Source organism: Oreochromis niloticus, linkage group LG23 (assembly GCF_001858045.2).
Source record: "Oreochromis niloticus isolate F11D_XX linkage group LG23, O_niloticus_UMD_NMBU, whole genome shotgun sequence".
NCBI classification, from domain to species: Eukaryota; Metazoa; Chordata; class Actinopteri; order Cichliformes; family Cichlidae; genus Oreochromis; species Oreochromis niloticus.
The window spans coordinates 18,616,598-18,688,686 of record NC_031986.2 but is presented as its reverse complement, the minus strand read 5'-3'; the positions used below and the strand labels follow the sequence as shown (position 1 = coordinate 18,688,686).

At 40.3% G+C, this 72,089-nt stretch overlaps 1 long non-coding RNA gene across 1 annotated transcript; it reads left to right on the top strand.

The window, feature by feature from the left end:
* The first annotated feature begins 42,559 nt into the window (after positions 1-42,559).
* LOC112843951 (uncharacterized) lies at positions 42,560-55,776 on the top strand. Its single transcript, XR_003216511.1, has 3 exons — positions 42,560-42,613; positions 45,881-45,996; positions 54,802-55,776. It is a non-coding gene; the product is annotated as an uncharacterized LOC112843951 (long non-coding RNA).
* Positions 55,777-72,089: the final 16,313 nt, after the last annotated feature.

Sequence of the window (72,089 nt, the reverse complement as noted above, 5' to 3'; positions counted from 1 at the left end):
TGAGTGTTGTTATCCAACAACCTTAAAGCATTTGGTAAGTCTATGCACGCAGTCTCTTTTGGAAAACTTCGTGTTCCAGGTTACTGTCGTTCTATCATAATTTACTGCCCGCTTCAAACCCCTGCACTTAAGGAAAACAGCATTCTTCAGAAAGTTCATTCCCCCGCGATAACTCGGCCCATAAACTTTCACTGGAAGCCGCAGTTTGTGGATTACTGGACGACCACATCATCCTTTCTTTTTGAAGTGGATTTAAGCATTTTTGGCCAGAGAGGAATTCGTGTTTAGAAAATTACAAACGTGTGGTTCAAGATAAAGTGATGGCAGGAACTAAATGACAGAATTATCTCACCCATCTATTTAGAGGAAATTAAGAAATGAGAATAAATCTTGAATACTTGAGGCAGGTGGTTTAATCCTCGCTGGACTCGAAAAACCACATTTATGGCTTTAATTTGAAAAAAAATGTGCACCTTCAGCTAAACACAGAAGCCTTCTTGGAGTTGTTTGTCATGATTTAAACTCACTTAAAGGAGCATATCTGAACATAACAAGCAGATTTCCAAACTCCGCTGCATTTCCTGCGCAGCACCTGTGCCGAGCGCGTGGCAGATGACACCATATTGGATTGATGCACATGACTTGCTCCGATGCGGCGAAAGGTACTGCGAGGACAAACAGTTAAACACACTGATTCATCTCCAGCCGAGCGCGCTGGCACACAGCTGTGCCGACCGACGAGCTTATGGCATCGTCATCATACTTCAATTATGAAAGGAAACATATTAGAAAACGTAGATTGTGTTAAATTGGAACGTCTCTTTTCTTTTCATAGGTCTGCAGTCAATCTGTTCAGACTTTTACCTGGTAAATTTCGTCGTAACATCTACTTTACAGCTGTTTAACCAGAATTTGTGTTATTACTGTTTCATGTTCATATCAGGGCATCGGCAGCACCGTTTGTTTTTACTGAAGATAGTTAAAATTCCACAGATGTACACAGCTGTAATCAACCCTTACTCAGGTTGATGGTATTTGTTGGTTGTTGAATTGAGATATTTAAAGGACAATAACCATTATCTACCATGCACACCGGACACTTTATTAGGGACACCTTGCTAATACCAGGTGGAACCCCTTTTTCTTTCAGAGCATCCTTAATTCCTTGTGGTATGAGATCAACAAGGCTATTTGAGTACAGTGAACTCATCAAACCAGTTTGTGAAATGGTGTGTTATCCTACTGGAAGCAGCCATCAGAAGATGGTAATGCAGGGACGGAAATGGTCAGTAACAATAATTGGTACTAAGGGGCCCCAAGTGTGCAAAGAGACTATCCCCAACACAGTTACACCACTCACTGCTAGAACCGCTCATACAAGGATCCATGCTTTAATGTTGTTTACACCAAATTCTGACCCTACCATCTGAATGTTGCAGCAGAAATCGAGACTGATCAAACAACGCAACATTTTTCTTCTAATGTCCTGTGTTCATGACCTATTGTGAGTTGTAGCTTCAGTTTCCTGTACCAGTGGTCTGTTTCAAGTACAATGACGCTCTTCTGAATATCTCGGTTGTAATGAATGGTTATTTGAGTTACTGTTAATGGCCAATCTGGTCATTCTCCTCTGGCCTCTGACATCAACAGGACATTTTCATCCAGAGAACTGCTACTGACTGGATATTTTCTCTCTTTCAGGCTGTTCTCTGTAAACTCTAGAAATGCTTGTGTGGGAAAATCCCACAAATCAGTTTTTGAACTACTCAGAACAACAACCATGCCACGTTCAAAGTCACTTAAACCACAAGTACGTCATCATTAAATCATCTTGAGCATGTCTATTTAGTTGCTCCAGTTGGATCGCATGATTAGAGATTTGTGTTACAAGCAGTTGAAAAGGTATACCTAATAAAGTGGCCGGTGAGTGTATATTATTTGTATTATGTAGTGTAGAGCCTATCTGTGTCCTTAGCCCTATTCATATCTGCCAAGTAAAAATCCCACTTCACTTTATTTATTATATTTAACTAAGCCAGAGGTCAGCATGAAGTATTCAGTCCTATGTGAATTGGCATCTATGAAATTTGGAGTCATTTATTTTTAGGAGAAATTTGTTCATTTTCTGCATTTTTCAATGTCTTTAAGGTCAAAATTCATTGCTATATTGGGCACATATTCAGGACAGGAAGGCCAGACTGTCCTCCCAGTCTGGCTCACTCCGATGCTCGATTCTGGGCACCCAGCATCACCCTCCACCACCATGTTGGGACATCACACACCCCAGAGGTAAGGTGAACAGGAAGATTTGGACTCCCCGCACACAGCGCAGCAGGGCTTCATAAATCAAGCGCTTCTGTAGATTCTCATCCGCTTATCGCTCCGTCTGGCTGCTCACTGCAAGCTGTAATTACACACCGGCTAGCTGTTGTATAAGGAGCTGAGGAATGAGCTACAACATAATGCACAATAAAGCCTGTCGTATAAAAAACGGTGTAAAATAACTGGATCAACACTGCGTTTTATGATCTCTCAGTAAAATGACACTCAAATGTGCAAAGAGGAGGAGTAAAAACAGTGCTGTAAATGAATGCATGGGTTTTCCCCAAATCCTTGTTTTATACGTGTTCACTAAGAACGTGTGCTGTGCTGTTTTCACACTACTGACCCGTCATTAAACAACTCAAAATTAATCACAGCATGCAAACAGGAAGGGACAATAGGTGAATACTGTACTAGAGGTCAGAGCAACTAACCATTGCTCTGACCTCACAGCAATCATGAGCCAAAGACTCGGGCTTCAGACTGCTCTAAATACTCAGTTTCAGAAAGTTTTGAAAGAATTTTTGGAGCACCAAGGCCCAGTATATGATAAATAAGGATTATTCTGAACTGTGAATCACGCAAAGCTACTCTAGTAGGGCACAAGAACAAAAATATTGGACTGGAAATAAGTCAAACAGGTCCAACTTGAGGACATGTTTCAGGCATCTCACACTTCCCCTTTAAGAAATCACTGAGTAATGAAGTTTGCACTTTTTCCACTAAAGACACAGTCTAATTATCTTGTTATCTTGTAGCATCAAAACTTCAAAGGTTTTTGTTCTCCACCAAGTTTCTTTAAATTTAGTTGAAGACAGTTTTGTTCAGGTTTAGTTTAGTTTAGGTTTAAGAGACCTTCATCTTCATCTTTTAAGCAGCCTGCATGCATTTTAAGCTCAACTTATGGTTCAGCAGTGGTAGCACGCTGGCTGTCTATGACAGCTCGTCTCTTGCAGGACGTGTATCTGGTACAACTGGTCTTTGGGCAACTCTTGCTTGTGCTGTTGTTGGTCTATCAGCCAGCTGCAGAAACGAGCAAAGTTCTAACTAACAAAGAGCTGAAGTAAAAGTGTTAAAAACAATGAACAGTATGCTGCCTGTGCTTTCATTTTTTGAGCTCTTCTTCTGTTCCTGGTGAAATCCACTGTCATTCCCTTGTCTGTTCCAGCCCACTTCTCAACCACTGTCATCCATGTCCAGCGCATGCATTTGGAATTTTGAAGTTCTGCATGGAAGCATGTTCACAGTGGGTAAAAATCCCTTTCTGTATCCAAACGGACACAATTGCTGTAGCTTAAATTATGCATTAGATGCATGATCGTATATCCTAAAGACACATTGTTTCAAATGATCCTGTAGGTAAGTATTAACCCCTTAACACAGAGTGTATAATATTTGATACATACAGTTTTTTTTTAGTTTTTGAGATTTCTACATCTTCAGTGTGATTTTTTTTTTTTTTTTTTACCCATGAAAAAGCAAAATATATATTTTTTTTAAATGCCAAATGTAGAAAATATCTGTTAAAAGTCACACACGGAAATTAAAATTCAATAAAATGTTTCTTCTGTTACTTTATCATGAAAGGTTAAAAATGGTTAAAAAAAATACCACCCATGATGTGCAGGGACTTGTTGACTTCAACTCTTTACTCCGTAAAGATGACCTTTAACGACCTCCTCTGCATCCTTAATGACAAGTTTTGACACCTCAGCATGTATCAATAAAGACATCGTGTTTTTCCAAGGGTAGATGCATAGACAGAGACCACTCTCACTATCTTCTGATGCATGCCTGGTCATTTTGTTCTATAAGGAGGCCTGAAATATGACAGAAACTGCTCAGTTAAAGAGCGTTAAGGGTTACTAGTAGGCATTCAAAGGGTAAAGGGTTGAACGAAAACAAATCTCTGAGCTCTAAAGCTTTAAATATTAAGTTTAACAGTTTTACACGTCCCCCAAAATCAAGTCTAACTTTTTAAAGCTATGTATTGCCAAAAACAACAACTTGCACTACAAAGTTAATAAATGCTGAAAAGAGCAGAGGAGTCTGGAAGCTGAGAGGCTGCAGAAGCGAGCTGCTCAGCCTACAAGCTGCAAGCGGCAGGAAGCGGGGTTAAAGTCAGATCTCAACAGGGGCTCGTGGGGAAGCAGCACACTTAAACCTGACTGGGCACTTCCTGCTTTAGAAACAACAGAGGCCACACATGGTAATGCTAAACTCCTCTGGTGACACAGCTCTTAATGGACCAGGGGAAAGCCTGAAGAGAGCCGGGTCAGAGGGATCAATCAGTATCGTGGGAAGCTTTTAGAGACTAAAACTCTTACTTGAGATTTAAAAATAGAGGCGGCCTTGCTTCTCACATAGCAGGGAGCGCTCCGTAGGATGCATCTGGACTGATGCAATGAGCAAGCAGCACAGTCCCATAGCTCAAAAAAATAAAAAAATAAAAATTCCATTCACTGATGTTCTTGCACCATTACATATAATCAAACTGTGGCGTTCGATGCACTCCTGGTGGGATTTCGTAAAAGCTCTGTAATTTACTTTTTGTAATTAACTTTAGTGGTGGATCCACTTTACTTCAACCTGCCTCATCTGCTTCTACTTCACCATAATTTTTGAGGCATGCAAACTTTTTTTCTCTCAGCAGTGGGTTTTTTTTTTTTTTATGATGTTTTGTAGGTTTAGAGAAAGCAAAGCGGATTATCCAGTAGCTTTTTCTGCAGGCTCTGTTGCATATTTCTTCCTGGAAGTCATTCAGAAAAAAACGAGATCACAACATCTACACCTGAGGAGGCTGATGACGGGGTCGATGGAGTAAGTTCCTCTCTATAAATAAAAGCTTCAGTGACAGTCTGACTAATTGCACATGTCAAGTTTGTTGAGGATATTTTCCAACAAGATTCTCTCTAAGAGAAAGAAAAAGAAAAGGAGAAGCACTTAAATTAGAGGCATTTTGCTTCCCCTTCTACGGTCGGTCGACTCAGTTTGAAAGATCTTTTGACAAGGAGAAGAAAGTCTGTTGTCAGACTGAACGGGCCCTTCCAGGAGCCCCTCCTTCCCCTCTAAATACACAATGGGAATGTCAGAGTCTATGAAGCAGCGAGCCGGTACCTGAATAAATCACAGAGCGCATGTGGAATTCGTTCTCCTTACCCAAGTGTGAACACAGGCTGGTATAATAAGGGGCGGGGAAGCAAAAAAGTTGGACTGGCCTAAATTATGTCGTCTTGATTCGAAATGTTCAGCTGCTAAATATGAAAACCTTTCCTAAAGGTTTGGACGACCTGCCACATGACCACCACCCCACAGACAACTGTTTGCTAATTGCAGTAATACAGCAAACAAAGAAGAAGAAAAAAAGCATATAACACAATATAAATTTGCTTGATTGCCAGTCTGAATGAAAGCATTGTCTCCTTCTTGCACCTTACATGTATAACACCATATACTTGAATAAATATTGGACGACATTCCCACATGAGCCCTTTTACCCTTTGCCAGAGTTTATTTTTCCTCTTTTTTTCTGCATCCACTTAGGCGTGATTGTGATTGTCAAGAGTGTTTTGCTACCAGTCGCTATGAGATTCATTGTGGCTCTTTCTCTGTCAGACAAAGGTACGCTTGTTCAGCTGCCTGCTCCAGCACACCGCCCTCCTCTTGTTCCGGGCTTGGCCTATTATGTCTCAGAGCTTGGAAACGTGCTCCCTCGACAAAACGGGAGCAAATGAAGATATTTGTTTCCACTCAGGTAGCGCTGGCACGTGCCCACCGCTGCCTCGGCTCTCGGAGACAATTAGCCGACACCTGCTCGCAGCAGATTGCTCTGGCAGATTTCTGCTGCTCCTGTCGCCTTCGACACCGCCATCTGGCCTGGGGAAGGTGTTGCACAGGTCGCCGTGCTGTGCGGCGAACCTGCCAACCAGGAGCAGCTCGGGAAAGGGAGAAAATAGACACGGGGAGGAAACAGACGCTAAGGAGTACAGAGTGAATGTTGGGGTTTTTTTCTTAAAGCTTGATTCTTTATTTTAGTCTGAACATCTGATCTTTGTTCTGAGGTGAGAATCAGTGTGCAGGCAATAATGGTGGTTTTAATAAGAACGAACCTCTAGCCACCTGCTACATGACTGAGGCCCCTCTTTATCCTTTCAAATCAGGTATTCTGTTTTCATTATGAAATCTGTGCCAAATGCTAAATGAAGAAAATCCCTCTGAAGATCTGTCGGCATATTTTAAAGCAACGGTTCCCAGCCGTTTTTTCATCTGATGTACCCCAAAGGCCGTCATCATGAGATGTGTTCATTTGAACTCGCTAATCTCAGTTTACCATTTAATCATAGTGATTTCATTAAAGTGCCTGTGAATCAGATGTAGGTAGAAAACTCTGAGCCACATATGCTACAGTCACAGCAGGGAAAGCAGTGGCTGGAGATGGCAGCATGACCAACATTTTTGCCACCGTGTGCCATGAACTTGTGACATCGTTGCCTTTTAAGTTGTTGCTTTGAAGACAGCAACCCGGTCTGCGATCACTCGCAGTCAGTTGCTTTCTAAAAGCTACTTTGGTACAACGATAAAACAGCAACAAGACTGAGTCTGCTATCAGTCTGCAACTGAAGGGGCTCAAGCTGGCAATGTAATAAAGCGATGGACTGAGATCAAAATCACAAATCTGTTTGTGTCTGCATACAGACGAATTTAAATTAACTACCTACATTCATAACTACTTACTATAACTAGTGACGTAGTTTCTGCCTGACGGTGACTTAACTGCAAGATAACATGAAACAAGTGGCAAAGGTGGCAGTGGTGAAAAGCCGTGTTGCATAAGTGATGTGCTCATCACTGCAGACAGACTCAGATTGACTGCAAAGTGCTGGAAATCTGCCTGTGTTTATAAATTACACTAAAAAAAAACAACAAAAAAGAATATTCTTTGCCATAATAAGCAAGAAGCTGTGAATCTGAATTCAATTTAACTGGAACACATCAAATCAAAAGTTAATTTATTCAAATTACTAATCATTAAAGAAAATAGATTCTTTATTGTCATTGCAACAAAATGCTGATGGCAGTTTTCTTCACAGCAACATGTAAAAAAATAAAGACTAAAAAATACTGAATAAAAATAAAGAAAAGAAAGAATAAAAAGGACATAGGGATTACAACATTGGTTGTTGACTTTAAAGTTGTTTAAGCCTGGTTGGGCCTGGTTTTGCTGGTGGTTTCCTCCTGTTAAAAGGGACTTTTTCCTTCCTACTTTCACCAAAGCTTGCTCATGGTGGGGTCATATGATAGTTCGGGTTTTTCTCTGTTTTCTTTGTATTAATTTAGGGTCTTTATCTTACACTGAAAAGCACCTTGAGGCAACTGTTGTTGTGATTATGTGCTGTATAAATAAAACTGAATCGAACTGAATTGAGTAACTAGCTAACTAAGTTAAAGAGAGAGAGTGATATTAAGGACAAAACCCCAAAATCTGAACAAAATATACTCCTTTCATATTTTTTTAATTTTAGCTTTTTGCTGTACAGTTGAATGTACAGTTGAAGCTATGAATGACTCATTTAATCAGCTGTAGTTTCTTAGATCATTCTTCTGTTCCCCCGCCCAAAAAAACCAACCTTCAGGTATGCGTGCATTTATCAGTCTCAGGATCCATGTCGGCTGTCCTTCCTGTGGTACCCTGGACACTTTGCCTGTTTCGCCATGGCAGCCAAGGAAAATACCTTAGAAAAATCAAAAGTCAAAAATTTGAATGAGACATCGGCATCACAGAGGACAGAGATGTCACCTTGTCTCCTCTCCTCAAGGTTATGTACAGTGACCAATCAGGGTTGGAAATGGGTACCAGATCCAATGAAGGGAGTTGGCACAAAGCTATCTATTTCACTTATATAAAATAGTTATAGCCAGCTATTTACACATTTTTCTCACTTTTTGACCATAACGTATCCATCTACACTTGGAAAAATAACTGTAGGCTTTAAATATAAGCTTTAAATAAATATAGCACATGACGAAGAAACAAACCAATGCATATCACTAAAAACATGCTGTTAATTTAATTCTCTTTCTGCTTCCTTGTTCTCAGTTTTCTCACTGTTACTTTCCGGGAGAGACAAGTGACTGGGAGCAGTTGGAGACAGGAGGGAAACGTGGATACTCATGCTAATGAGTGCTGCACGCCAACATGCTCGCTGTCCTTCTTGGCCTCACTTTTCTCCTCTCCCTGTCTCTTCACTTCACACCTACAACACTGACCCATCTGTGTGGTTGCAACTCACGTGTACGCAAAGACAGAAAGTAGAGAAAACGCTCGATTCATGGCTGTCATCTTGAAAAAACAAAAAAAACAAAAACAAAGGGTTTAACGGAGCATTTTCGTGTCTTTCATTCATGCATTTATTCATCCCCCTGACAAATTTAAACATTCATTAGTTTTATTTTCAATACTTTTGATTTGATTTCCATGAAAAGGACAGATTCTGGCTTGTTCATAATAACATTATTTGTCACTGGGGATCACTACAATTACACCTTAGGACAGACTGACATATTTGTTGCTGATTGGCCCAGAGGGAGACTGCATCACTGGCCAGAAGATGCGTGGGGGGGGTGGAGCACTGTTGCCTCTTTTTACTGTTACAATCACTGAGTCACTCTGGATGGAGAGCGTCACCTAAACGCCTCACACGTTCGAGTAAATATTCCTCGTCTCTCCGCAAAACACAAACCCGAACTGACCGGCAGATCACTGGGGATTACCGGCGTGACATATTTACCTCTTCACATGATCCTAATGTGCTTAATATTCATGTTTCAGACAGAGGAGACAAATCCAGCTGATTTATTTGATCATTTCACTTGTATACACTCCGTTTCCCTTTCCAAAGGGATTCAGGTTGCATGGAAGGAGGGAGTAGCTCCAGGCATAGCACGCCAACACCCTGCTCATACTATAGAGAAGCATATTTTCATAAGGAAATGCAGGGATTGAGAGAAGAAGACATGGAACAAGGAAAGAAACAGCACCGATGCAAGCGTTTCACTGAAATATGCACATAGAAACAGAGAGGATTCTCAGAAATATGAATATGTTAAAAGAAAGAAATGCATCTTTGAAGACCTACTCATCTTTTTACTGAAGTTAGAGTTAAATGTGAAAAAAGCAGAATTCAAATGAAGTAAAAATACTCAAATACAGACAGAAAAGATGTAGATATACTCGTCATGGGGTAGGTTTTGTCAGCAAAGTCACGAGTACAGTAATAGTGGCTGTACTATCATCTATTCTTAACAGGTTGCACATGTCAGGTGTACAAACAGCTGAGAAATGTTATTATGAAATCATTAAAAAGCATGTCCGTCGTCAAGATGTACAACAAGATGTATTTGTGGACCAGTGACTAGAACCTATCAAACATCCACATCTGCACAGCATACAACATAGTCAAGTACCCTTTTTTAGCATAATGATAATGTTAAACTGCTCGGTGGCAGCTCATAATAGAGTGCTATCTTCATCTTGATGTGCGGATATAATACTCCAAATGTGACTTTGTGCTCAGCGGTTTAGACGATAAATTTCCTGATGAGGGGCGCTGAAGAAATTGTTCAAAGTGTTTGAAATGTCTGTGAGGCCATTCACCTGGGAAAGGTGCATCAATGTCTCCTGTGTCATGGTAGACCGAACCGCGAGTTTTCAGGGGCGATAAAGTTCCCTAATCTGCCGGTCCTCTGTTGTGCTCTTTTTATAAGCTGGTAGTAATGTTTTGGTACTAAATGTGATGAGTGTTAGCTGAAAAATGTGCAATTTTTAACTACTGTGTAACATCATTTAAATATGAAGCTTGGTATTATGTATTCCAACTTCCTAAATTGTGCATTTCTTAGATAAATGACAACAGGAGTAGTGTATAAAGAGTTTTAATACCTTACCTCTATTTTTTTGCCTCTGAAAGGCGTGCCTCTTGAGATAGCACTACAGCACTCCCAGCACCCCTACTTCCCTTAAGCAACATGCAGATATTACCTAAATGGGTAAAATGGTATTACATCATAAAATGTGCTTTGTTCCTTTCTTTTATGGTTCGTTGCAGTTTTCAAAGCCTTTTGAGTTGCTTTTATATGTTACTACTTTATATTTGACAGAACTCTTGACACGAGGAGGAAGATCAATGTGAAGCTGTGGTGAAACTGACTATGAGGTTAATTTGGGTCCAAAAGCTCCTATTTAGGGGTTTATTTGGCTGTTTCAGACCAAAAGTCACCATATTTGTATCACAGGGTGGAGCAAATTGTATAATTTGCTAGATAATTACATTAAAATTCTCCAAAAGGCCACAACACCACAAAGTGGAGGTGAGGCCTAGCAGACAGGTATGTTGGCTTACCTGTCAGTTACAGTGGCCTTTAATATGATCTAAAACAATGAATTATTAACAGATTCTTCTATCGTACAGTTGTTAAAAAGGGAGAATTTATCTATCTATGGTCATGGTAAATGGACTGGTACGTATGTAACACTTTTCTACTTGCTGAAGCACTCTAAAGCGCTTTTTGCTACATGCTTGACTCTGTCTCGCACACACATTCATACAAGCGTTTTTTGTTATACCGAAGTGCCTTGTCTAAAATTTGTTCACACACTCACACTCCAAGGGATGCATCTGGGTTCAGTTGATCGAGAACGCTTCAACATCTAGAGCGCAGTAGCCAGGGATCGACCACCGACCTTTCAATTGGTAGATGAGCCACTCTGCCTCCTGTGACACAGCTCCCAAAACATCTGTGGGTATTCATTCAGTTTTGGAGAATGACTCATGTAGCCAACAGAGGAACAGAGATTTTTGACAAGCCCTCTCCACATACTTGAATATCATTGTTTCATAGTCTTTGGCATTAAAGGTTCAGATGGGCCACATAACCCTCAAATGTATGAACATGGCCAGTATATGTCAGTCAGCGGTATACTTCACTGTCACTGGAAGCTGCTTAAGTCACTTGAGAACAGTTCAACTTGGGCCTCATCCACTTCATCTTCAGTACAGGAAACTGATTTTTGTTTTTACTACATTGCTGCCAGTTGTTCCCTGTTTGGACACCTGTGTAAATGACCTACTACATAGTAGCATTTCAAAACAAACTAGATAAACATGCTACTAAGTTCTACAATTGTCAATAAATAAATATCCATCAATGCTCTGTACAGAGATTTTTTATACACTCAAATCCAGTCTATAAAGATGCTATATTAGAAAATGCTCCTCTTTTCAGTCTTCTATTAGGCCTCACCCCCAACTGGTCAAAACAGTTGGCTGTCCTCTCTGAGCTTGGCTCTGCTCGAGGTTTCTTGATGCTAAGCCATAGTCACACATGCTTAGAGAGGTCACAAGGGGAAAATGTGTATTCCTTGAGGGTTAGTATGTGTTTACTTGAGATTGCCGGCAGAAATTAGTTGCAGAAAGGTATACAGTGCAAAAAGGTGGACTGTAAACCTACTTGGGATTGCTTTGGTTGCTAGACAGTTGTACTGGTTGCCAGTAGTTTACTTGGAAGTAAACCATTTGTGTGAAAACTCTTATGAACTACTACCAAGCAGCCGAAGAATACATAGTTTTGGTCACCAAGGATCAAAGACCAGTACCTACACATGTATGTTCCTCCCTACCATCACCAGCTGCCTGGTAGATAAAAGTTTGTCTGACACTTGGTTTGGGTTTTGATGCACAGTGCCCTGTGGTCACTGTTGCAAACTGAACACTACATATACTGTGATTTATAGCTGATTGTGGTACAAGTACATACTACTACTGATTTGCAGTTCAGTCATCTGCTTTCATATCCCCTTCATATTGAAGAACTGCTGGTGGTGCAGAACTTGAGTCAAGTTTTTGTTCTGTCACTACTGGAAGACTCATAGATGTAAAAACAACACACAATCGCTCCCCACATGCATGCACTATCACTAAGACAACTACATGAAGCTGCAAATCCGCACGCAAATAGATCTTCTCTGCTCGAGCCTCTGTGAAAGACTCTAACTCACAGAGATTGGCTTTAAACACACAAAGATGCTGCTCTCACAAATTCAAAAACACACAGAGGCGCACAGTGCAGGCCTCCTGATGCTCCTCTTTCATCCACAGCACTGCACAGCTGCTCACCTTATTGCCAGCAGTGCTCACTTCAACCCCCAACCTTGCCTCCAAGGTACACAGAGGATGTGTGTGGGCTTTGTTTGCCTTTGTGTGCTTCTTGTGTGCATTTGCGTGCATGTGAATATAGGTATCTAAATATGTTTGCACGTGTTTTTATGGGTTTACAGCAGACATCAGTGTGTGTGTGTGTGTGTGTGTGTGTGTGTGTGTGTGTGTGTGTGTGTGTGTGCGCGTGTGTGTGTGTGAGCCAGGGTCAGGCCTCAGAGGCCAGGCTCGCTGGCTGCTTTCCTGTATGTGTTTTCATGTATGTGAGCTCGGCCTTTGCGACCTCACATGTACACAGTGAAACAGGTAGTGGGGGCGCCATGTATTATTCATATGAGGGTTGGGGCGATCGGGTGGGGGGTCAGAGGAGGACCGCGTTCCTGTTGAATCATACAAGTAGGTCTGGGTGTAGGCAGGGTGGTCAATGTCGACTTTCATTTCCAGGCAGTGGAGCTTGGGGAAAACGGGAGATCGTGTACTTGAAGTGCGCTCACAGTGTGAGTTTAAAATTGTAAGTGCATCTTACAGTGAATCCCCCAGAGTGCTCTGAGACTCAAGTTATTGTGAGATATGCAGCTACAGAACCCAGTGTGCAGTAGTGAAAGATCTAAGTACACCAAATCTACAGGATTTGTGTTGTCGGGCTAAGGGTGAGAGTTTCCCTGGTTTTCAATGGGAACTTTTTCTCAGCATTTTCACATATAAAGAATTAAGGTGCACCTATTCTGCACTTTTTTGTTCTTGGACTCAGCTAGAGAAGCTTTGCATGATTCAAAGTTTAGATCTGATCTTTATTTATCTTATACTGGGTCTTGGTTCAGTCCCTCAAAGCATAAATCTGAAACAAGGTGGTTTAAGTGCTTCTCCATTAAAGCTAACTTTCCTGTTCCCCCATTAACAAAAAGTATGAACAGCAGGTAGGTGGGACATCTGTGCCTGAGATAACCATATAAGGGAATGAAGATGGTTGGTTGTTCCTTGTAAAATATCAGGGTTGGGGATGAAAAGAGTGAAGTAGGTTTTCACCATTTGAAAAAAAAAAAAAAAAAGGGAGAGCTGGGAGTTCTCCAGGGCACCTGTTTAGGTCTTCTTGGATTTTTTTTTGTTTCTTGTCAGCCTTTTAATAAGTGATACTTATTTGTAATTGCTTTATGTGACTTGTTTTTTCTCAAATTTCTGATGATTACTTAAGAATACGAAAAACTGAAGATAATCATCAAGGTTTGGTCAGCGCTTGATGGTGGGGATTTCGGATGTTTGGGGAATGCTTCGATTTGTCAGCAGCTTTGATTAGGGGTGAGCCAAGCGAGCTGCCTTTTACTCTATTTGTGTATATGTGACACATGGAGCAATTCATCCTCATCTTCATCATGCTTATATCAAAGGGCAACAGGTGGCACAGCATTCTCTCTTTCTCATGGGACATCTTTATAAGGCTCAGTGATGCAGGCAAAAAGACCAGTCAACGACCCCCTGGCAACCACAGGTCATGCCAGTTGGCAAGTGGTTGCTGGAGATTGCAACCATGCAAACCATGGGCAACCATGGCAATCTGATAGTGGGCAGAACAAATGCAAGGAGGTATTTGGTGCCCTCAGCAACTTCTTGTTAAGTAGTTGAGGAATATACTTTTTTTTCAATTTGCTAAGGGGTCACTCACCAATCTCTAGGTTGGCATGTCTTAGCAACAGGTTTTATAGAACCAGCTAGAAATCTCCAGCAACCACTCTCAACCGGTCTGGGAATACACATTTTCCTGCAGCAGCCTATCTTTGCCAGGAGGACGCTTTCTAGTTTCTATGCCTGTGTGAGTGAGATCTTAAATGGGAGTTCTTTCTCCCAACCATGACCATCTGCCTGGTAGGTGGTAACTTGTCTGACAGTTGGGGTTTCTCTCTAGTATTGGAGGGTCTTTGTGCATTTTATACCAAAAGATAGAGATCGCTGTTGTGAATTAACTCCAGTTGATTTTTTTTTCATTGTCATCAGCTGCTGTTTTTAATGCCTGAACGAACACTACGACTTGCCATGCTTTGCGATACATCATTCAAAGTCATCTCCACCTTGCTCTCATTTCTCAGATGGTGTAATCGCACCAAGGTATCACACCTAATCTGACAATGAGACATTAATCATTACAAATGCCAGGCTCAATGTAGCACCTTTACTCTAGCAGTTAGACTCCATCCTTTCTGCAAAAGCAGGCCTGAGATGAACAAAAAAAACAAGCAGTAGCATATCGCCCACACAGTGTGTAATGGATGCCTGGATCACACAACCACTTTTCTTTTCTTTTTCGAGCATGCCTGTATGGCCTAAGGGGGCGGAGAAGAAGTTAGGCACCTCTTAGCCTTACACCTGGCACAAGATACACAGAGGCAGCCAAAGTTCAATTCCCTCTGCGCACGTGCGGTTGTGTGTGCATGCGTGCACGTGTGTGTGTGTGTGTCAAAGAGTGTGTATGTGTGTGTGTGTCTCGACGGGCAAAAATGCAATATGAGGTGCGAAGAGGCGGCAACAGACAGCACAGGAACAGACCTGCATAATGGAGCACAGATCCCCCGTTGGTTCCTTTTTAACACCTCACAGTAGTCTGAGAGGAGAGTGAGACAATGAGAGAGAGAGACGGAGAGGGCGACAGCCAGACAGAGAGAAAGAAACAACAACTTGTAATTGAGCAGACAGCAGAAGACTGGATGTAACAACAACAACTCGAGACTTCTGTGAACACTTTTCAGAAGTTGTTGCGCTGTTGTTTGGCCTGGCTTGGAGAAAGTTGTCTGGCACAGAATCTGTGAAGACGGGGCCTTTGATTTAGGGTCTGGAGATACCTTGTCTTTGGCTGTACAAACACATTTTTCCAGGCTTAAGGGGGGGATTGTATCGATTCCAAGTCGGACACAACTATCAGAACTTCACACACCTACATGGGAGGGATTTCATGTGCTACCTTTGGTACCTTCAGAAGTTTCCGTCTCTCCCTTGCCCTTACCCGATGAGACAGGGGATCATAACTACAAAGAAGGAATGGCGCTTTGAAAGGAGAGAATTTCAAGCTTGCTTTGGGCAAACGGGGGGCTTTGAAGCATCCACTCCTCTATTAAAAGGAGAGTTGGGGTGGAGGGGGAGAGAAAAATCAATGTTGACACAAAAAAGCGTGCTATCTATTGCTGTGAATCCACATGGATGCAAGATTGTAACTCAGAGCGTAGAAATAACTTTGTGAACTTGATCTTTGTTGTTAGGAAAAGGGGACCTGAGGTTTTCACTCTGCTGTTTCTGTTACTGAGTTTAACTGTGTGGTCACTTTTGCTTAAGAATTTGCTTTAATTGTTTATAGCGGTTTCTTCAATAACCCTTAACAACTTCGAGGTTGAGTCAATTAGATGACTCATTGCAGATTTTTGGAATATTAACATTTTAAAGTGTTAAATTAATCAGTTTTCCATACGATATTTTGACTGAAAGCTAGCTAGTTATAATAATATAAGACACATTACAATAGACACTCCAATACACTACTACTAAGTAATAAATTTATATTTGATGTCATAGCTCTGTTCTGGGACTCTTACATGTACATATATGTAAGAAAAGAAGTCTAAGGTGGGAAAAAAGACGTCCCTAAACAGATTATATTATGCATCAGTGACAACAGCTATGACAGAAGCTTTGGGTTGCAAAGCAGCTTGTGAACATGCAGCAACTTTAGGCAGGCTTAAATAGCATACTCTAAATAGATGTGAAGGAGGGTGTAAGACAGTGCGGTATTATAAGATGGCACTGAAATTAGCTGACATGCTGTAGGTGCATGCATTTGAGACAGAAAAAAACAGTTTATCAAAATCCAGTAAGTAACTGCTACAAATGTGATGCATGAGAACATCATTTGAAACAACAACTAAACTGATTAGGATAGGGATAGAAAGCAGTCGTGTGATACAGGGGATGTTTGTAGGAGGACTCGATTATTCTGGAAAAGGCAATGCAGAAAACTGGTGGGAAATCCCAAATGATGACATAACTGTCACTTCTTGCTAGGCATCTAGTTTTACCTTACCTAGTAGTCTTTGTAATGGTTGCCGTTATTATTTGTGGTTCTCTATTATATTATTGTCTTGACCAAGTTCACTTGTACCTTGTTATCCCTCTTGCTCCTCCAGCTGGAACCTGTGCATCGCACATCATGTTTATTTTTATTGTTATTCTTATCTGGCCTTTTTTATAGTTTGATGCATATTATATATTATAAATGTTATCCAAATGTGCAGTAAATGTGGCGAATTAAAATCAACATGAGTTTGCAAAATGAAAAAAAAACAACGCATTTTTATGTAGATCAACAGCAAAAACACATTTGGACTAATTTCTCAGAATCATCAAATCATCAGCTGAGCCTCTGTGATGCGTTGGGCCCAATTGGATTGTACCCCCCCCAAAAAAAGGCTAGCCACGCCCACATGAGGCCCTGTGGCAGAGAATTACCAAACGCTGAAAGACATGAAAAGATAGAAAATACTCCTCTGAAATATCTGTGACATAGAAATTTACTCTATTTATCTCTTTAGCACGGAGAGTGTTGGAAGACTGGGGGCACAACTGCATCTTTAGACACATTTTGGCCTAATTAAAGTATCTCAAATCGTTAGCCATGTGGGGTTGTGCCAAGCCCTGAGTTAGGGGATGCTCTCTGATGGTAAATGGACAAGGATTTGTGACTCCAGTCTTCTCACATCAAAGCTTCAACTCAGGGGGAAGATGGGGAGAAAAAAAAAAAAACATTGCCCTGAACCCTTCCAAGTCCGGAAAAACTCTGTCGTGGGTGTACCAAACCTCCGAGAGGGTGGAAAGGGGGGTTTGACACCAAGGGAGACAGAGATGCAGACAAAGACGAAAGAGGAGATGGAGAGAAGGAGTTTGACTTCAGAGTATCACGGTGTCCTTTTTCGTTGCTGCAAATTAACTAACAGGTGGTAGCTAGGAGGTTTGGAAGTATGGATCTGAGGAGGGGGGAGGTTGGCCAAGAGGTAGAGCCCAGACTGCAGCATCTCCAGCCCTGTGATCTGACTCCAAGCTGGCAGCAATGCTATCAACAACGGAGACTGCAGATGTTGCCGGGTTCCCCCTTTTCCTCCAACATGGCTCTGAGCTTTTTTTTTTTACCCCCCTTCCAGGATCTTGTGTGTGTTTGTGTGTGTGCTGAGTAGGAGGTCCTGTAAGCAAATCCTGATCAAGGCCTCTGACTGTGACAAGCAATGTCAGGGCTGATTTCTAAGTAGTAGCTGTTCCTTTCTTGTTTGTGTGTGAGAAACAGAGAGAGTGTGTGTGTAGGTGCACTTGTGTGGGTCTGTGATTGCGAGTGTGTTGGGGGTTTTTTGGTATGTGTTTGCATGTGCATGTGTGCTTACTGGCATCTTTTTTATACTCATCCTCTCTGTGTCTTTTTAGCTTTTGTTTCAAAGAATCCATTGTTCCAGTCTTGTGTGTAAGTGTGCGTTTGCAAGGTGTACACGCCATGCATTAATCTCTTCAGTGCTTTTAAAAACAGACTTTCCTTCCTCTACAAAGAATATGTGTAGTTTCCCACATTTGATTTGAGTGATTTTCTATCAATAAACATAACCATACATGCATGATATCTAAGATAATGAGTGACAGCAGTATAACAATCCCCACAACGATCTAAACCTCCCGTCCCTGAAGCCTGAGTCACTACAGCCCAAATGAGAGATTTTGGATCAGTTTGCCTCGATAACATGATTAATTTAGTGTAAAGAAAATTACAAGGTGTTAAATTTATGATACTTTTCAGGAGATTTATATAAATTTGTGCATATATAATTTCAACAGTGAATATAGTTTAAATACATTTGGAATACAATAAATAAGTATTGAAATTGTCAACCAGTGTTTTATGGCAATATTGGAAACTGGCTAATTTGACTCATGCATACTTAATTTCAACAATAAGTACTTAACTTACTTTGTTTTGGTTTCTTTTTTCTTTTTAACCCTACATAGATTTAAACTTTATTTTCTCAAAATGGCTTTTACCTTGAGCCAGAAATCTCATTTCAACAGCTGTTATATACATTAAATTTTCTATTGTAATACTGTAAAAAACAAAACAAAAAATCTGACTGGTTAAAACCATCATGTTTTAACCAGTCAGATTTCTATTAACCTTTTTTTTCTTTTGGCATATATTTAGATATGAAAAGCCTCATTTTCAGAAATATAATTCTGCTAATGTAATTATTAAATGTGGGTGATGTACTTGTTAAGACTTACTCCAAAAGTGAATGCAAAACTGAATCTTAGTATGTTGGAATGTTTGGTTAAAGTTTTCTTTTATTATTTTTAGTAAAAAAAATAATTTCAAAGTTTTATTAATTTATGCTAATTCAGAAATTTGTTTCTGTCTCATCCCTCATCTACACTTTATCGATATAATTGTATGATATCTTTCATCCATCCTTATCGAGCTTTGGGTCATGGGGGCAGCAGTCTAAGCAGAGACACCCAGACCTCTCTCTCTCTCCCTGACCACCTCCTATAGATCTTTGGTGGGACACCAAGGCATTCCCGAGCTAGCGTGTCCTGGCTCAACCCCAGGGCCTCCTCCCAGTGGGATATGGCTGGAAACCCTCACCTAGGAGGTTCCTGGGAGGCATCCTGATCAGATGCCAGAGCCACCTCAAATGGCTCCTTTCAGGAGGGGCTCTAATCCAAGCTCTTCCTGAATGGCCAAGCTCCTCACCATAGGCTGGGCCTACCCCTTCAGAGGAAATTTACTTCTAGCGATTGCATTCATAATCTCGTTCTTTTGGTCATGACTGTTAAAAAAGAAAATAAAAAAATAAATAAAAATGGTGCAACTATTTTTGTTTTATTGTATTTAAAAAAATCAGCAGTAGAAAACAATTCTTGGACACAAACCTCCTGCGAGAAACTCTAACAATGGCGTCTAGATGATGTTTAGAAAGTACCTCAAAAAGACACTGAACTAACATCCGTGACATGAATTCAGTTCAGATTTTTCAACATGTCTGTATAAATTCTTAGTCGTCCAGGTCACTGTCATCTTCACTGGTAGTCTGCTGGGTACTTAGTGATGCTTTATTAGGTGAACCGGTTAAAAACTCATACAACAGTTTCTATTTTAAAAAAAAAAAGATTTTCTACTTTATTATTATTGTTACAGTGATGGTAGGTGGAGGTCTTTTGACTGTAATACCTTTAAAGGTGTTCATAATATGATGTCCACAGTACAGAATAAGGGCAAAATATTGGTAATAGTTTTAAAAGATCACTAACACAAAGTTTCAAACTTGAATTTTTCTTTCTTCTTTTTTCCAAAGTGCTTTGCATTCCTCTCCTTTCTTTTCTTGAGCAGCTTTGATTCCTCTACCCATTCTCCCCCTCTTGCTTCTCCTCTCTTTTCTCTCCTGTGTGTCTGTGAATACTGAACAATTGGATGCACAGGTGGTCAATCCACTTCTCCTCTTCCAAGTGTTAGATTTCATTACAAACAGTGTTGGAGGTGGGTCGAGTGTGTGTGTGTGTGCTTGTGGTGGTGTTGGTGGGGGAGTCCTCTCTTGACATCTGTGGGCTTATTTGAATGGGCGGATGAGACACGAATCCCTGCCGAGTTCCGCCACGCAGCGGAGAGACTTCGCCAAGAGACCGGCCAAGAGGAGACTGTCAGTTTGAGATCATTTATAACAAATTGTTTTTCAGGGTTTTTTTTGTTTGTTTTGATAGGTGTGAGGTAATATTGATGAGAGTTTGAAGTCACCTTAGGCATTTTTGGATCAGTTTGCCATTCAAAATGCTGCTCACCTACTAAAAGTTAACCCTGCAAGGTTGAAGTCAACCTTTGTGACGAACCAAAACCAACAAACCGTGCCCTATGGTAAGATGTGAAAAAGACGATTTACAAAAATGACTTTCTTAAATTCTTTTTGATATGTGCCAATTAGAATTATTCTTTTTTGCTTCCCCTGATTGCCAAGATGCCAAGACTTAAACTCTCAATTCAAAAAGAACAAAAAAATAAAATCCTGATTGCGCTGGGTTAAAATTAGGAACACTGCTTTGGGTTTTTTTGAGTCTTCTCTCCTTACAGATTGAAAATACACAAAGGAAAAGGCACAAAAAGTCCAAAGCACGGTCATCTTTTTGATGCTTTATTAAGAGAGCTACCTCTTTCAGAAGATCTTTGCTTGCCTAGCAGCACAAACAAAACATGGCGCCACGTTCTTTACGCAGGCTTTACCTGTTTTGTGTTTGTCCAGGTCTCTAATCGGCATTGATGCACAGGATGTTTACCGTTTGCATTTTGCTAAGAAGCTCAATAGAATTCAGCAAACAAACTCGACAGTTAAAAAGGTGATTTTACTACCCCTCTGTGTTCATTCGGAGACATCCTCCTTCCTCTTTCTCTTTGTGGAGAAAGGTACGGGCTGCAGCCTGCTGCTCCTCTTTGGCTCCTGGCGAAATTGTTCTTGGCAGTCCTGTGAGGCTTCTCCCTGTTATGTGCCATTTGAAAGCATTACGAAATCTGCCATCTTGACTACGCAAACCAAATAACAACAAGAGTGCATTGTCCGCCACCTGCTCCACACATTTAGGTGGCTTTAAATATGCAGGCGTAATGGCACCTATCCTCTGGGTCTGATGCAAAGCAGCCCAGAACTTAAGCCTGACTTCCATCTTCCACTGAGCTGTCTGTCTTCCTTTCCCCCTTTCTTAAAACCAAAAATGAGGATGACAAACTCTGGCATCCGTGAAACATCGAAGAGGTGTGTTTCTTTGTGTCTCTGTGTGTGATGAGGCTCTGCTTGGCTCTGTGGTGATTACAAAGACACTGCTGGAAAGCCACAGAGAAAAGGTGGTTTAAAATATTATATAAAGGTATCAGGCACTCAGACATCCGCAGATTAGATGGAGGTGAGCAGCTGAACATGCGCGCCAAATACAGCTCTAATGTTCTCTTGCCAACATCAATCTAAAAGAAGTGGACTTTGAAAATCTATATCAGTCATATCTTATTATTGACCGAGGCAGAAGGAAGAGGGAAAGTTAAAGGGACCAGAGGTAGCCAAATAGACAGAGGGAGGGTAGGAAAAGAAGTCTGCTATCTGTGAATATCAAACCATCTGTTTGTCCTTGAGAGTGCATCACAGTCCACAAATTACAAACCTCACAGACAAGTCAGGCACAGACAATTCACAAGAAAACTTTTGATTTGCTCAATTTTTGCTCTCATTTGCGTAAAAGTTTAAGAAACATACCTCAAATCTTTATGTCACAAGCAAACAATATTCTAGTTACAATCCAGATTCCTAAGGCACATTGTTCTTTATTATTCATTATTATTATTCTATCAGTCCTTTTTTTACCCACCATAGGGACATGGTGACATGTCAGGGTAAATTTGTAAAGAAACTTCACACTAGGCTGCCGATATTCAGATTAGTCGACTTTCTGAGCCTAGCTTCTTGTCCTAATACAAACAGCATGTATTAGTCACACCACCTTTCATCACAAAGACCACATTAGACATTCTACTTATAATCGCAAATGTCCCTCTTCATAGTCAAAATTGAATCTAATGGATATCGTGAGGAATTAAATCTGGTTTTAAATCTGATGTGTTTATGGTCTCAGTCACTAGCTGCATGACTTTAAGGAAGATAAAACAATATATGCCTTAGGTAAATAAATAGGACACAGAGTTACATACAACTAAAAGACGAGAATTTCACCAAAAACTTGACTTTAATGGTTAATGGTCATGTGCCCGCAAAACCAAATTCTTCCAGTTCATCCAAAATTCCTCTGTTACAGCATCTAACAAGTAAACACAAGCTATAACAGAAGAGCTGTTATTGTTAAGATAATATAAAGTTAGGTTAGGTGAGGTGGAATAATGCAAATTTGCAAAAGACAAAGCAAAGAAATTGTGGGACTTTGGTTAAGTCCTGAAAATGTGTTACTGTGATGGGACTGCAGCTGTTGATTATATTCCTTCTCACTGTTGTTAGCGGTGAAAGTTTGTGGGTTTACAAAGTGAAACTTTGTGTTTGGGTGAAAGCATCACATTGCAACCCTAATAAAAAAAAAATGTCTTCATCAAGTTGTAATAAAAGAAACTACCCATCAGACAAAGACTCTTTTTGCAGCAGGTCTTAAACGTGTTTATTCTGCTGTGAAGTTGGACATTTTAGGGAACATATTTAAATCTTTTAAAAAACATGTCACCACACTTGGGTAACTTACCTACGCAGATGCTTTAAAGCTGTGTTGCCAAACAAATGCAATGTGAAAAATCTCCCTTCAGTGTTTAGGGTCATAATGAAATAAAAAAAGCTGAAATGACATGTGTGATCATAGAGATGAAGGAGCTTAATCTGAGCTGGCCTTGGTATACTGACAGATAAAATAGTGAGATGTGAAATGTGATGAAGCCAACCTGACTCTTTATAATACATGTCAACAGCAGCACTTCTTCCCTCTGCTGCACAAACAAACAGTACGGTGCTTCATTAAGGTGCGTAAAGGAGAGCATGGCTGGTAAATTAATGAGAAAATAACTCTGGCTTTTGTGATTTCCCACCTCATGTTAAGGGAGGGGATATTTTTGTCAGTTGTTAATTACTGTCATATGGCTACAGCACCTTTCTCCCTGAAAATGACAAGAGTACGGAGGGATGGAGGGCGAGGAGGGGGTACGAAAATTAACTCCACTCTGAGAGTGTGATCTTGTCATGTACCTGATGTAAGAGGGAACATGTCTTACCCTGCTTTGGGTGAATCTCATTTATTTATGTTTTTTTCATGCTTTGCAGCTATTTCATTTATGTGGCGGTGAGCGCAGAGCCTCGAGTCACATCAGAAGGAGAAATTAGTGCTAGAAATGAAGAGGTTCCTTTTGGTGTGGCACAGACTTTGATCAGGATCAAAAAAGCTAAACCTGTAGGTGCCCATTTATGAGATTAAAAGGTTATTGAAAAAGAAATCAAATTTCTCTCATTTGCATCCTCCTATGCTCAAACCCACCTGAACTGATGTCACTCTGTAGTGCCTGCTTATAGCTTCAGGTTCACTGAGTGAGCTCAGCATTTGGACCGGTTTACAGAAGCATGTACTCATGTGACATTGGGTCATGGGACACAGCTGTAATCCCTGACTGAACCCTGGGCCTACACCTCACACTGTCTTGCCGTTTCATCCATTTAAAACTTATAATGGCTGTTAGGTGTAGGGCTACGTATAGCACTCGATAGCCGGTGAATGTCCACTTCACACATATCGGTGGTGTAAAGGACAGAAAGTTGCTCCGTGCCCTGGCTAGGGATTGTCTCCATTTCCTGGTTGATCGCTTCAGTAGCTCCTGCCGTGGAGGGGGGGTCATTACTCCTCCTTTCGCACGGGGCTAACCTCAAACCATAGCCTGCAAATGCTAACCTTTTCTCACCCCTCCAAAATCAAATCAATAACACTTTGGCCACGAACGGGGAAACACTGTGTTGGCATTAATCACCTGCCCTTCCATGCTTGACTCTGCAGTTTGTTCCTCGATGTCTGGCTCTCTCTTTGGTTTTGAGGTAATGGATGGCTGACTGTGTAGGAGACTGAATGACTGCTTTCCCTGCTGAATAACTGGCTGCAATTCTTCTCCAGGCAGATAGTCATTCCTTGTTGTTGACATTGTGGAGCATGAGTAGCTCTCCATTTAGTTTAGAGCAAATCATAGGCTTAACAACTAAGAGGTTAAGTGCTGAGTTAAGTAGCCACAAATCACAACTTTGATGCAGAAGGCTTTCTGATCTGTGCAGCAAGCATATGATCGCCACTATCACAGACATTTATCCAGATGAGATATAGAGATCGGCGAGACCTCTTCAATGTGAACATCACTTCTAAAAACGCTATGGGACTTCATTTCAGCTAATGGAGATTTTGACAGTTCGTACAGCAGAGAACCCAAAATTAGAAGCAGGTAAACTGAGCACCGATCTCCAGGGCTCAAAAATGTAGCCAGCATGTAAGTGTCAAAAACTCGGAGTCGGTCCCCATAGACGCTCATGTTAAAGTCCCCAACTTTCCAGCAGAAATACACGTTCAGTAGTCTGCTACAAAAAAACTGATTTCGTCTATGTGGATATTTTCCATCCAGGAGGTGATTCTTTTTACAATTCAAATGTTTAAATGGTGTTTAGGCTTAAAAATTATTGCTCAACTTTGTTTTTTCTGTTGCTGCCTTTTTGAAAAATTCTCAAATTAATAATATAGTTCTCTGGATAGTTATTAGTAGTAACGGCACAGTTCAAGTGTGTGAAACTATTAATTGTCTGTTAGTTCCTATAAATTAGCAGGTACCTGTGATCCTTGACTTTTTTTTTATCTGAAACCAATGACAAAGACAGTGCTGCATCATGAACCTTGTTGTAAATATTTGGTTGGTAGCAGATTGTGATGGTTGATTGTAGTTCGTATGGTAGATGCTGCCCTGTCTGCAACGACTCACTGTGCTTTGACCAGTCTCTAGGCCTGCATGAATGTAGCCTTTTAGCAATCACTTTCACAGGAAGTGCCAAGAACCACTTGCTATCAGAAATGCACATTTTTGCCTAGCGACAAAAGGTTGCCTGATGGTCCCTGGCCGGTCTCTAGGCCTGTATGACTGGGCTTAAAGGATTTCCTTGCTTTGACTCATCATAATTTACAAAATGAACATGTCACATTCAATAAGATTTGAAAGTAGTTACCATAAAGTCATCAGGAAGATGTTTACTCAAGTCATAAGTCAAGTGAGCTAAGTAGGGTCATACAGTTAGAGAGCTGGTAGATAGTCACGTTTGTACTGTATCTTGTAAGAGCTTTATAACTATCACCCTCACTCTCTGTTAAATGCACTGGAGGAAGTCTGGAGTTCAGTATCTTGCCTATTGTTACCATGACATGCGGAATAGAAAACCCAGAGATCGAACCATCACCTTCTGGTCTACCTCCTGAGCCAGGGCCTCTCCCGACTGACCCCAGCTTAATTTTGGTGCAGACCAAGTGTAGATGGATGACTATTCTCAGTACATATAGTCTATGTAGCAAAGAGGTGCCTAACTGAGGTGACATTTGAGTTTGTATTCCAAGATTATGTGGCCTTAAGAGGACTCTGAGTGGGAGTTTATTGTTGGATTAAATCATCAGTTTAAAATGTGAAGGCTGGAAAAGATGCTTCACTTGAACACATTTTAAAAATAAAGTCAGAAATCTCTGCATCTGGACAGTTTAACATCCCTGAGGGGGGGGGAAACACATAGTGATTTTTCATTGTTCCTTTAGAACTACTTTTCCTCCGAGATTAGCCTACATGCACACCAATCATTTTCATCATCTTGAATACTCATTTTAGGGTCAAAAGATTTTCCCATTTGAGCATCTTTTGAAAATCCACATCCTGACTTGATTCGAGTTAATTCACCCCACCGTTGGCTTGCTTCACGCTCGTCAAGTGTTCCCTGTCCTTCCTGTGATTGCATTAGCAGAGCCTGATATCAGCCCTGCAGTCCCATCCACATAAATACTCCTCTTGAGGCTCTTGTGTAAGCACATACAGGTGCAGCCATAGAGGGCCTAGCTAGCGTTTGGCAGGAAACAGGTGTCTGGCTATTGATAGCGTCCTGATGAGGAGGGGGAGAGGAGCGGGGGTGGGAGGGGGGCAACGAAATGCAGGGTATGAAAATCAGGTGGGTTGTTGTGAGGTCCCCGGGTACAGCAACTACTAATTGTTACCAACGCTTTTGAGTCTATTTTTGTGGCCTGGTGCCAGATGGTTGTGGCTGACGGTGGGGGAAAGAAAGGAAGGATAGTTGGTGTTTATAACAGGTTGTTGATTCCTGATGAAATGCGACCTCAGGGACCCCATAACACCTGGCTAATAGAGAAATTATTAACAGTATGTAAATGTGTGCGGGAAACAGTAGGTGTATGTTTTCAAGCTTTCCGCACAGTTTCAATGTGCAAATATCAGTTTGGTCCAAGTGTGACTTCCAGGAAAGTTGCAGCTTTCTGTTTATAAGTCCACAAGAAAGTTTTACATGCCACGTTTAATGTCCAGCACGAGTCCGAGTGAGGCTTTAGGAGGAGATGCAAAGATTAAAGCTTCAGGTGACAGCATTGTTTCTTTCTTTAATATTTTGCAATCAGGGTTTGATTTGATCAGATTGCCTTAACACTTGGCAGTGTTTTTGAAGCACTCTCTCTGACATCACTACCACTTTAAGTCAGTGTATCTACAAACTGTGCTTGAATGGGCCATCACATGTGATAATATGGAGTATTATGAAGTGTATGCTCTGGTCCATAAAGAAAAAAAGGATTAGCCAGAGTTTTTAATATTTTCCTGTCCTTTTGTTGCTGATTTAGGAATTGTGAACTTGTTCTTTTTGCTAACTTCTGTACACATTTCTTTGTTTTAAAGTCTCTCCCTGCCCAAAAAGAGACAAAACACACAAAAAACTAAAGGTAACCATTTAATTTATAGTGGATTAGTTCAAAATAAGTGCCTGTAGGTCTTTCAAAATGGGTGCTTAATGGTGGGAATTAGCTGTGTAGGGTGAAATTTTTAAAATGACTGAAATTCAGAAGCAGCAGTTATCTGCAGTCGCTCATCCGATGATGACTGAACCGGAAACTTTCTGTATATCAGATGTTCTCAAAGCTTTTCATGACTGTGTGTGAATTTAGGGCTCCACATGAACACACTCATATGTTTTTGAGGTTCTTGTGTTTGGCCCTGACAGCTTCTTGGAAGAGGCGAGACGGTAAACTACTTACCAGTAATATCAGATAGTCTAAGAACCGTGGAATCACAGATCCAAAGTCTAAGGAACATCACATGTCATGGTGTGATATGCCAAGTTTTTGGCTAACAGGTCTTTGGTCACCTTGTTGGTGCAAAAATATTATTTTATGTCTGTCAAAATGTGACAGCATGAAATATACCATGAGTTAGATATCACGTTAATGCTTCCAAAAAGCCGAGAAGCTGTAGGAAATAACACAAATGATTTCCACAATATGATATGCATGCGCCACATTGTCACTGTCATGCCTGACGTTGTTCCAAGGTAAATTTAAAATAAAATTAAATGAAAAAAACCTAAAAATAAAAAAAAATAATGTACTAAAGATGAATTACAGTATAAAAGTGGTAGGTCATGTATTTTTTTTTCTTTAAAAGAGATATATAAAACGTGTTATTGAATTATATAATATTTGTTTGGTTTATTTACATGAAAAATTTCTGTTTTTTGATAAGTGTATCTTTTTATTTATTTATTTATTTAAATCATCATTTATTTTAAATTCTAATACTTTTTTATAGATGAATTTCTAATGTTACTTCACCTGATGTCAGTTAGCCATCTGAGGTTTAAGCTTTTCCTTTTTATTGCCAAGACCTGGAAGAATAATAAAACAATATTAAAAGTATTCTAATGGTGCAGAGTTAGGGGTCACTTAGGCGTCAGAGAGGTAAAGGTATATAAAATGCCAATGTTACACATCACCATCAAACCACAACTCAGTACAGCCCAACCTCACTGGAAACCAACTACAACTGGACTTTCCACTAAGATGATTTTCCTCAAAGCAAACACTGACGTTAAATCTTCAGCTTTGCTTGGTGGCACTAAAAAAAGCATCAGGTGTAACTTCACACACAGAACAGTGCCTCCAGAGGAGGGAGAGCGCCGCTGCACTGGGGAAGGTGGGGAAAAAATAAACAGTCGACATGAAATCGATGCCTAAAACACCTTAATCTTCCAATTAAAGCTCTTGAGCGGCGGCGGTGAGATGGTAACTGTGATAAGTGCAGGTTGGAGTGAGGCGGGGAGGAGGTGAAACCTACACAGGTACGTCTGTCACGGGTAATTACCTTCACAGCGCCCTCGGCTCTCCAAACTGCCAGTCGTCTGTCTGTCAGAGAGATCAGTTTACCTCTTGTCTAGAAGTGAGAGTGTGTGTGTGTGTGTGCTGGGGTAAAATGAATCTGGCAACAAGGAGATAATTTGTATAAGTGTCTGTGAGGGAAGTGTGGGTATGTGTACAGGTGTGCTGACATGTGTAAAGGAATGCATGTGCGTGTGTTTATACACAAAGAAGTGAATCATTAAATAGATGCAAAAAGACTGTGTGTGTGTGTGTGTGTGTGTGTGTGTGTGTGTGTGTGTGTGTGTGTGTGTGTGTGTGAAGAGAGAAAACTAAAGCATGTGAGAGACTGAGAGAGTGTGTTTGGGAAAACTGTAACCGTGAAAATGCTTTAAGTAAGACAGCATGTACCTGGAGGGAAAAAGTGTTAGCCGCCCCCTCCTCTACACACACACACACTTTTTTCAGGCCACAAAGCGCCCATTGACAAGTGGAAAAGGTAGCCAGCCGATGGGAGGGATTGTTGTGCAAACAGGCAAACACAAAGGAGGTCGGTGTGTGTTAAGAGGCGGCACACAGGTAATGGAGCAGACATAATGGGAGCTAAGTACCTGTAATCCTTGGAGATATCACTCCAGACAAGAGGGTAATTCCCTGTGGTAGGTGTAATTGGTCCCTCGCCAGGTTGGAGTGTGTGTTGGAGGGGAGGGGCGGGAGTGGTTGTCGGGTGTTTGGGCGAAGTATCAGGTGTGAGAGGGCGTCAGCTGCACTGAGTGCCTTCTATTGATCCAGGAGAGGAGTGTGTTACTGACCCAAATTCAGCAGGAGGCATCTGGCAGGGGAACGGGCACCTACCTGATCCACCAGCAGAGGAAGGGAGGCAGGTGCAGGAGGGTGGACGGAACGATGGAGATGATGATGATCATGATGATGCTCAGCAGTTAGGCTCAGGTGCCACTCACATCCTGCCAACGTATGAAAGGTAAAACAACAGCTGGTATCTGTTTCCACTTAGCTTGTTCAGTTTTGCACAAAGTAATCTACAACGCCACAGATTACTCGGATTAAATGTAATTATGAAACGTTTGGAGGTTGAAGCTGTTTATAGAAAAAATACATTATAATGAAAAGTTTATACCACCTTACTGCACAACTTAATATAAGAGTTTCACCAAAAACCTGTCTAAATAATTACGACTAATTGTATTATTTATTTATTTATATCAGTATTTGAGATGATGTTACTTATCTATTTAATTAACTCATTTTAAATATGAGTACTTTTCCTTTATAAATTTACCTTGTTCATACAGACATGACAAAAAGCATGAAAATCCACTTAAATTAAAGACTTGTATTTGTCTGTTTCTATAAAATATACCTATATTATTTATTATTAAAACAAAATATCTACTTAAAAATCTGTATTCATGTATTTCTCATTAACACAATTTTAAAATTAAAAAAGCACGGTTAAAAATATCCATAATATATAAATCTTTTTTTTCATGTGTAACGTATATTAAAGGCAGACAAAAAAATCTACTAATTTTCAAAAAAATTAATATAAAATGACTTCATGTACAAAATTCTATATATTTCCTATTTTGTGTTTATATAAAATCTTTATTACTATTGTTTGTTGTTTAAATATATCTACATATATATATATATATAGATATATATATGTGTGTGTGTGTGTATTTATCAAATATATATAAATTAATCAAAAAAACATAAAAGTAATTTTATAAAAAAACAAATGCACATCTTTCATGTAATATTGTGTATGTATGTGTACGACACAAAATCCAGCATATTTCTTAAATTATTTAATCAAGTATCTGTTGTACGGATTTATAGACTTATGATTAATATGTAGAACTGTTTTTCAAATTTTGAAATTAACATATTTTTTATGGTTAACATTGTAAAATATTGACCTTTTTAAAAAAATAAATTATAATGTACGTGCTACTGCACTACTCCATTTTCAACAATGCACATGTAAACATGTGATTTGTGGATGTGTAGACATAGAAAATCCTCAGACATCTATCGTCCTGCAGGAAATACCAAAGAAGAAGTCGGTGGCCTGCTCACATTGTGCATAAAACAACAGCAGTGAAAATATAAGATTTCTTCGTTAGCTCGCTTCTTTTTCTTGCTTTAAAAACATTTGTCCCCTGTGTGTGAAGCATGAGCCCACGTCACTGAGAGTTCATGATTAAATTAAGGATATATGAAAAGATGGCGTTGGAATGCTCACACATGCATGCACTCCTTGCACATGTGCTCGTGTGTGTGTGTGTGTCCCATTTCTTCTGGATATCTGCTAATTGTGCATTTCATTTCTGCTCAAGTGACTCTTTTAAGGCAAAACAGATACTGAGAGTTTGAGCGCCAAGAGCGACGGCGAGAGGCGAGGACGAGTGGAAGAGACAGAGCCGGCGAGGAAGAGGAGGAGGGGTGGGGAAAAAAAGCAGAGATAAGAAACAGGAAAGACAGCTGCTCTTTTCCCTCTCATTTCATCCAGTTATTGGTTAACTCGGTGGAAAGAAGTAAATGTTCAAGGGATTTCAGGTCGGCCTCTGCCTCCGCCAAGGTAGATGTGCGCTCCACTTGAGGTCTAATTCAACTCTTGTGTAGTATTGATCGCGGCGGCTGCCACTAGGGAGCCCGCCGGTCTTTCCTCGAACCAAGGTAGACACCGGTGAGGGAAACATGCGGTGTAAAATGCCTCCCTCCCTCATCCACTCCCCTGTTGATATCAAGCTTTTCTTTTTCCTCTTTCTCTCCTTCTACCCACTTCTGAGTGCTCTCATCCCCCAACCTCCCCCTTCCTCAGGTTTGATGGAACACCTTTGGAAAGCAGCCGCGGGGAGCAGCGTCCGCTGGTCAGACACTGTAAACTGAAAAGGAACAGGGAAGAAATGCTGGTGTCGGTCTGCAGTTCGTGCAGGGAGGGCCGGGAGCTGATTCAGCTGCTCTGGGGTGGAGGGAGGCGGATGGACAGTTGCAGAGAGGTGATGGCGGGGGGTGGTGTCCTGGAAGAGGCAGTACCTGCAATGAGAAAAATATGGATTCCTGTCTGCAAGACAAATTGATCTCCGGTGTGTGGGAGGAGCAGAGGGGCTTGTGGAGAGAAATGTGCTGAGAGGGAGGCTAGAAAACAAGAAAAAGAAGACCAGGCTGAACTTTAGGATTTTGTGTGTGTATGTGTGGGAAATAGAAACTGTTCAACACACACTCGCACAGCTATTCAGAACTAGCAACGTAGACGTTAGTGTGATAAAAGAAATCCACAAGTCTCCTGGTACAATTCATTGATTCGCTCAGGAGTAAAGATGCAGGGCTTAAAGAGGTACTTCTAAGACACGAGGGAGCTTACATGAGACAGAGGCAGTCTCTAGAGTGAATGAAGCACTAAAAACATCGGACAGGACACTTTTATTCAACCATCCCTGCAAGGGAACTCTAGATCCACAGAGTCCTCCTGTACTTATTACTTTACACTGATGTTTGCAGGTCTACATAACCTGACTGTGATCTGGTAAAATTTGCAGACAACACTGTTCTCTTTGCTTTCTACCCCTGTATTAAACCATAGCTCGGCTGGCAAAGGATGTCAGCAGCACCACCACTATCCAGGGTGGAGGTAGTACAGGAGCACAGATTGTGTGCAATTTTTGACAGTTTTCGAGTTCTTTTGGTCGTACTCAGGAGTTCTTTTGGTCTTAACAAAGATATTTTCATCATTTTCAATTATTCCTTCATTGAGTGTGTGCTCACTAATTTCATCAACATGCAACACCGGACATGTTTAAACATTATGTGGACATCATTGCTAAGACCTAAGTAAGAGCTTTGTCAGCCTTATGTGAACTCCATCATTTAAAGCGACCCACAGAAATCTCCAAGATCCCTCACACATCTTGCGTTCTGTGCATGAGTGGCTCCTATCAGGACATAGACTACGCTGTCCAGGATGTAGGAAGTTCTCTGATCCTTTCCTGCCCTAGTATTACATCCCTTCATTGTTCCCTCCTCACCCTCACAATCAGTTACATTGTAACCAAACTGCTTGCTGTACCTGAACTGTGATCGCTCATTTTAGATCGATTTTCAACTGCTATCATAGATTAACATTAGCTAACAGCAACTAACAGAGGCTAACAACTGCTAACAGCAACTAACTGCTGCAAAAATTACTGACAGAAAAGTAATTTTTGCATCCTCAACAACTCGCCTCACTATCAAGGTCATCAGTCAGAGGTGAGCCTTAGTGACTCAACGCATATCGACCGTAACTAGCATTATGCACTTGCGAGAACAGTGTCATTACTTATTATTAGAAATTAATATCTATATTAAATTGATTGATTTCAAAATATAATTGGTATTGTTTGAATATAAACTTTTTGAAAGCTTGACAAAAAAACTTCCAAAATAAACATGAGAATTTAAATATGTGATTAATACCATTTTATTTTTATTGGTATGTTTATAGAGTCTATAGAGTTTGTAGGTTTGCACCGACAGCCTCTGGATGCTTTTAAAATTCAGTACTAACATTGCCTCAGCACAAAAGCCTACATCTAGCCTGGCATCCTTGATATGAACACACATGGTTAGCTACAAAAGTAGCAACCTACTGGTTTGTGTAAAAAAAGTGGCCTGGGATAGAGTCAAATTCCCAGCCTGAATTAATATTTCATTCCTCTCCTATGTGGTCTAAATGTTCCACATTTGCTTTTGTACTTGGAGATCCACATTTCCTGAGGCAACCTTTTTAATAAAGGAATTAAGAATAAACACTATCAATCATTGATAGAGAAACTATAGTCCACACTAAGATTCAAAGTGGTCAAAATTGGTGATGAAAAGCTTCCGAACCTCCTGCAAATCGATCCTTACGTTAGCTGAAATTGTGTCTAATTTCTGCATATTTTTGTGAGCAGTCTGAGTGTGGGAACGCTCCCAGAATATGTAGAGGGTGTGTAGGTGTGTACTACTGAGTGTATGTGCCATTTAAGACTCCTGACACCTGTTACTACCCCCACCTTCCCCCAATCAGCCAACCAAAAACACACACACACACACACACATTCATGTAAACAGGAAGAGAGTTATGTGAGCAGAAATGCCAAATATCTCCTTTGAGAAATGGTGCATGATTTCCGTGCATGGGCCTACATCACATTTAACTCTTAGTCCTTTTTTTCCCCCTGTTTAGATAGGTTAGTTGTAATTGTACTTATGAGTATATAGTGTGATTCTGTATTGTATTTACTACATGAAGGCTTTTTATACGTATGCTATTTTTCAATGAAAATCCAAAAAACAGCCACCTCAGTATGAAGTGTCATCCATAAACCATGTGACAGCAAAGGTAAATGTCACACAGACATACAAAAAAAGTAAATCCAAGCACCAACGTGTTATCACTTCATCCTGGAACCCATAAATCAACCGTGAAGAATGTAGCCGTCACATTTCAGGATTCACCAAAATGCAACAACTCCATTGTTGCTCCTGAGCTACTTCAAATGTTTGGCATCTGTACAGGCGGCGGCTGAGGTCGCCTCCGAGCGCCGAGCTGGCTGGGAGACACCGTTATCATCGGGCGCCGCAGATTGGCACCTGTCACACCGCATTCAAACCCCTGTGAGTAACACTGACAGACAGGTCGGCGCGCCGGACCTGAGGAAGCACCCCTGGGTCCCCTTGGCCTCCTTGAGTGGGTGAGATGAAAGTAAAAATAACACACTGCTGTTGCCGCACACACAAAAACAAGATTTTCACCAACTGTTATGAGGCATGTCATCAGCATCACCATCTCACCTACACATTTCTTAAAAAAACAACAATTAAAGGCATTTTTACATCATTAAAATGATTGTGCATTGCTATATGAGACAAATGTGATCCACATTATGGACCATTTGCAAACTAGAAATTAATTTCAAAAGCGTTTTTAAACTTTTTGCATTTTTTATAAGCAAGTTAATCCCTGAAAAGCCATTCCAGCTCCTAATTGGAGCCCTTTATTTCTTCCATCTGCACTTCCTTTAATGGCCACTAGAGACTGGCCCAAATAATGAGTCGATCCATGTAGACTTCTATATTAAAAAGATTAACTTTACAGCATAAACGAACGTGTTTACATCCTGCTATAAATAATGGCTTTGATTACTGTTGCTAATTTTGCCTCTATAAAAACTTCCGTGAATTTCTGTGTAACACTGTTTGATGAAGGTTTAAAGTTATGAGTTTTTAGTGGTGTGGAAATGACAGTCGGTGCAAATGTGGCTCCTATTTTAGCCTTTTTTAGATTGTTACTTTGGGTAGCACTAATTAGCATATACTACGTGTGTCAGAACATCACACAAGAAACCACAATAGCTATTTTTTCCTTTCGTAGCAAGTGTGTGGAGGCAAGTGTTATTTGTATAGTAACTATAGAATAAGGGTTGAAGCTTGCATTGTAAAGGGAATGGTCACTAATTGGAGTCACTGAACTGGACCTGTTTGCAAATAATTCAACTTGCTCTAATGTTAATTGTACTAATGGACCATTTAAAAGCTCTGTGATTGAGTTTTGGTGAATTACGTTCTACTACTGTATTTATATGTCCAATAAAATGCATTAGCAAGTATCTTTCTGCTTATTTCTACAGTTTACTAACAATGTCAGCCAGTATTATCTGACAAATGAACACTCCATGCTCTAGTATAAGTTTCATATCTTCCGACTCCAAAAAACCTGGACCATAATGGCCATAAATATCAACTCAAGCCTTTAAAACACAGGTCCACATTTGGATGAAGATGATACTGATAATACGTTGGCTAGGTCCATCTTTTATATACAGCCTATGCTCAAATCCATAGCAATGATGCCATTTGATGCACGTGAATTAAAAGTTTTCATTCAGCCTGTTCATTTTCACTCCAGTACCTAATGCTCAGCAAAATCAATGCAAACATTTAAAACATTAGAAGGACAATTAATAATGGGTTATTAGAAAAAATAACCAATTAAACTATCCAAAAAGTGAGTTTTTTTTCCAGCTGTCCAGCATGCCATCATTAAAGAAATTAAAGATTCTTTAAATTGAAGTCCTGGATGTTTCATTTATTTATCTCTGGTTGGGACATCGGGGTCAAAACAGCCGGAATAAGCATGTCCTTATTGAAGAAGACAAGAGCAATGATCGATGCCAATCGCGTAATCAGGCTTTATTTGAAGGGGGTCGTTGATTCTCAGTCCATCAAGGTTAAGAGTGCGGCACTTGTCACGGCGTGATTTATTATTGCCAGGAGCAGACGAACAACGTCGCATGCCAAAAGGGGGGTGGTGGTGTTGGGAGACGACGGGACCGGGCCCCGTCGTTTGTATTAATAAGTCCAGACGTTACGTGTGAGGCGCATTTTAGAAATTACCCTTGAAAAATTAGCATGTCACGATCAATCGTCATCAAATGATTCAAGGGGCGTGGCCTGGCCTTATTTAAATGGTATTCATCATCACATGCGCACAGGCTGAAGTGGTGGATTGTTATTCAGATGTCTTTAGCGCCGAAGAGTTATTTCAGTCTCTCTTTGTTTTTGGCCACTCGAGTGTGAGAGTGTGTGCTCTGATCAGTCATTTCCTTGTTTTTATGGAAGAATGTAGGCTTAATCTGTGAGGTTTTGTTGGGAAAATTGATAAATTATAAAATTTTAAAATTATAAAAAATAAAAGGTGTAAATAACTCAAAATTCTGGCATTTATCACGAGGTGTTCAGTCAAAGTGAAATTTCAAGTGCAATGAAAGGGGATAATGTTTTGAAGTTGTTGGATCTTCGTCATTTTGGCTCTAAATGAATGTGACGTGCAGGAGCTCAGGATGCACGGTTTAAATCTTTCAGTTTGGCCGCTGTGGTGAAGGAAACGTCCCTGTGAGTGATGCCTATTTACAAACAAAAGTATGCCGGGACACTCCCGCCTGTCCGCGGGAACGCAGTGGTATATGGGAGACGAATGGAGCGGAAAGTGCATTTTTCATCCCCTTCCCCTCTGTTTGTGCGCTCCTTACACACACTACACAACAGGGAACACATGTAATGCATCACGCCGTGATTTCTGACAGCGAGGTGGAGGTAATAACTTTAGGAAGCCCGCTCCCTTTTCTTTTCTTCCTCCCTCCTTCCCGCCTGTCTCAGTGGCTCGGCGCTCTTATGTCAGCCATCGATCTGGTGGCTGGAGACAACTCATTTCATCGCTGTGACACGCCATGATGGACCGGCGCGCCCCGAACCCCTCGACTTATTCCCAGCCCCGCGTTCCAGCAAGCCTCCGTCGGAGAGGCAGCGTGTCGGACGCTTGGCGGGTCTATTGATCTGCCACGGCTGGACAGCCAGAGAGGCGCTGACGCCGTTCTCTTCTGGCGGTTACTTTATTTCCATGGACCTCGTCATACAGCTGCAACTATCTGTCACCATGTTTGAGACCGTGACAGTGTGTGAATTAACTGTGTATCAAGTTGTGTTGGATGTGACATTTAGATGTGAGTCTTTTTGTCCATTTCGGTGTAACTTTGTATAACTGCAACCGATTATTTGATTTATTTCATCAAGTTTTAGCCAATGAAGAGCTCGTTTAGTTCATCAAGTTTTGTAATTTATTTTTGAAAGTCAAGCACAATAAGCTCTTCCTCTTCTGTTATAGAGACTTGAGCTCAATGATACATTCATGGCACTAACAACCCAGACTCAAATAATCATGAAAAACCAACTTGCTCATATTCATGGATACTCTTTTTTTTTTTTATGTATTCTTGTGTCTTCACTGTTACACAAGTCATGGACTAAAAAAGCTGAGTTTTGGATGAAGTGATAATGACTTTATTCACAAGTAAGGGTGATGACATATTAGTCTGTTGTGGTGAAGACAGAGCTGAATGTGAAAGGGAAACTGTCGATTACTGATCGTTCCTAGCGTCACCTATGACCACCAGGTCTCGGTAGTGACCAAAAGAACAAGACTGTGAATACAAAAGGTGGAAAAGGGTTTTCCTCTGAAGGATGTTAATCAGCTATGGTTCTCCAGGTTTTCTGAAGGTATTTCAAAGTTTTCTTTGGCCATTGGTGCTTTTTCACTCATTTTCAGTCCAGTACTTGTACCTGACTATTTTCAGAGGAATGCTTTTTTTGTTTGTTAAGCCGCTTAACACTGACCTATGAATCATTTAAGGCTTCTAACTCAGTGGAGGAACCAGTGTTGTGTCTACACGCACATATTTTGTTATTAGCAGCCTGTCACAAAAACACCTAATTGTTTCCATTTCTTTAGTTTAACCTATGAAAACTGCTGATTAGTTGTCATATTGCAGCATGATATGCAGTACATGATTAAAAGACTTGAGGAAACTGGACAAGTGCAGGACAAAAGAAGCAGTATCAGATGTAAAAAACTATCTACAGCAGTATCTGAAAGTCATCTCCTTAAGAAACAGGAAAAAATTCAGCACAGACCTGACTGAGGACCTGAGAGATACATCTGGACCTTCAACTGATCCATCTACTGTTCAGTGAAGCCTCATCAGTGATGGTCTCAGTAGAAGGTTGGCTGTCAAGGAGTCATTCTCAAGGAAGAGAAACAGGGACAAAAGGCTTAAGTATGAGAATTACACAAGAATGGTAAATGGCCTGTATTTATATAGCGCCTTTCTGGTCCCTAAGGACCCCAAAGTGCTTTACATATCCTATCATTCACACACTGGTGATGGCAAGCCACGTTGTAGCCACAGCCACCCTGGGGCGCACTGACAGAGGCGAGGCTGCCGGACACTGGCGCCACCGGGCCCTCTGACCACCACCAGTAGGCAACGGGTGAAGTGTCTTGCCCAAGGACACAACGACCGAGACTGTCCGAGGCGGGGCTCGAACCGGTAACCGTCCGATTGCAAGGCGAACTCCCAACTCTTGAGCCACGATCGCCCTGGACTACTGGACTAAAAATCAGTGGCAACAGGTCTGAAGTAGTGAGTGATGAATCCACATTTGAAGTTTTTGGTTCATCATGAAGTGCAGAGGTTCTGCAGAGGTCAAGAGAGAGGTTCAAACTTGAGTATCTACAGCCATCTGTAAAACACAGTGTTGGGGATCTTACCAAAATTGAGGAAATATAAACACAGAAAAGCACCATCAGATTTTTCACACACACAAAAAAAAAAAAAAATCAATAAGAAAGCAAAGATGCTTAATTTTTGCTCATGTGTGTTTCTCATTTTAAACTGAAAAGTTTTAGGTTTCAGACCAAGAAAAACAACCATGAACAGTGTGGCGGACATTTGTTCCTAACTTTTAACATATCATTTTTTTAATTCAATATTGTTGGTTACTGATCTTGTTTAGTTCACTTTAGTTACTTGAGTTACCCAAAAAAAGCCCTTAAAAAAGTGTTTATCTGTTCATTCATGGTACCATTATAGAGTACCATACCTTACAGAGTTTAAACGTCCTTAATAATAACAATATATTTTAATTGAAAATATTCAAATTTGATGCCTGCAACTGAGCACAACAGTTTTTTATGTTGATGAGAAACTTACACATTCAACTGAAAGTACACAACTGTGTGCAGAAACTGCCTGAAGAATATGAGGAGCAGCACACTGCAGCATTACATGCAGCGCGTATTAAAAAAATATAAAAGCACTACTTGAGTCTTTTGTGTCCCTGTAGAGCTTCATACTCTTAGTTTTTAAAAGAAAAACACTATAACAAGAAGAGCACTTTGTTATTAGACTTTGTTTCGTAAGTCATGGGATCCTGAGGACTACTTAAAGAAATGACAAGAAACTTTGCCTCAAGGGGAGTTCACGCTGTGTTGAAGTATAAAAGAGGTCATACCAAATATTTCCGTTATTTGTTACAATTATACAAACTTTATTTTTACCTTACATACTGTATTTCCATGTATGTTTGCTCATGTTGCAATAAATCACTGCACCTATAGCTAAATTTTAAAAAGAAAACGAGGCTAGTTCAAGACTTCTTGCACACTAAGTGCTTTGGAGATAATGAAATTAATATTCTGGATCCATGGCCAGGGAACTTCTGAGTTAATCTGATCAATTTTTACAAAGAAAACTACGAAGAAGAATAATCAGTACTATAAATATTGACTTGTTGCATTAATTCCAAGTCTTTGAAACTTATGAAGGTTCATTATTGTTGCACACTTCATCAAAGAAATATAAAGATAATCTAAACACTGAAACTGAAGCGTATGGAGTACAAGAAACACAAAATCGGAGCCACTGCTGGAACTTTTATCGGTGACCGTGCTCGCAAATGAAGTTAAAAAACATCTGAGCTCTATGTGTCGGATGAGCCGTCTGTAATCCAGGGCTTATTAATGCCTTGCTTCGTGTGTTAGCCCTGCCTCTGTCGCTTTGCTGTGTTTGGTGTCGCAGCCCCGAGGCGGTACAGGTCATCCTGATTTGTGCACAAGTGTTGAACCTAACACCTGACCCCGAGGCTCTACCGCACAGATCCAAACCCGACGTGACACACGGCTACAAACGGGCATAAACATTTCACTTCCCCCTACTCTTCTTCTATTTTCATTTTATGTGTTGAATATTGTTTAAAAAAAAAAAAAAAACATGCACCGCTACATATTCAGGGTGTCAGGCGGAAAACACGTGGAAGGTAAGAGGAAGACAGCAAGCGCTGATCATGCGCTCGTTACGACGGACGCGTGTAATTTTGAGTCTTTGTCGAGTCGGGAGCAGTAATGCAAATTGTCCTGTCACTTCGTTTAATGCCGGATGGAGTAAGAGGCATGTGTGCTTGTGAGAGGTGAGAGGAGGTGGTGGTGGGGGGGAGAGAAGGCGGGAATCAGGCCGAATCTCTTCACAACTCACACAAAAACACGAACACGTACTTTCAGTGGTAGAACCTGAGGGCAAAGCTGAGCCTCAACCTGAACTTGGGGAGTTCATTTTGTTTCTGTATGTCTGGAGCAAAAGAAATAGCCCAGGGATATTTCAAGTATTTTTTTTTTTTTTTTAGGCTTCTTTCCTGCCTGCCTGTTCACTTAATGTTTCAGTAAAACCTCTGGAATCACAGGCAGTAAGGTAATTTTCGCTTTATTTATTTATTTATTTTCCAGCGTTCCCAATTGTTCTGACAGCCAACCGTGCTCGTGAGATCCTTCCTTTTGGCGTTTGTGGTGTGTGGAAGGGCGCTAATAAATCAGACAAGGCGAAAGATGAAAATCATGAAAAATAACAGGAAAAAAAAAGAAGAAGAAGAAGGGTTAGGGGAAGCTCAAATATATCCAGCACTGGAGGCGTCACTAAAACTAACATATGCAGTTGGATTTCCCAAAACGGTTTAAGCAATCCACCTCTCAATAATCATAATAACAACTAGACACTCTTTACATTTGAGTGTTTCTTTTTCTTCACCTTCCTCACACAAGCAGAAAAGCCTGAGGTTGAAGAGAAATTTAAATCATTCCTCTTCCAAATAAGAGGACCAACCCTTTAAAACCTCTATTACAGGTATGAAAAAAAAATGTTATCATCTTTGGCTTCCACTGCTCTTGCTACGTGTAAGAGCACGGCCTCTGAGTATTAGCGGAGGCGGTTAAAGAGAAAAAGTTCATTAAATACCTCGGGGATTAGCTGCCAGAGTTGGCCCGGCGTTTCGGCTGGCAACGGTTAAACCTTTTGCACCTGCTTCACCCTGTGCTGACATCCTTCTGCTTTTTTTGCCTGTTTTTTTCTTTTCTTTTCTTTTTTTTTAAAGAGCTGCTTTTAGAAGAACTCTTCACCTGAATGGTAATGAAATCAGCCAATTTAGCCTGAAACATAAAGTTGGGGGGGGGGCGAGTTTGGATGGATGGCATCGAAGCATGCACTCGAAATGTGGACTTCAAAGGAGGAAGAGAAAAAGAGAGAAAGAGGGAGAGTTGCATCGAAGCACGGCGACGGCTGCGGCGTGAGGGGAGAGAGTTCCGGAGAGGTGGGCAAATCTGTAAAGCGCTGGAGCTGAGAGGGAGAGCTAGTCACCTCATCAGGCGTAGATTTTACAGCCCCCGTTGCCCTAATCCTGACAAGCCGTCCGCCATTAGGGAAGTTGCGCCTCCCTCCTCCACCTCAACTCTCCCCCCTGCATGTGAGGGAGAATTTCATCTCATTGCTGAAGATGTCATGCAGAGGACAAGGTGGGTGGGGGGGGGGGGGGGGTGAGTGCATTTATTTGATTAAAGCTGATGATAAAAAAAAAAGTGGGGGGGGGACAGGGAGAAGAGGCTGTGGTGTGGGATATACTGTGATTAGGACTCGAGTCTTCCTCTCACAAAACACACACTGTATATACTGTTTGTTTTCTAAGTGGGATCCAAATCAATATTCCAACTCCAGGAGAGCCTTCAAAGGCAGCCAAAAGTAGCCAAGTGAAAATACTTGTTTGGGAAATCGAAGCGCAGGAGCATTGGATTTGGTTTGGTTCAAAACAACAACAAGAAAGAAAAAAACAAAACAAAAGAAAAACATGGAAGTACAGACAAACACAGCGACAATGCAATCCAGCGGTCCATATTTGAGCTTAATTAATTGCCTAATGCCAATAATATTGCTGTAATGTGATGCTAATTGCAGGGTAATTATGTAAACGATGGTTAACTACGATGATCAGCGCTCAAATTAGTATTCAAATCATTTCAGCGAGGGGCCCACCTCTCATAATTGCATTAAAAGATGTACACAAGTTAGAAAAGCAAGCAGAAGAACCTTCTTTCTCTGTGTGTGTGTGTCTGCAGGAAATGTGCAAATGCCCCCTCCCCTCACCCAAACGTGACACACACATCAGCGAGCATCACGCACACACCCTATCCTCCACCTCTGTACTTTTTTTACAGTCAGAATCCGCAGAAACATCTGTTAAGTAGGAGCAAATGTCAGCTAATTATTTCACCAAAGCATGTTTTTAATTGATCAACAGGGGAACAGCTGTAGAGTGGGTTCTCGCGCGTCATGCTACTGGTGAATGAAGACGGAGACGAGGGAGGGAGAGCGTTGGAGGGGGGGGGGGGGGGGGAGGAAGAGGAGGCTTCTCTGAGACAAGAGAGCGTCGAAAAGGTTTGACCCTCCGCTCCAATTACTTATTTGAGCTGAACCGAAGTGCCAACCTGCGAAGTCTTGACAGAGTCAGGGGAGGAGCACTCATGTTAAACCTTTGATCAAATGCATATTAGCAGGTTCATATTAGATTTACAGACCTTTTTCACTAATATAATATGCTGTGAACAAAGGTCTGCTGTTATTCAGCTCCTTTTGAATTTTTCAATGTAGTTTTTTTTTCGTGTTCCTGTCCGATTTTTCCACTTATTCTCTGCTAGAGGCCAAAACCAGCTAAACCCAGCTAAATGAAAACAAAACAACCCCAACTGTGAAGATAAAGGCAAAGTCAAATGTTAAAGATCATTTTGATGTGAATATACATGCAAATACAGTACATAAGCCAAAAACCGAGTTTGTACAATTCAATGTACAACTTATCAAGCAAGTCAATATTTGGTGTGACCACCTTTATTCTTCAGCACACTCTCTTAGGCAGCTTTCTTCTCATTTCTTTAAGTAGTCTTCAGGAATAGTTCTTCAGGCTTCTTGAAGGTCATTCAAAGCTCTTCTTTGGATGTTTCTACTTTTTGTTCTGTTCTCTGTCAACATGATCCTACACTGCTTCAATAGTGGGGAGGCCAGTCCATGACTGATAGTGTTCCACTGTGTGTTTTTCTATCCAGGTACGCTCTTACTGCATTGGCAGTAGGGATGGGTATCGTTTAGGTTTTATCCAGTGCCGGTGCTTAAACGGTGCTCAAACCGGTGCTTAAAGAATGGAGAACACAAAATTGGTCCAAAAACCTCTCATGTTCAGCTGGTTTTTTGTAAAAAGATAACAATGTTAGCCTTTTCTGCAGCTATAGGGCATATATGGTCTCACTCTTGGCTGGAAGCAGTGCTTAAACAATGGAAAAAAACACAAACTTTGTCCAAAAACCTCTCATGTTTAACTGTTTTCCACTTTTTCTTTGGTCATTTTAGCCTTTTTGGCCAGGGTGAAGGGAGTATCTGCCGTCAAACAAGAAGACAGCCGCATGTAACTACGACGGTGTTTGCTAGTTCACCTTACATGCATTAATGTAATAACGTGGTTAGCGTACTCAATGCGAATTACACACGAACAACATTAAGCTACTCACGCAGAGAAGAACGGCTGCTGCTGCCATCATCATCCGTCATCATTTCTGCTACGCTGACAGGGCTAGGGGCCAGGACTCTCCTCTTCGGGTTTTTGGGGGATGTTGCTAACTCCGGGTCCGATAACAGGCACCACACCCGCAGTAGATGTGCACGGTGTGAGGTCTCGCAGCAAGCTATCAAACACGGCAAATTTCTCGGCTTTAAAAAAATCGCTATGCGTCGCCAGGTGTTTCATCGGATTCGAGGTCTTACCTCCTTTGACAGTATCACAGTATCAGCTTAAAGCACTTGTTGCAGGTTGCTGAGTTTGCATCTTTAGCTGTGAAGTACAGCCAGACTTTTGGCCGCTTGGCCTTGGGCATTTTTAATCTGTAGCTCTGCTCTTAAAGAACGTACGTACCTGGGCCCACCTACTATCCTCGGAAACGTAAAATGATTGGCTAGAATCTAAAGTGTATCACAGCTCAGCAAATAAAGCACCGAAATATGCGCTGCTTTTCGGTCTGGTTACTACCGTTGCACCGGACACCGGTACCCATCCCTAATTGGCAGTGTGTCTGGGATGACTTTCTAATACTACTCATCTGCTATGGGTAGCTTTTTAGACCAGACACTTTTATTTTTGTCCTCCACTTGTCAAGTTTCTGATTTTTTTAAAGACACACTTCACACCATGCTGAGATATACCGTGTCTTTGGCTAATAGCTCTCTGGGAATCACCTTGTTAGTGCAAAAACGCTATTTTATGTCTGTCAAACTGTGTTATCTTTGGGATTTTAAATAGATTCAACTAAAGAAATTGGAAAAAACAATGTGTTTTTATGATAGGCTGCTAGTATTAAAGTGCCTAAAGGTACAATTTAAAATTGGGTCTTTGTTGTCTCCTGTGGACAAAACACTGGTTCTTTTTTTATGCATGAATGAGTCATAGTTGAGTATTAAGTGGATTAACAAATAAAAACATTCCTCTGAAAATTGTCAGGTACAAGGACTGGATGAAAATGAGTGAAAAAGCAGCAAATGTTCAAAGAAGAACTTTGAAAGACACCCAGAAGGCCTGGAAAACAATTGTTCAAGGCCACTAAAAAAAAATGTGGGGTAGTGCAAAACTTTTGCACAACACTGCACATCTTAGGTCCATAAAGGTCTTTATCTAACTACCAATGGAGTGAAATGTCAATTTTTTTTTAAAGATTTATGCAGTTATAACACAGTAATATTGACAGGCAATAGCATGGATATGTACTTAGCCAACAGTATGGATAAGTTAAATGGGAATGTTAAACTGTTAGCTAAATGTAGTGAATAAATAACTGAAATAGGTAGATAACATGTAAAAACTGCTAGCAAATAGTATAAAATAAGGAAACTCTGCTGAAAGTATAAATAAGCATTGAAATGGTTAGCAAACAGTTTGGATCAACACATTAAACTGTTAACAATGGATAATAAATTAGTTAAAAACTGTTACCTGAAAAGTAAACATTGTTGATAAGGCCTGGCTCTTCCTAAGGGGTCACATGAAGAACTGGGACTGTTGTGGAGGGCTGCACCAATAAGCTTATTACCAAATAAAATCAATACTGGGCAAAAGTTCAGTTTATTGGTGTGGCCCTCCACAACAGTCCCAGTTTCTCATCTGGCCCCTTGGGAAAATTAATTGCCTACCCCTATCGCATATAAACAAGCACAGTTCACAGCTAAACATAAACATTTAAGCTTGGCCAATAAACATAACGAACAGCTGTTAACGAAGCAGTTGATAACAGCTGTGGATGAATGGTTGAAATATTAAATCGAGCTGTGGATAAGTGACTGGGAAAGCTCTCTAATCATAGGAGATGATCAGCTTACCATGGTGAGCTGAAAGTCTAGCTTCAAGTTAAGAGGACTTCAGAAAGGGTGTGGAGCATTGCTAATGCATTGAATGAACACATTAAAAGTTGTTTTGTCAGATGTGTCAGACATGAAGAGATGAATGCTCAAGAAGGAGTAAGTATGTTTCTACCTATAGCACCTGTCTGTAGGCGAGAAGTGTTTTTATAAAGTCTGGTAATCAATACAAGTGTCTCAGCAGTGACTTGACAGCATCCCTAGATTTCTTCATTGTTTCATTACACATAGGCTATATTTGCTGTGTAGCTCAACAGGTGATGCACTGCTCACAGCACTCGGAGGCACTCTGGATAAAGGTGTCGACAGGAGGACATATGCTTTGGTGAAAACACGAAAAAAGCGACTCGGGCGACCACTTCCAGGTAGGCACGTCTTATCGCTGGAAAAGGCCCGACAGGTTAAGTGATGTGTGATTTGTTGTGAGTGGAGTAGTTTCTCAGAGGGCAAATGCTTTGTTGTTTTGCTGCTCCTATTTCTGTCAGATCCAGGTAGAGGGATCAGGGAGAGGGTGAAGACCCAGAGAGACAAACAAATCTGGGTTAACCTCTGTAGATGCTGTCCCTCGAGGCTGGATCTGAACTGTAGAGCTTGTAAATGGAGTCTGTGCATGCTGCCCTTTACTAGAAATGATAGCACATGAGTACTTGTATCCATCACAGGATTATGATGCTGCTGACACAAACAATACATAAATGGAGATGCAAGCTCACATTCAAAGAGAGCACCTCTCTGCCCATTAAAGACAGGAAACAATCAAGTTGGCTTTCGCTAAACCTTCATCCTAAAAGAGCTTCCTTTATTAGCTGTAGCTTGCATACACACTGATGTGGGCACCTGTGCAGCTTTGTGGACTCGTGAGCATCTATTTATTGTGAACATGTGCTCACATTTTATTGCTAATTCGCTTTGACGCTGCCAAAATCAGAGTTTAACATTTATGAGGTAGAAGACACAAACAGTAACCACAATGTCAAGTGGTTGTTGCCATGTGTCATCTTGCTTGAAGGTTGTGGATTTTACATGTGGGGGGGAGGTTTGTATGCAAAAGGTCAATGATATCTGCTGCTGTGAATTCTTAAAATCCACCAGATCAACAGTAGTAATCTATGGTTGGCGTAATGTGCACTCCCTTTTATATAATTATTACTTGTGCAGGTGAGGAAAAAGAAAACTGTGATACCAAAATGTACGAGACTTTATACGACATAGCATCTTCTACTTTCTGAAAATGTGCACAGTCTGCTGTGGATAAAACTGAGCACTGGGTCGGCTTTTATCAAAATCACTAATGATTCTCATTGCCGCTGACTCTGGCCACATCAGCATCCCAATCCTCCAGGACCTTTCTGCAAACTTTAACAACGTTTCTCACACAATCCTTCTTTCACATCTGTCCAACTATCTTGGCCTCTCTGGTACAGCACCAAACACACCGTAGGAGGCTCCCCTGCCACCTCTGCCCCAGTTGAGTAGTGTCCCAAGTGTGCAGTCAACCATAGTGTGCTGTGGTTGACCACAGGTTTTGTGGTTGGACCCCTTTTCATCAGATCATTGCCATGGTCTCTTCTTCCATTTCTATACTGATGACTCACAATTCTATCTCAGTACCAAACTTACTTTTGCATTTTTAATAGACAATGAGCTTGGTTGGATTTAAAAAAGATCATAATTTGAGTTAAAAGCATAGACAATATAAAAGATGGACATCGCTACTGTGACATCAGTCATTGGTTTGCGACTAAATGTCTTCTTTTTTGAAGCCTCCATGAGCGTTTTCGACATCGCCATCTTGGTATTTGAAACCAGATGTGATGAGGCAAGGGGAAGATCTGACCGTGAAACTTCATGCTCATTGGCTTGTCAGTCATAAGCTAATGGGCATATCTTTGACAATCCTGCCCATAGAATAACATCGTTTACTAAATGATATTAATTAACACTCCCACTGGGTTTAAATCTGGGACTCTCGGCCATTTGACCTTAGAACTGAAGAAGCTTCTCGGATGAGAGGTGAAACGTCTTCAAGCAACTTAAAGAAGTCCAGACGCTTTTCTTTGCAAACTCCTTTGACTACGATGACCTGGATGACTGAGAACCTTCACAGACATAAATGATATTAATGTTTTATTCAGTGTAAATGAATACCTTCCATAAACCAGTCAAGGGGTGGTCTGTTTTCCCATAAACTTCTGTTTGACCGAAAGTCTTTTTGCAAAGTCTGGATTTGCATCAGACTGAGATGCTTTGGTGTGACCTTAAACAGGTGTTTACTCTGGAAACCCAAAATATGGCTGAATTTAAAAAAAAAAAAATCCTTGATTTCAGTTCTTGCTGTCAGGGGTGGCACAATCAATTTAGGGAGCAATTATTTTTCACACAGGTAGGTTTGGATAAAGCTTTTACCTTAATAAATAAAATCATCATTTAAAAACTGCATTTTGTATTTAATTGAGTTACCTTTGTCTAATATTAAAACTTAGTGTGACAAGACATCTTGAATGGGGCAAATATTTTTCCATAGAACTGTATTTTCTCATGTTGTTGCAAAACAAAACGTGCCGCAGTTCAGCTAGCCTGGGACATTAATTAATATGCGACATAAATGCCAAAAGCTAATTAAAAATAGATAAACATATAGATCCTACAGATTGTTTTGAGGCTTTAAGTTGCAACCTAAGAAAAAGATTATTCAGCAGGTCTTAATTTTCATGTTTTTGCTAAGACAATTAAGAGTTTTAATTAGAATAATAAAGAACAATGAAGACTTTTTAATGAATAAAAAAACAACTTGTTTTTGGGGGGGAAGATTTTTCTTGTCCTACCTGGAATTTGGATGAAAATGAGGAAGAGGAAGAGGATGCTGTTAACAAAGACATCAGTAGCTAAAAACAGCCTAGGCTCATGAAGTCTTGGCATCTCAAAAAACAGAAGAAAAAAATACCCCCTTCTATATTACACCAGTTTTCTTTTTCTTTTCTTTAAAGCCAGTGCTTTTAAGTTCTGTGGTCAGCATCTCTGCGCTCCTTCACAGCCAGGATGAAAAGTTAGAGGGGAAGAAAGATGAAGAGCGAGCGGGAGAGGAAGAGAAGAGAGAAATCTTCCAACTGGCAGCAGTATGGACTAGGGGAAGCTCAAGCATGACTAAAAAGTACATTCACCGCTAGTCAGTGAATTTTGCTCCCTATTTGTCACTGCCACCTTGGAGAGCAGTAAGCATTAATAATACATGGGAGTTGGGGGAATCTATTAGAGGCTACCCTTGCGGAGAGGAATCAGACGTAGGCTGAGCACTGGAGCTGTTAGGAAGGGAGAGTTTGAAGACAGAGAGAGAGAAGAACAGAAAGCCTGAGTGCTCCGACCATGCCCCTCTTATTTATTAGAGAGATTTTTAGGGAGGGGGTGGTGGAGGTGTCAGGTGTGGCTCATGTGATGCATCATCGGAAAGGAGAGAGAGAGTAGGAAAGGAAAAGAAGACGAGAGAGTGTCGTGGCGAGAGGAACCTCAGGACATGGCTGTAATTGAGTTCATTGATCAAACAGAGAAGGAGGAGGGAAGTAGAAAAAATAAATATATATATACGGGACATACTGTTACCTAACGGTGCATTCAAGCAGCTCAACAAACTCAAGGAAGTGTGCTTGTGTTGTTTGACCTGAGATAAGTTGGCTGATTTGAATCAAACGACAGCTTCTGGGGCTGAAAAGTAAACATGGCTTTGCCCAACGACTGCATTTCCCTTTAGTCACTACCTGAGGCTGGCTCCAAAACCGAGTCAATCTCCAAATACTCCCGTGTTTAAATGTCAAAATGTACAGCAGAATTAAACAATTTTATAAGACCTGTTGAATAATTAGGGCAACCAATGTAGCCAGCTGAGTGCTAAGCTTCATCTCAGCTAATTCATAACACAGAGCTGTATCTCTTGCCCCTGTTTGTGGTGTTTGTGCCTTTTTGAGCTTCAGGAATAGTTCTCCAGGCTTCTTGAAGGACATTCAAAGCTCTTCTTTGGATGTTTCTGCCTTTTGTTCTGTTCTCTGTCAGCATGATCCCACACTGCTTCAATAATGTTGAGATCGAGGATCTGGGGAGGCCGATCCATGACTGATAGTGTTCCATTGTCTGTTTTTCTATCCACGTATGATTTTACTGCATTGGCAGTGTGTTTGGGATCATTGTCATGCTGACAAATGAAGGTCTTGGCAATCAGATGTGTCTTCCAGATGGTATGTGATGGTACATTTCTGCTTTCATAATTCCAGCAATTTTTACAAGATCTCCACACCACTGGCTGAAATGGAGCCGCAAACCATGACAGAGCCTCCGTCGTTTCTTACAGATGCTCGTAGAAACTCACTGTTGTACATCTCTCCTGACCTCTTCCATACATTTCTGATGATTATTTGCACAAAAATTTCAAATGTGGATCATAGGTCATATGTAAAAAACAAGAAGTTATGACCATTAGCCGTGTCAGAATGTAGATTCTGCATGCAGATTGACAGAAGGATCCAAACCTCTGCACTGCACCAGATGCAGTTTCAAATTAGCAAAAGGGCGATGGTGTAAACGCTCAACTCCAGTCTTTAAACAGGTTCACAAACCAGTGGTTGATGTCATAGTGACCAACTCCTCTTTTTGTTCTGTCTACGGTCTGAGACAACATGATCAGTTTACTATTAGGCAATCCTCTCTCTTTGTTTTTGGAAGTTTACTAGTAGCACCCATTCTTACCATATCATAGCCACAAGCTTGTTGGGTCACTGTTGTAGGTAGGCTTGGTATTCATGCAGCTTTCTCGAGTCTTGAGTGTGATAATCAGACGTACTTCAGCTCCACTGTGCTGGACTTCAGCTGGTCAAAGCAGTTCTTGATCTGTTACTTGAACCAGAACCTGATGCAGGTGTAGAGCTGGAGAAGAACTGCTCAGTTCATGGTGGTGGAGTTATTGTTTGTCTATCAAATCAGGAACTTGTCGAAGTAGTGCTGATTACTGCTATAGTATACATATACTTATGTATATATATATATATATGTATATATATATATATATATATACATATATATATATATATATATATATATATATATATATATATATATATATATATATATATGAGTATATGTGTGCCACTTTTCACGTACACACAGCCCTCACTTCTGCCACAAATGCATAATCCTGTGGAAATCACTGTATTGCATTTTAATATCAAATTATTGATATAAAGCTAAATTTGAATCAGCTAGTACTGTCTATGAAGCAATTTTTATCATTTAAGAACACATTAGCTCCCAGATTATGTTGTTCTTTGTCACTCTGACTGAATTCTGACTGGATTCAGACATTTTTCTCTAAACAAAGAGACCCCAGTCCCTCTCTTTGTTGCCACACACTCTTACCCCCTCTCCTACATTTTGGCCAGGTCTAAGCACTTTGTGGAGGTGGGAGGGTGCAAAAAGAGAAAAAAAAAGAAGAAGAAGAAAAAAGTGGACCATTTGTTGCTTCAGATGTGCTGCTAATCCTTTGATCGAACCTCTTATGCTCTTCAAACTTGCGACCGGGGCCAAGCTACTAATGAAATTCTGAGGCCGGCAGATAGGCCTCGAGCCGGAGCGTGACAGAGTCCATCTGGTGTGCTAAAGTCCCCCTCTGCTCTCAAACACACACTGCTCAATGCAACTCTATGGGAACACTTTGAAGTGTTTTTGCAGTATTTAAGCTGCTACACTGGGGCCAAATCCACTCTGCCCCTACCTGAAATTAGAAGCCACATTAACTGCACTCTGTATATTTTAATAGTAATCAGCCATTTATGAATACATTTTGGTACATTAGAATTTAAATAAGAACATTATGATGAAACTGTCAGCTTGTCCAACAGTCTCTACGCTACATTTTTCACTGTGAGCCACCTGTTCGGTTTTGGAGGGAAACCTGCTGGACTGCTTTATGGCACGAAACAGGAGGAGGGCGCTGTTCTTCCAGAGCGAGCGGACACAAAGATTTTAGAGCTTCTGGTGACAGCAGATGGTGGAAGGAGTGAAAGACTTCCAACATGGCTGTCCTATTCAGGAAAAAGGGAGCAAAAGCAACAAAACTAGTGGGAAATGTGTTAAAGTGATACTTCAGACGAAGCACATGAATCAAACCGTCACTTCCTGTCAGCTTTGAAGGTGGAAGCTTTGTGGTTCATTCGCTGGTGCAGAAGGCAGACTCACAGAAGTTTTATCACAGGCGAATGTTAATCAGTTGCTTTACCTTGTTTTCTATTTTACTGCACTGCATATAGCTGAAATGAATAGCCAGCCCTTCTGATGACAGAACCTCCAAATGTAACAGTGTTACTAGTTTACTTTACATTATGTGATACCAAATCAAATATCTTTGCATTTTGAGTCACGTCTTTGACAAAACAGGTAATTTGAAGATACTATCCTGAGCACAGGGAAGTTATACTGGACACGTCTATACTTCCATTTTTCCACTTGGTTTTTTCGGGGTCCCCCTGGTTACCCTTTCGCTGTTTCTTCATTTCAGTCTCGTCCTTTTTCTTTCAATTCAATTTTTATAATATAGCAGCAATTTAAAACAATAACCTCAAGGTGTTTTATATTGTAAGGTAGCACCGTACAATATAAGTGAAAAAACCCCAACAATCAGACAACCCCGTATGAATGACCGCTTGGCGACAGTGGCAAGGAAAAACTCTCTTTTAACACTAAAAGGAAGGGAATGCCATCTTCTTTTACCACAATATGCTATAAAATGATATTTCGAAGGTTATTTTCATTGTGTGGTTTACTGCATTTAACTTCTTGCCTTTGCCCCCCCCCCGATTGCTATTGTCCACCTGATTACATCCATGGTGTTCCTAAGAGCTCAGATAATCAGATTTCTTGAGTTATCCCTTCAAAGTAAATGTGTTTTATTTAATTGCTCAACTTTGCAGCTGTTTCCATTATGGGTCTTTTGTCTAGTCATCCTCCCCTCACCCCAACCGGTCACGGCACATGGCCGCCCCTCCCTGAGCGTGGTTCTTCCAGCAGTTTCTTCCTGTTAAAAGGGAGTTTTTCCTTCCCACTGTTGCCAAGTGCTTACTCAAAGGGGAGCATTTAAATTAAAGCTTTTTTACATACTTTCTTAATTATTAAATAAATTATTTGTTAGTCTTTTTATTCTTATTGTTAATACCATTAACTGTATCAAAATTCATCAATCATTCATCAAAATTTTAAAAATCATCGACGTATATATATGTTTTTGTACAAACCTTACACAAATACAAATCCCCCTGAGCGCCACGTTAAACTCTATTATATTTCTATGCTGTAATTTATATACACTTTACAATATATTATATATTATAATACTATAATTAATAATTCCCAGTCTTATGGGATAAATAAAGTATATCTTAGCTCTACTGTCTATGCTTAAGTGGTTAAAGTAATTAATTCAAATCATTAGCGTCACCCCACCCCGAGTTTTTTTTTCTCAAAATAAGGATACAAAAACATATTTTTTTGACATCTTAGAAACAGAATGATGTTTATACTACAAAACCATTTTCTCACTTGAGAAAAGAAGCCAAACCGGGCCAGCATTTGATGCCAGCTTTCAGTGTTTGTTCCTGTCAACACATTTTGGTCGGTACCCAAAAAAAAGAGAGAGGCTCAATATCAAGCTACCTGTGATGTTTTGGCAGCTTCTTAGACAAACCTGAAGAACCTGCATGTAGAGGTGTTGTTTGCTCCAAGTAATCCTCTTTATCTCACGCCAAAATTAAGAATAACTCCTAGAGAAAGCAACCCTGATGACCACTAGCATGTTTGAAAGAGCAAATCACAGTAAAAGCTGCCGTCCTTTCACCCGGCTTTTGAACCGTTTCTGTGAAATATCCAAACCTATCAAGCCTTAGATAGAACCAGTTTTTTGGGGGGGTTTTTTCATACATTTCCACACTTGACAGACCTGTGTAGGAACCCTGATCTGTCTTGTAGCTTGTGTTTGAAAACATGCCTGGTTGCACTGACCCAATCCATACTACACAAACACACACACATCCACAAACACACATGCCTCAGCGCCTGAGAGGATGAAGCATGCACACACAGACACACCAGAGCCTTACATGCAAGGATGCACGTTGATGCTAACACATAGGGAAAGTAATGCAGAGGAACAACACGCACACACACACTTAACCATACACTTTCTTATGCCTGTAGGAAAAAAGACGAGAAACAGCGAACCACCTGCTGTGAACTACACATTCATTCTGTTTGTATTTTCTTCAGTGTGCTGAACTCGCTCTATTGATGTGCTGTTTGTCTACTTTTTCACTTCTCAAACTTACTTCAAAAGTGAGGCTCTGTCTGCTCCATCTTAAAGCTGGTTTCATCATGAGGGCCAAAAAGAAATCGAGTTTCATTGCATGTTGTCGAAGTGTCGGTGTTGTTATTTTTACATATGTTTCAGTTAAATTTGGTCATACAGGCACAAGAATTTCCACAAGAATAACTGGATTTTTTAGTTTTCAGTGCTAATAGTAACCAAGAAGAACTTCTGAGCATTAAAATAGGGCAGAAAGGTCATTTAAGTGGCTTTGAACTTGGTATGGTTTGCCTGAGTATCTCAGAAACTCCTACACAGGCATCTCTATGATTTACAGAGAATGATTCAAAAGAGACAAGATATTCAGAGAGTGGCAGTTCTCTCTGTGAAATTACCTTGTTGATGCCAGGCGCAAGATTAATTCAAATAATCGGCTGTTGCAACCAAGGTATGCAGAAGAGCATTTCTGGACACATTGAAGCGGATAGGCTACAGCTGCAGAACACCACAGAAAATCAGTAAAATGTTATCTAACCAGTCTTGATTTCTGCTCCAACATTCAGATAGTACAGTCTGAATTTGGTGTAAATGACATGAAAGCATGGATCTATTCTTCCTCGTATCTACAGTTCTAGCTGTTGGTGGTGTAATTGTGAGGGGCATATTTTCTTGGCACACTTGCCATTTAAACACCACAGCCTATCTGAGTATTGTTGCAGATCATGTACGTCCCTTTATGACCACAGTGCACCATCTTGTGTGGCAGCTTCCAGCAGGAAAACACACCATGTAACAAAGCTGAGATCATCTCATACTGGTTTCTTTCGGTTCTCAGTCCAATAGAGCACCTTTGAGATATGGCGGATTGGGAGATCCTCATCATGGATGCGCAGCCAACAAATCTGCAGCAACTGTGTGATGCTGTCATGTCAACAAGGACCAAAATCTCTGAGGAGTGTTTCCAGCACCTTGTTGAATCTGTACCATGAAGAATTAATGTAGTTCTGAAGGCAGCAGAAGCAAGCTGTACCTCATAAAGTGTCCAGTGAGTGTAGCTACATCAAAACAAATCTTTTTAAAATTTTTAATCAGACAAATAAGAAGCTTAATGTGACAACTGGCCTGCGTGCCTTGTAAGTTTATTCATTACATGAAAATAAAGGTATGATATCTTCGTTATAAACTTCTAAAGTGACTGCTTTAGAAGTTTAAAAATATATATATTGTTAAACAGTACAACTCTAGCGTGGAATAAAGTGGATCAATCCAGCACCAAAAACCAAAACAACAATTTTCCTGCAGATAGCGCTGACAAAAAGACCGTATCATATGGACACAATCACATCAAATGGACTGAAGATGATGCAGTGTTCAGTGATATGGAGCCCCGAGGCTCACAGTAAATCTGACCTCTCACTGCTGGAAATTACAACAATAGATTCACAGCTTGCTGGTTTCACATCTCATCTTTAGTGTGAGTCTGTGTGTGTCCTGAACGTCAGCATCAAGCATCGACACGAGAAGTTCCTGCAGAAGAAAGTCTCGGAACTTTGCCCAAATACTTGTTTGTTTGTTACGCTTTGTATAAATTAACCTACATGTCAGTGATCACCACGACCTAAAATCGCCTCTGTAAAATAAATAATCACATTTAAATACTAATTTTACAAACGCTTGCTGATTTCGTCTCATAAGGTAAAATAAATCAATAAATCCATAAAAATATATTATTGAAATTACTATTAGTATATAATAATGATCAAAAAATACTCATTATTATGACTATATACTGTTATAACAAATGTTCTGTATTCATTTACTGTTTATGGGGGGGCAAGCAAACAAAAATAAAATAGATAATGTACTACCACATTTTCTGTTTTTTTTTTAATAATAATTTTTTAAATAATAATTTTAATAATTAATAATTTATAAAGAACAACTTTGTTATTTTTTTCTTCTTGAGATTATTTAATGATTGCAAAATTAAACTGAAAATTATTCAGATTTCAATTCAGGATTATTCGTGCTTCTCTCTCTTTTATAAAGTCTCTGTTAGGTCAGAATTTAAAATGTATGTTACATAATCTGAAAATTTGTTTGTTTGTTTTTTATTCCCTTGTGTATTTTCCTGAAAATGAGGATAATAGAGAAGTATCAAAGGAGGTGGGTAGTGTGTCCCAGGAGGCGGCAAGAAGGAGTTCACCCAGGGCAGGAATTTAACGAAAAGAGACGACTGTCTGGAGTTAAGGTTTAAGGAAATAACTTTAAGGTGGGCTGTGTTTTTTTTGTGCTTTGTTTTGTTTTATTTGTGTGTCTGTGTAAGGCAGGAAGGGGATGTCTGTCTTTAACCACCTGGAAGTATTTATAGAAACAGGAAGTGAAGGAGGTTCATAATTCAGTTTCTGAGCCAGGTCACGGGTGAAGATTAGAAGGCAGATAGAGGTTCAGATTATGGTTAAGATTACAATGAAAAACAAGCTGAGAATTAAAAAAAAAAATAACCCGTATGTAGGTTAAATTAAAAACATGGAGCTATAACCACTTTATTTACCGAAACAAATTATCAAAAAATGTAAGTAAAGTGGAAAGAATGAAGTAAATATATGTGAAACTACGGGCGACGCAAAAACACAGACAATCGGAAGAAATCTGAGGGTATGGAGGACCAAAACTGCAAAACTACCAAAATAAAAATAACTAAATTGCCCAAAAATATAAGCTGTGAATTAATATTTTTACTTATGTTAATTTAGATGTATTTATTTATATTTTAGAATAATTTCAAGTCAAACGGATTATTAAAAGTGCTATCTATCTATCCATCTATCAGTTTTTATACTGAGTAGAATAGAAACTTTAAAAAAAAGAATATCTTACAGCTGCCAAATGTAGAAAATGACTACATTAAACATAGTGATGCAGGAGGGATCCTGATGTTTAATTGTCTGGTAAAACATCACACTGATCACTAAATATTATTTTTTAGAAACATGCAAATCAGGTTCAAAAACTCACATATGTGACTGTGTATTGTAGTGTTCCCAGTTCATGTTTTTTGTTAAATGTACAAATAATGCTTCTGTTGTTGTATTTATTTTGCAGACAGACTGCACAAAGTGCTTCACAGGCTTTCCTGGAAGACAGTCACATGTTGGGGGGGATAAACCTGCCATTTTACTCACAGAATACCATATTTTAGCAACAAGCAGAGTGTTGTGAGGGGATTACTGAAAGAGCAGAGCAAATTAAAACTGTGAAAGTAAATGTGATGGAGGCATGCTGCTGTAGATTTCTTGCAATGGCACAAAAAACACCCCGAAACTAAAATATATCAACCTTTATTAACCTGAGATGAGTTCTAGAGACTAATATCTCACAGGAAGACCAAATGAAATCAAAACTGTTTTGTCTGCGCAGCATTATTAAGATAAGAGAGAAAATATGTTATGCTTTTATTTGTAATCTAGGTGAACCAACGCCTGAGGCAACAGCAATTCTTAAGGGGTAAATAGAAGCTTAAAGCATAATCCACACACTGATGCTTGTTTAAGTGATTATTACTGGCTGGATTTACCCACCTTCTGATTCACCACTGCATCGCTGATTACCACCGATTTATATCTGCTGAGAAAAAGGTGGGAGAAATCTTTATTTTTGTGACAAACAAAAGACGAAGCGAGCTGAAACTGGAGTGGGGTTTCTTAAAAAGGTAATTGTCTGGAAATGTAAAAAGTGTGGCTTTTTATCCCCTTAATCCTGTTAGATTTGGGTGGAGATATGAATGAGGCGCTCTAATCTGTTCTAAGGTGTGGAAGAAGGGATAATGGAGATTGAAGAAGATAGGGGTGTTAAGGAAGTGTGCTGCAGCTTTCGATGAGCAAGAGAAATGCGAGACACGGCCTATAATGTGCTCGAGTGTCCTTAAAAATAAAATTTGCTTTCAGAGCTTTCAGAAAATTGGCGTTCTACAATAGGTGATGCAAAAGGAAAAGGGATTAATGTAGTGAGACATAAAGACAAAGACTACACAAGAAGGGATAACGATGAAATCAAAGCAGAAACCAAAACTCGTTAACTTTGCAAAAACCTGAGACGGTCATGGTGTTAAATTTAGGAGAAATCTTCGATATACTCTGACACTGAGGTAACCACAAGAACAACATACATTTCACATTCTCAGAGAGTGTAAATGAAATTTTGGATTGACCTTACAGACTGGTGTACATTACACCCAGAGAGGGAAAACAAATCATTCTTTGCAGTTAGACTTATCAATAAGGAAATAGTTTTGATTTTAACCCAAAATATATCATCAGTATAATCAGAAGCGTCTCGGCTCATGTGGAAGAAATTATCTTCCAGAGTTGAATCATTTGATATCTGTTGATTCCACATAACCCTGAAATTTTGGGCTTCCAGTGAAATTTGGAGTTCATTTTAAAATGTTGCTGCGTATAGACACATGAGCCACTAGTGTCAGGCTGGACCCTGCTTTACCATCAGAGCTGCTTTAATCCTTCATTGCATAGATCCAACAAGGTGATGGAAACATTGCTCAGAGATTTTGGTCCATGATAACATGACAGCATCAAACTGTTGTTGCAGATTTGTTGTTTGCACATTATCATCATATGATGTGAATCTCCTGTTCCACCACATCCCAAAGGTGCTCTACTGGATTGAGATCTGGTGACTGTGGAGGCCAACTGAGTACAGTGAAGTCATTGTCATGTTCAAGAAACCGGTTTGAGATGATTTGAGCTTTGTGACGGCGTGCTATCTTGCTGGAAGCAACCTTTAGAAGATGGCTACACTGTGGTCATAAAGGGATGGACATGGTCAGCAACAATACTCAGGTAGGCTGTTTAAATGATGCTCAGTTGGTACTGAGGGGCCCAAAGTGTGCCAAGAGAATCTCCCCACACCAATAAACCGCCACCAGCATCCTGAACTGTTAAGTTCAAGGCAGATACAAGGCAGGATGGATCTCTGCTTTCATGTTCATACTAAATTCTGAACCTATCTGAATGTTGCAGCAGAAATCAAGACTCATCAGACAAGAAAACCTTTTTGCAACCTTCTATTGTCCAATTTTGGCGAGTGCATATGAAATGTAGCCTCAGTTTCCTGTTCTTAGGTAACAGTAGTGATACCCGGTGTGGTCTTCTGTAGCCCATCTGCTTCAAGGTTCACAGGGTTGTGCATACAGAGATACTCTTCTCCATATGTTGGTTGGAACGAGTGGTGTTTTTTGTGTTGCTTTCTTGTCAGCAATGTTTGGAAAAATATCCAACATAGAACAACAATAGAGTCCAACATCAATGCCTTTTCAAAGTTACTTAAATTACCCTTCTTCATGCTTCCGATGCTCAGTTTGAACTTCAGCTGCCTTTTTAAATGCATTCAGTTCCTGCCATATGATTGGCTGATTAGACATTTGTGCTAATGAGCAGTTGAACAGGTGTACCTAACAAAGTGGCTGGTGATTGTACATCAGAACTTGTAAGCCAATAAGGTCAGCTGACTCTGTGGTCTATTTTAAATAAATGCTGGAACAGGGTTGATTTTTGTGAACATCAGCACCCTTTTATTTCTAACTCTTGACTCTAAGTATGAATCTATGGGTATGATCCAACATTGCAAAGTGAAGTTATGTGGTTAACAACAAATGTTTCTCTTAGAGTTTTAACTTTGATGTAGAGAAAATGTTTAACAATCCCCTGTTGTGAAAAAAACAGCAATAAATATTAAATGACAATTAACTAAACAAAACTATGCCCATGAGACAGCATATAAGACAATGGGAGTAAAAACTGGTGAGGAAAAAAAGCTTCCTTTATGTTGCTGTCATTGTCTTTTATTTCTTTAAAACTTCAAGAAACAAAGACAAATGCTTCAGCTCACTATAAAACCTAATTTCTCTTCATTCAGCCATCCTAATGCCAGTTCATGAAGAAGTCGTTGCCTTTTGTTATGTCAGGGCAGCGGACGTTTTTGACACTGCTACTATAGCTCGTCGCCTCGAAGGACGACTCCTCGCATCGCTGTTTACCACTTTGACAGATTACATTATTCTTCCAGCACGACACTGTCACATCCTCCGACAGTTTCTCAAAGCCCAAACGAAATCTGGAAGATGCCCCAATGTTTCCCATCTTGCCAACCAAGGATATCACTTCTTCTGTAACACCACGACGTGCTGGCCACTCAAAAGTTGACACGTTTGACATCACGGCACAGACCCAGAAACATTTTGTCCTTTTTCTTTTTCCAGTTAAAAATTGTCTACCACAGTAATAATGATACCACTGACACTATACTCTCAGTGACACCATAAAGGTAGTCAAAATAGTAGTAGTGCTAAACACTAGAAGAACCAATAGTTAAATGGGCTGCTACAGTTTATTATTTGAAATAAGTCTCAAGCCATGAATATTAAAATATGTCATAAAGAGAGCAATTTGAAATACCATAAAATCAGGTACATGTACTTGGTGTCAGCTCTAGCCATTTGGGGCCATAGCTAAGTTTACCATTTGGTTAACAGATGTTGTGCCACATGTGTGAGTTTCTTGTTTGGTGATGCTCAAAGGAACGTCTCCCACCAAAAGCAACAGTAGATGTCGGTAAAGAATTAGTGGTCATACAGTTCAAAGAAATCATTAAAAGCCCCCAGTGACCGTTAGCATCCTGTAAAGGGATGCTAACAATGGCTAACTGTAAGAGGCTGCTAGCATCTACTAGCATCCTCTTACAGTCAGTCTGTCTCCTGTCTGTACCAGCTGTAAATCACACTTCATGGGATCTAATTATCAAATTTTAAGAGTTAATCCAAAATATTTGGCATACCATGAACTAGTGGCACCATAGGTGTCTGTCTAGACAACCTTTGCAAAAAAAGTCTTGTAGTTAAGCTTGGACAGCAGCTCTAGTCAAAGTAAAGTAATATTAATGATATATAATAAATATTTAAAGTAAAGAAAGTAATTGATAGGTTCTGTTTTCAAATTTTTACTTTTCTGACACTCAAGTTACAGGTTAAGTGCATCAGTGTGGTCTCCAACTATCACTCCACTGTATATTATTCTACACTGTTACTGTATATGGATATCCATCACGGTGCCAGCGAATGAAGCACGGGCTCCCCAGACAAGAGTTTATCGTTGTAAGTGTAAACACACCAGCGTGGGGAGGAAGGTGTAACGGAGAGGATGTTGTGGATGTAAGATGCAGGTCGCAGATAAAAGCCGTAATCACAACAAATGACCCCTTATTATTACAGATGTTGAGGATAACATGTTAAACGTGGGAGAGAGCCCGAGGGGGAAAGGGGCTCCACGGTGGTTTATTTTCCTCAGCAACAGGAAAAAGAAAAAGGAAAATACCAGCTTATATGCAACAGTGCACCCACGCCATTCCCAGGTTATCCCAGTCTGACCACAGTTAAGGTGTTCTTTGAAGTTCTGTTGCTAATATCCATCTGCTGCTCCTGTTTCTGTTTTAACTGAGAGACTAAACACTGACGCTTTCAAGCTGCACTAATCAGTGATTCTACATCACTGATGTGACTCGTGCTGCTGAGAAAAAAAAGAAAGAAAAGAATGAAAGCCCTCTTCACATCTATTTTATTTATTATTTCCATCTTTGTTCAACGCTCTCAAAATATACCATAAATTCGAGTGGAATGTAAATTCAGTATGTGGCATGCACAAGCGCTTCTCATGATGCTTCCTGTGTACTTCAAGGCATATCAGCTGAAGGGTCAACACTGGAGGTGGGGTTCACACAAGAGGACACCGCTAGTCCAGGTTTTAGATGGCTCTGGTTTCTACTGAGCAGAGGCTTTGTAGCGTGGGATATGAGGCCAGACTCTAAAGCCGAAGGAAAATAAACCCAAACAGGGAGGAAATGTTGGCTTATCTGAGCTCAGGAACATGTACAATCCTCTCCCACCCTCCTACACGCCTATCCAACTCCCAGAGGCAATTTCAGCAGTGCGTTATTATGCATTCTTTTTAAGCCGTAAAAATATCTAATATGCCCTTCCTGTATTTAAGTGAAGCTTACCTTATTACATTATTGTATCACATGTTTGCTGCCCTACAAAAGCCAGAGTGTGAGCTGTGTGGGCAGTGAGACTGAGCTGATCTCCTGCTCTAACAGGAAAGAAGCGGTGGTCCAGGAAAGGATTATTTATCATTTAGTCCTATTTATGAGCATAAATTGTTTCTGCGGTGAAGTCTAAACTGTACTTTTGACCTTTGATCTAACTTTGGTTTGTCTTTTCCCTCCTTATATGGAACGGGCAGACCGCAAGTGCCTCAGAATGCAGCTGGGGCAAAATGGGCAATTGCCCCGAGGCACCCCAAAGTCCGCGGGCACTGAAAGCTCTGAGGTTATTGTATGTCATTTGGTTTGTGCAAATTTAATTGAGGGTTTGTTTGTGAATTAGCATGCCTAATGCACAAGATCAGCTGACATGACACAAGCCCCAAAGCATTTCAAGTTAGTGCTATACAGTGTAATACCTACTTTTTACGCCGAGCAGCCACAAAACATAAACAAAAGAAACAAAAAAACATTAAATAAAAATGAAAGTTGCCCTGGTAACCTTGGGGTTTTGCATCTATGTGAATGTTAGTTTGGCACCTACCACCCACTTAACCTCATTAACCAGATAATAGCATGTGAATATGCAGAATATGTAGGCAAGGATCAGTATTATTGGCTTCCTTTGAGTAGTTCAGTTTATATAGTTGCAACAGTCCTTTGGGACAGCAGTTAAGCTTATTTTTAGTTCTTTGAAATGTATCATTTAAACAGTGACAGAGACATGGAATTGTCTTATTAAGTTTGTATGGCAGATACCGATTTGTCTGTGGTCACTAATCCCTAAGGCGGTTGTGAAACTCTGATGAGTCTGGGTTGACGACTGGTCTCCAGGCCTGTGTACCTGAGGCCTAAACAATGTTGTAGAACCTGACCAATATATTCCTTCTGGACCGACATCCATTAGATCACAAACAGCACTGAGAATGAGTTTTAGAAACATGCCAAATTTTGACCGGGTGATCAAAATCCCCAGCTCCAAATTTATATGGTGCACGCAAGAAACCTGATCTATGGAGGCCATATTTCAGAGCCAACAGCACCCAGAGATCTTTTGATTATGTCCCAATTTTTCAGTGCTTTTTTGACAGCTAGAGGTGGACCTCCGAAATATTGACCAATCAACATTAATGATGATCCCAACCCTCATTCTAATCCCAGGCAATTAGAGTATGTACTTTTAATTGCAGTCCAGGGTGACCGACTTGAGACAGGTGAGATAGGCTTCAGCCCAGCCACAACTCTGATGGATTGATGGATGGATCTATGGATGGGCATTTAGGCAATCAGGCAATCAAAGAAAATAATCATTCACATATTTATCATTAAAATCTGATTTGCCATTCTCCAAACTGTAGAGTTGGTGTACAGTTACCACGTATGATGGCTTAGCCCTCAAGGGTTAATATGATCAATGTATATGTTCCTAGATTAGTTCAATGATTACCAGAAACTGAAGAGTCTACAGATAAAGTAAGGCCAACACATTGTTCAGAGGACTTCTAGCAGGTTAATCCCTGACGTTTTTAAATGACATACTCTGTATATTACTGCAATAATATGCAGTGTAAGCCTTTTGTTGAGCTGCAGCAATACAAATACAGGTTTGAGACTACTGCTGGTTCCTTTTGGATTGCCGCCATTTAGTCTTTGAGGAATTCTAGGCTGGGAAAGACAAGTCTTAAAACAAACCTGTCATTTGCTTTCAAATATAATTCATTTTAATGTGCCTGTGGTGACCTTCTTTACCTTTAAAAACATATGACTTCACACCTTAGTTTTGCCCAGTACAAAGGCAGTTTTCTACTCAAGGCCATTGAGGACCTCCAAGTCAAGCTTTGGCTTTGGGCTCTTGCCTAAGGGCATCTGAAACACATTGTGGGGGGTATTACTCATTCATATGTGTTTTCCTACCTGGCAAAATCCAAGTTTTATTAAAACAGGCAGTTTTCAGATGTGAATGTGCAAACCTGTTTTCTTCACACTCAGCAAAAACTTTAATTAAAGGTTTAAAAGTTGATTTAGAGGAAGTTTTACTTCAATCTGCTGCCATAATACACTTACAGAAAGGTATTCTTTTGTCCAACACTTCCAGTACCTAATACCAGATTTCCACCCCATTCTAACACCAGTTCCTTTCTTAATCTTGGGGACTCGCCTCTGGCCACAGCTATCAGGGTTTTTCTCACAGATGTGAGCATGCCACATCCATCTTTGCCAGGAAGTCAATTCCTCTGCGGCCTCAGTTTGTCAGCCAGAGCAAACAGGGTTTTGATAAATGGAATCCAAGGTGCGCAGTCACCTGGAGTTGGCATTCAAAGTCTTTTCTCTGTGTGAGGGTGTGTGTTTTTACAGCTGTAAGGTGCCTTCGGTGAAGTCCTTTCCACTCCTATGTTAAATTTCATGCCTCATCCCTTCACCCGCTGGCAACAGCAGCAGCTTGAAAACACACCTTGAGAAACTCAGCTCACACAGTTATGGACTGTCTAATGTGGTCAGGACTGAAACCAAAGACATACATTCACTAAATTACAGCCAGAAATCTACAAAAACTAACAAATGTATCATGTCCCGTACGTCTTTGACTAGGTGGGCCAATCATCTCAAATCATCTCTCTGTTTGGTTTGGGTCTACAGCCAGTGTGTAGTGGTCTATCTTCAGTTTTGTGTAGACCCCTAATTGCACAATATTACAAACACTGCACACCGCCTTTGTAAACTCTTACATGGCCTTTTGAGATAAAACAGACCAAGATGTAACAACCTGTTGCACTCAGTAAACCAAAGAAACACAAAAAACAGGGAAACTTGCTGGGGAAACTGTTTTTTTACTCCTTAGTTTCAGTAACAAAAAAAAAATCTAAGCTAATATATTTAAGCCTCAGTTTAGAAGATAATTTTGATTTCTGAATTAACGGCTATAACTATCATCCTCTGCTACTTACCTACAAATCAATTATTCACGGTGTTTACCAGTATAAAGAAATTCACTTCAAGTCTTTCTAAGACCTTTAAATACCACTTTTAAACCATCTAAGTAAAAATATACACTTTCCCAGTAAATTCATTGTTGTCAGTTTCTCAAAGCCTATGCTCTTTTTTGAGTTTGCAGTACGCTCAACATAGCACACAATATGCATTGCAATCATTTCCAGCCACAAAAGTTTCAGGTTTCAAGCAATTTGCCAATAACCTTGTATCTTTCCTTTTCAATAAAACAACAAGCAGGATTTCTAGCAAGACCTTCTTCATCATTTTCAACTAGTTGGTCTGAAGGTTTTTTGTAATTGGAGTGCACAGTGTGAGGGGGCACAAATAGGGGCATCAAGTACCGGAAACCATTTTATTGATGCAACAAAAATAAACAATAATTCAAACTGAGGTAGTATCTTATGCAGTTCTTTATGGAGAAAAGCACTGAGCCACACCTCTTAATCTTTGAATTCAGGTGTTTCCAGCCCCATTGCCACAAGTGTATAAAATCAAGCAACTAGCCATTCAGTCTGCCTTTACCAAAATGTTTAAAATAATAAGCTTGCTGAATCTGAGCATAGCACTGTAACATGGATACCACCAATGCAACAAGTCAGCTTTTGGTATTTTTTTTCGCCTCTTAAATGTTTCATGTTCAGCTAGTTGTAAGTAGTATAGTAACCATAGCAACTCAGCTGTGGAGTGAAAGACCATGTAAAATTACACACTTGTGATAATCGGGTGCTGAAAAGTGCATAAAAGTCTCCAACTGCAGGGTTGCAAACAGCATTAACATCAGTGTAACACCTGCGGGCTGGGAGCTTCATGGGATGGGCTTCCATGGCTGAGCAGCTCCTGCAGCTGTAATGTGTAAGTCACCCAGTACCTTTGTCCATATAGTTTTTTAAAGGCTTTTTCGGGGCTTTTAGTGACCCTATTTACTGCAAGATTGTTAGATATGATAAGATGTAATCCTGGAATCCATTGACTAGTCTGATTACTTAGCCTCTGGGGGGAATGACCAATTTTCCGGGGGTTTCACTGGAGCCAGAATATCCAAGAGTGGATTATATGTCCAGTTCTGTGTCATTGCTTATGACTGCAGCTTAAAAAATAAATAAAAAGCTAATAAAAAGTCATATCATCATTACACGGTGGCTTATGCAGCCAAAGCCTGCTCCACTGTGATTGGGTCATACTGATCATACTTAAAAAGACAACAAAGAGAAGCTAAAAAGCTTATTGTTTGGCAACAGTTTGTGTATATTCATTTTCAGAAAGAAAAGAAACTTATTTGACAGAATTGTGAAAAATCATTGACACATTAAAAACAAACAAACAAATCTAACGAAGGCCAGGAGGGCACATATAAATCATTAAATGCTGACTTCGAATTAAAAATCTGTGCTCAAATGAAGGCTGAAGTTGTGAGAACCTAGGGCATAAATTGCACAATGAGGTCATGCTACAGGTGCTGAAAGCTGCACTCGTCGGCCAAACATTACACCTGCCTCCACAGTGTCAGTGATGCAGTTACACACACACACAAAAAGCCACCTTGCATATTCAAGAGCTGTTACGGTCAGACACTCTGACAACACAACTCGGGTATGTGTATGATTGCAAAACCCTGAGCGAGAGCAGCTCTGTGATTAAAAAAGAGCACTTGACTATTGAGAAGCACAATGGGGGCCTGACCTTCCCGAGTCTACAAGTGTGCCGCCGGCCCCCAGGGGCTCCTCGCAGCGACTACGGATCTCATTTCAAGACATGGTGATTAAGAGCAGGCAGAGGCCTCAACAGTCTCTGCACATCCTCGAGAATTCAATGACCTGCAAGATACTGAGGAGAATCTGATTATAATAACACGCTATTTGTATCCCCATACCCAATTTGCATGCATGTAATTTCTTATTTCTTGGGACACCTTTCTTTGAGTTTATCTCTTTTTTTCTCATTTCGAAAAAGATGCCAAAGTTAGGAACAGAAGGGTGCTGCTTATTATAACATCTGTGCTGCTTCTGTAGGTCTTACCATCTTTTCAATTGATTATTACACAAATGTGATTCACAATTTGATTGCTAAGGAAAATCTTGGAAGCCACTGGCTAGACTGAGCTCTGTGAGGGCATCTTAGAATAGCCCAAGTATCAGGATGGCAAATAATAGATATCTGGTTTAAACCCCTGATGGCAAAGTCATATTGCTAATAACTCTACCCTACCATGAGTCTATAATTTGGAGAAACATGATTATTTTATGATAGATTCTGATTGCCACAGGTTAAGGTTAGGGTCACCCCTGGTGCTAGCCTTGGCCTCAGAGGATCCTATTCCTTAACTTGAAAAGCTATATAAGTAAGATACTTTCAACTTTCCACTTATTCACAGGAGGTCACCGCAATGGGTAGCTCCACATGTTTGATTTGGCAGATTCGTATGCTCTTCCAAATGCAACACCAAAGAGTTTTGTCATTCGTCCCAAGATCAAATAAGAGATCTTTTAGGAAAATATGTAATCCACAACATTATGAAAATTAAAAATCTCTCATTACCTTCAAGTAGGGGTTTACCACCTTGGAGAACCTTGGATGGTGGTAAAGAAAACCCTGGTGACAAAATGGCAACCAGAAAGCTTCTTATAAAGAAAAGTCTTTACCCTTGTCTCTATTCTAGAGATAAGTAATGAATAACAAGTTCAACGAGGTTGTAAACAAGCCAAGATGATCCAAACCACTTCATTTGGAGGTAACATCTCTATCTCTGAAGCTCAGGGATTGGATAATAATTTTACTCTTCTCTGTTTTCACTTCTAAATAAATTTGGCTCGCCCAGGGGTTAAATTACAACCTGTCTGATTGTGTGTTTCCTGCCCAGACTTCTGTTTAACAGCGTTGCCAGATCTTGGCAATTACCATGGTGAATACAATATTATCACCCACAGGAATGATGTCCAAAAGTGGGACAAAAAACACAGAATTTTCCCTTTAATGATGCAGAACTTCAGTCGCACCTCTTTATTTCTTTGTGTTCACTGAGAGATAGAGAAGAAGAGATCAATCATACCTTTTGCAACTTTGCCTTGAATAACTTTTACCCCCCTCCCATCGACTCCCATCTGTAGTCAAAGTGAGGTCTGCTGTGAGTTATGTCAGATGGAGCGATTACCAGAGAGGGGGCCAGGAGGATAATGAGTAACAGATGTAGGTCGCTCGCTCTTGTTCTCATACATCCACTCTTTCTCTCCGTCATTTCATCTCTCACTTTTTGCTTTCCCTTTCTCTCCTTCGCTCTCTTTCATCTCCCTCAATGTTTTACCTTTTCTCATCCATTCTGCCTTCCCCTGACTTTTTTAATCTTTATTCCTCACTCTCTCCCTCTCTGTCTCCCTCTGGCCACCCACAGCTGTCCGGTACAAGGTGCTGGCGAACACTCCCTGGAGCGGAGGTGCACTTGTTCTTTCCCGCTGCTAAATAGCATGCATCAATCACGCAGGTGTCTTTCTACCAGCGGCGGGAGGCATCTTAACGCATTGCATATGCAGCCAGAGTCGATCTATCAGCAGACGGGCAATGTTAATGTGGGACAGGAGCCAGGTTTTATGCATCTGCAGTCCACTCTGTCATTCTAATATCAGTGCAAAGATACGCGCTCGCCACTCGGGGTGCGCTCACACCGAGGACGCCTCAAGTATTTAATGCTTTGGTTCAAGTTTGTTTGGCCAGGTGAGAACAAGAACATCGCAGCACCCAGACGCCTGAAAATGTGGATCTTTCTCCTCTTCCAAGCAAACTGCAGTGAGGTTTGTTAGTAGTGAAAACAATCTGAAACAACAGGAAACAACCCCAAAACACAGGGGATTAAGGGTGTTAGGACACACACATACTGGATTGTTTCTCCATGTGTTCCAAAACCAGACAATATAAAACATACTTGTTAGGAAACCAAAACCTCTTTTTAATAAACAAGCAACAAGAGACTCTACAGTGGGCAACTCCTCCTGTGAAGGAAACAAATACAGAAAAGATTTATCTTTTATACGTGAAAAAAGTACTGGCTATTCAAATTACAGTATTGATGCATTCAGAAAACAAACATTTGAGGTTAGTTATGAACTAAAACCTTGGGTTGGATGATGCTATAAATATATATCCAGAATATACTAAGAAAGGAATAAGAAATAGACTCAAATAGACTCCCATGCTAAGACTTTAGTCACACGGGCCTAGGGAACTGTCAGCTCCCCTTTTGCAACCTCTGATTTGGGGGAAAAATGTAGATTCCTCAACCAATTGGTGAGCAATTGCTGGCTCTTGTTGGTATAATTTGATCATAAAGAAGGTAGTTGCATGAAAAATCTTCTTGTGATTGCTTTGGTCACCTGTAATTTGCATAAAATAAGCTGATTTGTCTACAAACACTTGCTAACTACCCGGCCGGTACTAGTGTACCTTAAAAAACATGCAACACAGACGGAAAATGGAAAACACTCGCCTTCAAAATAGAAGCTACGCATTACTGCTGAAACCAACAAAAGGTGCAACTTTTACTTTGAAGGCAAGCGTTCTGTGGTTTGAATCACGTTTTCAAGCTCCACTAAAGTTTAGTGAGTCTTCCATGCAAGCTACATGTAACTGATGCTGTAGACGTCTGCTAACTTGAAATTTGCTAATTAAAGACCTTTAACTGGGCGTCTCCACTGTGTTTGAGTGATTGGTGCTGTTGGTCATAAAACTAAAATACATAATATAGCGTTATGCATGGGACAGGTCACCAGAGAAATTTGATGGGCCAAATTCTCTTGTTTTATGAGCCTGTTTTATTAGCACGATACATAGCACTAATTAGCAGATGTGTATATCTGTTTGCTGTATCTGTGCAGTTTATATATACTTATCCAAGTATGATCACTTCTGGCTCCCAAAACCCAACATGGTGACAGAACAAATACAAAAATTGAGGCATTGTGTGGGTTTAATTAAAAAAAAAAAACTGTATAAACCCTTTAGGAATGACAGTCTTAACAGTTAAATGTCATTGTGAATATATGTAATGCTGTAAAGTTGCTAAAATGGTCTTAATATCTAAATACTTTTGAAATACATTTCAAAGTAGTTCATGTAGAAAGTAGGAAAGAAAACCTCAGCATCTTAACTTAAAGTCAGTGGACCAAATATTTTGTGTGTTTAGGGAGTAGCTTTGATATTTAGCCAACAGACAATGACACAATCAACCACTACACTTTGAAGGTTTGAAACAAACAGCACTCAAAATCATCTAATTGATGTGGGCAAATGTACAAAAATACATAAAGCCATTCCAGAGACATTTAAAGCGGGAAGCTCACCTTCCCAAACAGTAACTAGTCATTTCCAGGGTCCACCAGCCCCTCCTGCTTTTTCTCAAGCCAGCTAGATTTTGAGGAGCCTGTCCAAATGATGGTTAGTGTTCTGCCAAAGCAGCTGGAAAGGCTGGCAACCCTGCATCTTCCAGCCAAAATGTGTAAGCATTTGGGTAATTTTCCAGCTACACTCAGGTCATCCAACAACACCAAATGTGACACTAACCTTACTTGATCCATGAAAAGCAAAATAACTGATGGACACACCTACTAAGGGAGAAAATTACACCATTTTACTTTTATGTCTGTATCCCATCCTTTTTGAATTATTTTCTTTGACCCAACATGCTACAACACAGTACTCACAAGCAAAGTATTTTGATGCAGAACAACTTTAGAAGCTAACAGCTAACTGCTGTTAGCTGTTAGTACCTAAAGACTTTGAACAGTGTTCTCCTGAGTATTTCTTTCTCCTTCAAAGAAAATGCAGTAACTAAGTTTCTGTTCTTGCAGACAACAAAACATTGTCAGTACTCAAACCACAGCATCATTTGGTATACTCATCTGCTGATGATCTCCTTTAGTGTTTCGAAACACAAAAGTCTCAAAACACATTTATTTCTTTAGAATTTGCAAAATAACTCCATCAGACCTGTTGCCACTGATTTTCAGGCCAGTTCTTGTGTAATTTGACATACTTCAGGCTTTTCTTCCACCTTTCCAATGAGACCACTTCTGATAAGGCTTCAGTGGATCAACTGAAGCACCAGATGCATCTCTGAGGTCCTGTGTCAGGTCTTTGCTGGATTTGTTCCTGTTTTTTAACATCATGACTTTCAGATACTGTTCACCTGCTAAAGATAATTTACTAGATCTACCACTTCTTCTTTTGTCCTCCACTTGTCCAGTTTCCTCAAAGTTTTTTAAGGACATATTGCACACCATGCTGAGATATGCCAAATTTTTAGCTAATAGTTCTTTGGGAATCACCTTGTTGGTGCAAAAATACTATTTTATTTCAGTCAAACTGTGTTATCTTTGACATTTTTATAGATTCAACAATGGGAACACTATGTCTTTTTTGGACAGGCTGCTGGTAGCGTTCTTCTGAAAATGGTCAAGTACAAAAACTGGATTGAAAATGAGTGAAAAAACAGCCAATGTCCAAAGAAAAACTTCATAAATACTGGAGAACTAATTCTCAAGACCATTTTAAAACATTTCAATAAGGAGTGATCATTTGGAAGATCGAAAAATGATTTATTGATAAGGAAATCAATGTATTTGGTAATTAAACTCCAATGACCCATCATGGCAACACAGAATCTCAGTGGTGATAGGCCGGTGGCACTGGCGGTGGTGAAGATGAGGGTGGAGGCTTGGACGGAGTTCACTTGGGTGAGGTGGAGGTGTGGACGGGGTGGGTTTGCATGAATGAAAGTGTGAAAGGGAGATTAACAGACAGCACTGAGGCTGATTGTCTCAAAGAAGGCCAGCAAGAAGATGATTGGACTAGTGTAATGATGTCAGTATTGAGTTTGACGGTGTAGGAGGTGAAGAAGAGACCAACAGCCAAACACCCGGGAAAGCCAGCAGATGAATAAGTACAGATCTTTCTTATTGAACTTATGTATAAAGTTCATTACAAGAAAGTTTGGCTCCTTGGAAGGAAAATATAAAGAAATGAGATTTGGCTCAA